This window comes from Ricinus communis, chromosome 4 (assembly GCF_019578655.1).
Source record: "Ricinus communis isolate WT05 ecotype wild-type chromosome 4, ASM1957865v1, whole genome shotgun sequence".
Classification (NCBI taxonomy): domain Eukaryota; kingdom Viridiplantae; phylum Streptophyta; class Magnoliopsida; order Malpighiales; family Euphorbiaceae; genus Ricinus; species Ricinus communis.
In genome coordinates, this window is record NC_063259.1 from 2,538,313 (window position 1) to 2,610,401 (window position 72,089).

Genomic DNA, 72,089 nt, shown 5'->3' on the forward strand with positions numbered 1-72,089 from the left:
AACATCTAAGATCATCCTAATCATGCAAAATATATGAAAAATTGTGAAAAAATTGAAGAACATTGTATGCCTTAACCCAAAAGCCGATTTGGCTGTGTGCATAGCCGATCAGCTCTACACACCCCGATCAAGCATGCACAGGCTGAAATTCAATTCTCAATGCATTTTGATAAAAGAAAAACTGTAAATAAACAACATAGTAGTTTCGGGCTTGGTATGTTTTAATTATGTTTATATACCTAATTTTATTCTATTTAGAGCGATACTGTGTCGTTCTGATTCGTCATAAATCTCTATGGTGCTCGTAGGTGGTTCGATGAGCTGTTGGGCTTAGTGCAGGCTCAGATTGGATATGATAGGTTTCGCCAATTTATTGCTACCCTACCATCCATCACCGAGAGGACAGATCACAATTTGGTCTATGTGCTACTCGATAGGTGGATGGACACCACCCATACTTTCCATACCCCAGTTGGTGAGTTAACTCTGTCTCCACTTTCTTTTGTTATCATCACGGGGATTAACTTCACAAGTACCCCCATACCTGTTGGGTCTTACTAATTTGTTGCTATCATGCAAGTCATGTACTCTTCGTGGTCTGAGTCGCTGCGGCTTGAGCCAGAGCGTCTTGTTGGAGCGGGCGCATGTCCATGTACATTACATGTGAATCAACTCTTTAACTTGGGACAAGGTAAAAGAAAATTCATTAGTAGTATTTTTACAAGTTTTAGTTATTTAACTTCGAAAATCATAAATTTGTAGTAGTTGGCTCAAAGAGCGCTGCTATTAGGATCCCTATATGCTGTCTACCACAAACCTTGAGCATATGAGGATCCTCTTGGCTGGCCCTGCCTGTCGTGCTTGGTACATGGGCAAGCGGATCTATGGCTAGGAGATGGGACCCAATAGGTGCCAACTTCCTTTTTCTCCCCCTCTATCCATCTTCTAGACAGTTGATCTAGCTGGTGAGGAGTTCGCAATGAGTCTAGAGGGATACGATTACACCAAGGATCTCACCATTCTGCCTCAAAGGATGGACTATACCTCTTTCATTCCCCAACTGCTAGGGCTTGTGCCCTTTAATGATGACACTATTAAGTTTTATTTTCTTTTCCTTTGTTCTGTTCTTAACTTAACTATTTTGTTGTAGTTCCATCATCATGCACCTTCAGTTCATGAGCTGACAAAGGGGCAGTCTACTTGCCATTCTAGACCCTCTCATATCTCAGGCTCATCTGCAGGCGTTGCATCTGAGGCGCCTCTAGCAACAATGTCTGTTGTGGTTACAGGGAGTATCCCATTTCTCCCAGACCCGATGGTTCCTATTAGAGTCCTTCCGATTCCATAGAGCATCGACTTGCCATGGAGTTGTGCCTTCCTCTAGAGTTCACTCGGAGCACTCATACGCTTAAGTCATACTCTTTTGATGCTTTGCATATTTCCTATTTTTATGAAATGATAGTGATACAAGTAATCATACAGGTTCAAATAGACAAATTTAAGTATGTACCTAGACTCATCGGGGTCGTGAGGAGGCAGTTCTTTGTTCTAGGCGAGGACTTATAAGTAAGAACCAAAATAAAAACAAATAATGAAATGCAAGATATACGCATGAATGTTATGAAATGCAAAGGCTAACTCCTTTGGGTTTTCTTTAGAGGCACCACAAAGGATTGCAAGGCTAGGTGGATGACTACTAGCGCCAAATTGAGGCTCAGCAGCGTAGGAACGATACTCTAAAACTCTAGCTATCCACTCTATAGACTCAGGGGATAGATGCTAACTCAGATGATAGGATGGAGGATTCAGGAGAGAGCCCTAACGACTTTCAATTTTTAAGCTCCATTTCTTGTATTTTTGCTGCTTCTGCTACTTTTTTGTCTTTTACTATATGACTTTGACTTTTGAGATATATGAAATTTTGCATTATAATATTCAAATCCATGTCCGACATTAGTTTTTTTCTTCAAATATCATGCATATAGGTCCTGCACATGTCTAGGGCTTAACAAAATGCCCAAAATTCTAAGAAAAAAAAACTAAGCGATGACATCACATAGCCGATTCGGCTCTACGCAGAGCCGATCACCTGTGTGCTCAGCCGATTCGGCTCTACAGTTGCAGGTCCAAATCAATCACTAATTCCTCGCCTTTAAATACATGTGTACCCCTCACACATTTCCATACATATTTATATCTTAAAACCAAAAAACCATGACTTAAAGAAGTGCCAAAGCCCTCTAAACTGTTCTCAAAACCTTAACTGGTGATGAGCGGATCAAGCTTGGGAAATCTCACCTTTCTTCCTTTAGACCCATATAGCATACTAAACTTGATTGTCTTTCTTCACTCTGTTGGCAACTTTTGGTGCCCAAGAGGTCATGTTTTTCGATTCAATAGGCGAGAGCTATGTCCCATGGTTGAAGAATTTTTTGCCATTCTTGCAGGTCCCATGGATTCTACTTATCTGATTGCTTTGCTAAGATTAGATGATCCTTTTCTTAGCGAATTAGTTAAGTTATTCAACATGCCCCTTGTTGATATGCTTTTCTATTATGTTGGTAAGTATATTACCCTTATCTCACTGATCTCTTTTTGTGAGAAGAAGGAAAAAGGTACACCTGCTTGGGTTAGAATGCTGAGCTTTTGCCTCTATGCCCAAATTCTATTAATTTGTCCTTAAGGAGGTGGGGATGTCATAATTGCTGGAATTATTAATCAGGTGGAGCATAGAGAAGATCTAGTTTCGATTATCTTGGCCGAAACTATCATTAGGTTGTGTCAGTGGCGGTTTCGAGTGCGCACCCAAGTGTCTTTAGCGACTACGGCACTATAAGGCTTTTCAACCTAATAGGGAACATACTAACTAATCACTAAGACTAGCACATAGATGGGAGTCACCATCTGGATAAGCACCGAGACATTTTTACTAATGAGTGGTGTTTCTCAGATTCCACAAGGAAGCTTACACTATAGAGTTTAGAGATGGATTTAGAAGCCAACTTTCTTATTTCTGTATATTAGTCTTCAATTTTATTATTTAACAAATTATTCCCTATAAACGCAAGCAATTTATATACAGGCATGCCAAAACACACATAATACACCAAAGTCTAGCCCATTTGATTCAAGCCCAACCTGTATTAGAATGGTTAGCCTAATTTACTAGTCAATTATACATGCGGCCCATCTAGTCTAGCCTAATTACACATTTTATTTTTTATTTTTAGCCTTTAGACCTAGTGGACTATTTTATTATGAGAAGGTCCATTTATTGTGATCCTAATTCTAATTAAATCTAAGCTCTAAATAAGCATGCCAAATCATGCTAATGCTACTTAGATTGTTTTAGGGTTTTAGGCCTAATTTTATTTTGATTAGACTATTAAACTACCATCTTCATGTTGGATCCGGTTTTAAGCCTAAGTCTATGTGGCCCATTTTAATTGATCAATTATATAATCACACATTTAATTTATCATACAATAAGCAAAATAAAGCAGAAAGTATATAACCTAGCCTACAACTACGATTGCGAAAGAAAAGACCTAAAAACTATACATAATGTCAGAATACATAAAAAAATCATCCAAAAAAGCAAAAATTGAAGACTGCGTTTAAACAACCAATCTGTTCAACGTAAAACTAATTGGCTCTACATTGAGTCGATCGACTCTAGGGTTTCCAGGCTAGTTTTTGTCATTCGTTAATACGTTCTTGCATCCCCAAGCCGAATTTTACATTCATAGATATTAAAATCAACTAGAAGAAAAGAAAACAGGATGAAAAACATTAAAATATAAGCAACAGAAGTCAATTGAACGATCAAAATCCTAAACTGATAAAAAACCTACGTATATTAAACTAATAAATGGCAAATCAATCAAGTAATTATATTTAACATGTTTAATTATCTAATCATAATGGAAATATAATCTAGATATTAATCCTATAACATATTTTTAATTAGATCCAAAACCCTAATTAGCAAAATATCAATTTTCAAAACTCTATATTTCTTACTACCAAATTCAAAACGCAATAAATCATATATATTTAGAGAAACTCTAATCTAATCATATTGATCATAAATCACATAATTATGTTTCTAAGAATAAATAACTAAAAGAAAATAAAGAAGGAACAAAAGAACCGATTTTATGATGATGGTGAATATATGATTAAAGGAACCCTCAGGTTGTCACCATGCATGATGGATCTGCGAGTCTCAGGTTATGAGCATGTTGTTGAGTCGAAGACCGGGTAGGGACCCGATGCTGGATTTGATGGAGAGAATCCTTTTCTTCAGTGGCTTGTTTCCTAAAATTGTTCTTTCTTAGTGGCTTGACTCTTTTTATGTCATCTAAGAACGACAGTGTTCTTCTTTCTTTTCTCTTTGGATTTTCCCTCTGTGTTTTCTTTCTCAGTGTCTTTTAAGTATCGTTCTCACTTACTACCAAATTTCAACTCTTCAATGTTTCCCTAAATCCTAATTAACTCTTTCTATTTATAGAGGTAGGATTTTAAGAAAAACCCTAAAGGAGGCGATAGATTTTAGGAATATATTGATAAATATCAAATTTTATTTTTAACATTTAAATAAATATCGATAATATTAATGATTATCGTTAAGGAAATCTTCTAGAATCTGTATTTGGACATAAAATCGTCGCAAAAAACAATGTCAGAGTGCAAAAAACCCAATAAGCTCTATGTAGAGCGAATTGGCTCTACATAGAGCTGATTGGCTCTACATAGAGCTGATTGGTTCTATGTAGAGGAAGTTTTAAAAATTGCAATTAGATCCCTGAATTTATAAAAATTACTATTTTCACCCTCAAACTTAATTTTTCTGACAATTAGGTCCAAATTGATTTTGATGCGTGCTATCCACACACGGCAAAGTGCATCAATCGTATCAAGCAATATAATGTTGAATAAGAGTATCGTTATACTAGGGACCTAATTGTGAGTACTACCTTCAATATTGCACTAACATTTAGCAATCAAAATGTTGTTCGGGTGTAATAATATTTAAAAGTAAAAACAAAGACTAAAACAATTGGTAGGCCTATTTAGGTAGTGAATCCCCCTAATAAGTTAAGTGTTTCATGAAACAAACAATAATTAATTCAAATCAATAATTGAGTTGGCATTACACAAAATTAGATTTAAACCTTTCTCAAGTGATTAAACCCCTACTTCCTAAGAGGAGGGAAAGGAATCTCTTCCCAAACCCACTCACTTAGGTCATGCATTAAGATTAAGGAGCTATTGAACCAAACGATCTTATAGATCTATCTCTAGTATCTTAATCAATTCTCAATCCCCAAGATGTGATCAATTTATTAAAAGTTATCTCTAATCAGTTTATGAAAACAAATCCCAATCAATACGTCGACTTATCAATTAAAATAGATAATTAAGCAGTCAAAAGAAGAAAAATATTCATAGAAAAGATTAATTCTATACAAAACAAATTAGGATTCAATAAAATCCAAATAGTAAGAAAATTAGTTCAGAGATATTACAATAAAGAAATGAAGATTAAGGAAAGAATATCTCAAACTAGTCATGGAAGAGCAGGGATAAAAATCTTTAATCTTAGAAAATAATGAATGAATTGATGTTCTTCCTTGAGAAATACCAATCAAAACTCTAAAAATGAAAGGAAAATTAGGTTTCTCAATGTTTCTCTCTCTAGAAATGAAAATATGATGGAGCTCTCCCAAAATAACCCTAAAAGTTCCTTTAAATAGTGTGTTTTATGATCCACATGGGGACCACATGGGCACCACATGGCCGTGTGGCATCCTTAGCTTAAAATCGCTCTTGAGACAATCCTCTAGTCATACGGGAAGGGCACATGGGCATGTCTTCTTTCCGTGTCGTTTCTTGGACAATTTGCCATTATTTTATCTCACAAGGGAAAGCCACACGGGCTTGTGCTTCCCGTGTCATGCATTCCTTCAATTTGCCAGTTTTTACACTTCACACGGGAAGCCCACACGGGCAAGTTCTGTCCGTGTCGTGCCCATGTGATTCTCCATTACTTGATAAACAAGTGCTCCTTGGCTGATTTTCATGTATTTTTATGCCAAAAATTGTTTTTGTCATACAAACTTGCCAAATACCTAAAAAGGAATGAAAACAACAAACAAATTAAACTCAATTTAAGGTGAAATCAAGATAAAACAAGACTCAAAACTAAGTGCTTTTAGCACGTATCAAATTCTCCCACAATTGAGCAATTGTTTGTCCTCAAGCAAATTGAATAGAATCAAAAATAAAGAAATGACAAACTCTCTTTTCAATAAATATATATCAAATAATATCAAGGCTAATCATTCATATCATTACAACCTAGAATCATTAGCCAATAATCGATCCTTAAACAAAATACCAACATCTAAGGCAGTCTTATAATAAGAAGCAACGAAAATTAAAACCTTGACATCTAAAGTTAGGGGAATGAGCATTCCTTCAAAACAACCTAAAATTTCAAAGAAAATAGAGATAAAGATTTCCCCCTGAGCACAAAATAAATTCTCATGAAGAGCAATTACTTATGTCTTTTTTTTTTCTATGACCGACACATATCTGAAACCGTGATTCTAGCCTTTTGACGCGAGTGTAGAAATTGGCGATGCTAACCGCCGGTTACTCAACTAGAATCATAAATCCAAAGTAGCTACTCATATTCTTGGGTTTCTTTCAATTTATTTCTTTTCATTTCGAACCCTTTTGAGAATAGTGGAATAGAGCAAAAAACTTTTAGCATTTATTTTTCTTTTTCTTTTTTAACATTTCAAAAGAAAAAGAGAGTACAAAGAGGTATTGGATGTGTCTACTCGATAAAATTAAGCAGAATTTTGAAAACTTAATGCTCTTAAACATAACTAAAGTTTCAAGATATAAAAATAATTCCACACTATGAATAAAAAATTCTAGCATGGATACCAAGTTCAATTCACATTCAAATCCAAATAAACTAAATTGCAATTCAATAAACAACTAACCAAATTCATTATTTTGAACCTACAAATTCGAGAGAGAGAAAATCATAATAACTAATTAATTGAATTTAATAAGCTTAACGGAGATTAATCATAACTAAATAAGTAAAAGACAACAAAACCTTCCCCCACACTTATTGGAGACATTATCCTCAATGTGTCTATAAAGATCGAAAGAAACAACGGAAAAGGAATTGTTTTCCTAGATGTAAGTAGATTTTAGAATTCCAAGTCCAAAACTTTGAGGTACCTGATCCACTAACACATGCTAAACATAATGACAAGCATAAAAAATAGTAGGAGATCAGAAAAACACACTAACATAGGGGACCAAAATTACTTCGAAATAAAACCAAATAAAAGATTTCGAACAAGAAAATTAAATTGTGCATAAATTAAAACTGTTCTAATTGAAAACATAACAAAATAAAAACTAAACAAAAGCAAAGCAAAGCAACTAAATTGTTCAAAATACATAATGAATACAAATAAATTTGGCATTTAGCTCGTCATTCCATCATCATCATCGTCGTCGTCCTCCTCTTCATTGCTATCTTCAGAGTCAATTTCATGAACCGCTATATCATCTGGCTGCACTTGATCAGGCTGATAAAAAATTTATGGAGGTTGTGGCGGGGCATATCCTTGCGACTGCCAATAGTGCACCATCGAGATTTGGAGCCAGTCCATGTACATTTGTTGAAGATGCATAATTTCTTGTGGATTCTGAAGCATCTCCAACATTTGGATTTGATTATTGAGCAGCTTATTGTCCTGCCATTGAAGCCCATGCAATTGCATTTCCAATCTGCAAATTTGCTTCTCAATTTCTTTCAGCTTTCGATCTTCGTCCGTCCATACAAAGTTGTCGGCCATCCAATCTTTGTACGGCTCACCTCTAAAAGGTGAGGGACAGAAATAAGAAGATGATGGTCTATCTGTTTGGGAAGTAGTTAATGCATCTAGGGTATCGATAGTGAATGCCGATGCCCCAATTGGCAAGTCAAACTAAAAATCATCTTGAGGTTGAGGTATGTTAGGCAAGATGCGTTTGTCCATGCGCTGCAAGGTTTTAAGACCCATCAGTTTTGGCAACCTATCTATTATCATTGTTGAAAGTCCATAAAAAACTTGCAAATTCTTGGCTAGCCTTGTTATATATATTCCACCACATAAACACCCCTTGTCCTTTTCTTAGCTTGCTCTAGCAAATACACCAATAAACTTAAAGCCACATTGCACCATATACCCTCCTGTAGACAAATTAAATAAAATAAGTCATGTTGATTGTAATGTCCTCCACTCTCTCCTACACCAGTGATTGTGGTAGTCAACATGAAATGCATAAAACATAGTGGAAAAAAATCAAAAGCGGAGGGCTTAGATTTAGAGGTCAATACCTAGATGCATTTGGTGCCAACTTTGCCGAAACCCCTTCCGGAGTGCGATTTCTAAAGAACTTGAAAGGCGCATGCCTATATTCATCGGATACTATTTCTTCTTCCGTGTAAAGACCCATTGCAATGGCAAACTAATTCACCGACATATTGAAATATTTTTTACCTAATCAAAACTTTACTTTCTTACCTGTATGATGAATCCTTGAGCCGACCTTGAAGCGTAGGGTACACAAGAACTGGAGGGTGATTTCTCTAAAGGCTGGTTCTAAAATCTCAAAAACCTTCTTCCATGCCAGTTGGTTTACTTATCCTTTAAGTTGCTCCTCAAATACAATAGACCGTATAAACTCCTATCAGAGAGACGAGTTGGGCAAAACTTCTTGTTAGCTAAATTCTCAAACCATGCTTGAGAGACGTTGTCAATGAATTGCCAAATGGCTGATTGCAGTTAAAAGAAACCAATGGAGCGACCGAAAGAGGGGCTTGTGACAAAGGACTTCCATTCCTAGGATGTTTGGTTGGGATTTGGGTAGGAGTTTGCTTCTTGGAGGCACTTTTCTTGGATCCCATTGTGAAGAAGTGAAAGGGAGGAGGAAAAGTTAAAGAGATAGAGAAAAGAAAAAGGGTGAAGAGTGTGTTGAAAAGGAAAATAGTGTTCAAAAGTAAAGGAGTGAGAAGAGATGAGAGAAAGATGATGAATTTTTAGAGAGAAAAGAGATAGGCAACTAGGGTTATGTGATGAGTAAGTGAGAAAATGAAAAACGGTTTATAGATTATGCGTTTTGTAATTCCACATGGGAAAAGACATAGGTGTGTGGCTTCCCGTACAGCGTCTTTCATATTCTAGCATTCGAATCACACTGGAGGGACACGAGCATGTCACTCCCTCGTGTCATATGGGCAGGGCTTCGGGAGGTCTTGTGATGTTACACGGGAGAGGATTCGGGCGTGTCACCTCTCCGTGTGGCGTCAGTTAGCTACAGGTGGTTATCCTAATTCCATATGGGAGGGGACACGGGCATGTCACCTCCCCATGTCGCTTACGTTTCCTCTCGGTCGGTTCCCCCTATTCCACACAAAAAGAGAAACGGTCATGTGGCTCCTCTTGTGGCGTAGAGTTTTAAGTAGATCGTTAATTTGCCTTTAAATGGAATCATGCAATTAACTCCCATATGCCTTATTCACTTAATAATAAAGTTGACAAGCCAACGATTCACACAAGCATGCTTAAAACGTAAATCAGACTTGAATTGAAAGAAATTAAATTTATTAAAAGACATAAAGAACTAGCCAAAATTAAGATAACTCGTCTCCAAACCCTAAACAAAAACTAAAGAACAATCAGCTAACTAATCAGAAGAATTTGTTAACTAGAGCTAAAAGACCAAACTATTCCAATGGCTTCCTTGGGCGCCCTGTCCCTCCCTTAACCTTAGGGGGTTGCTGAACCTTCTTTGGATGTCGATATAACACGATCACGCTTCCTAGAATGACCTCGAGGTCTTCGGGTAGGTGCGGTGCTCTACCCTCCCAATCACTAGGTTCGCTAGGATCACTCTCTATAATTGCATCAGAATTTGGATCTTCATCCATAATAGAATTTGTATAAAGATATCTCTCTTGGTAAGCTTTCTAACGACGCTCATTGTCCATAATTTCCTCCAAATTGTAAACTTGTTCATTGACTTTGGGGTATGCTCTTTGATAAGCTAATATGGCAGTAAACTCCTCCGGCCTTGGATCCCATGGTCTTCTTTTCCTATAGAATTTTACCATCTTTTAGGGGATGTTGAACGAGGTAAGGGAAAATCCTACTTCACAATCCTATCTAGGCGTGGTGTGGGTGATCGTGATTTATGCCTAGATTTAGGTGGTGATGGTGAAGGTGAAGAAGGAACATCATGTACTTGGTTTTCTTGAATGCTCATGGCTATTAGAGAGATAGGAAGAATGAAAAATGTTAAAGGAAAGCTAGAGGAGGTCCTATTTATGGAGCAATTCCCAAGAGTTTTAGTCCTAATTGAAGTTGATAGTGCTTATTGGAATAATATCAGGATTCTAGCTATCATAGTAAAACTAAACTCTTATTCCTTAAAGAAGAGGAAAAGAAAGACAACTATAATACAACAACTAATTTAATTTTAATTAACTAAAACTCTAAAACCTTATGGGCCTTAATTGAATTAAAATGGGCTCGAACCTTTGAAAAATTAAACTAAAACCCAATAGGAATAAAGAAGGGGCTAAAATCCTTAGTCGTAAAATAAAAGAAAAAGAAAACAATAATAATAAAAGCATGATTAGCCAAAAATAAAAATAACAGTAAAATCAATTAAAAAGGAAATAGTGAGTTGCCTCCTACCAAGCGCTTCTTTAATGTCCTGTTAGCTAGACAGATCTGGATCAACTCACATTGACTCGAGAAGTTCTAAAACTTCTCGAGTCAATCAAACTGTCTAAAATATGGTTTCAATCTATGGCCATTAATTTTGAAATCACCCTTCTCAAGATGAGTTAACTCAACTGTTTCCTATGGACAGATTTGCTTAACAACAAATGGGCCTGTCAATGTGACTTTAACTTAGAAAAAGCTGAAGTCTCAAATTGAATAAAAGCACCTTATCTCCAGCTTGAAATTCTCTCCTTGGCTTAATCCTAGCATCATGCCACTTCTTTGTGCATTCTTTGGTTAGACAGGCATTCTCGTATGCATGTAGCCTCCATTCATCTAATTCATTAACCTGCACTAGCTAGATCAAGATTAACTTTTTTATTGACCAAAATGCTTCATGCTCAATTTCAACAGGTAGATGACAAGATTTTCCATTAATTAATCTATAAGGAGTGGTTCCCAAGGCTGTTTTAAATGCAGTCTTGTAGGTCCACATAGCATCATCTAGTTTAATGGACCAATCCTTCCTAGATCGTTCTACAGTTTTCTCAAGGATCCTCTTTAACTTTCTATTGGTATTCTCGACTTGACCACTGGTTTGAGGGTGATAAAGGGTAGCAGATTTATGCATGATTCCAACCCTCTTTAACACTTTTTCTAGTTGAGCATTACAAAAGTGTGTACCCTTATTACTAATAATGGCCTTGGAGATGCCAAACCTGCAGAAAATCTTTTTCAAGAATTTCACTACTACCCTTGCATCATTACGAGGAAAAGCTTGTGCCTCAACCCATTTAGAGACATAATCGATAGCCACCAATATATATTTATTGCCAAAAGAACTGGGAAAGGGTCCTATGAAATCTATGTGCCACAAAACAAAAATTTCGCATTCAAGTATACTATGTAGAGGCATTTCATTATAAGACGAAATACTACCTGTACATTAGCAATGGTCACATTCTTGCACAAATGATTGGCTATCCTTAAACAAAGTTGGCTAATAGAATCCCGATTCTAGTACTTTTTGAGCTATTTTACTCATCCCATAATATCCTCCAACTGGTCTACTATGGCAATGACTAAGAATGTTCGTAGTTTCTAGCCATGCCACAGACCTCTTTATTATCCTGACTGCATATATTTTAAATGGAAAAGGGTTAATATTTCAAATCTACAAAGAATTTCTTCTTTTGTTGATAAGAGTCTTCTTTTGGAAGTTCCCTTGCAATTAAATAGTTTGCAAAATCAGCATACCATGATATTAAAAAGTCCAAACTACCTACTAAATTTGCTATAGCATACAACTGTTCATCTGAAAAGTGATAATTAATGTCCTTCTCATGTAACTTCTCTAGATGAGGGTTCTTAAAGCGTGACAGATGGTCAGCCGGCAAGTTTTCTACACCTATTTTGTCTTATATCTCCAAATCAAATTCCTACAAAACCCATCTTATCATATTTGTTTCGCATCAGTTTTAAAGAACAAATACCTCAATGTTGAATGGTCAGTGTATACTATCACTTTTGACAAAAATAACCGCAAACAACTCCTCTTCAATAGTAGTGTAGTTCGCCTATGCATCAGTCATCATTTTACTTGTGTAATAGATGGGCTGAAAGTGTTTTTCTCTCCTTTGACCAAGAATGGCTCTAACTGTAAAGGCACTTCCGTCACACATTAGCTTAAAGGGAAGACTTAAATCTGGCGCTACCATAATTGGGGCGTTAACAAGCTTAACTTTTAGGGACGTGAAGGCTGCCATACATTCCTCATCAAATATAACGTTAACATCCTTCTACAAAAGTCTAGTAAGAGGTCTAGCTATTTTAGAAAAGTCTTTAATGAACCTATGGTGGAAACTTGCATGCCCAAGAAACCTTCTAATAGCTTTGACAGATGAGGGAGGTGGTAATTTCTCAATAGTCTCAATCTTTGCTCTATCCACCTCAATTCCTTTACTAGAGATTTTATGTCCCAACACAATGCCTTCCTGTACCATAAAGTGGCATTTCTCCCAATTTAACACCAAATTGGTATCCTCGCATCTTATCAATACCTTCTTCAAATGAATTTCCTTGGACATAAAAGTCATCCATGAAAACTTCCGTATATCCTCAACCAAGTCATCAAAGATAGCCATCATGCACCTCTGAAATATGGCTGGTGCATTACAAAATCTGAATGGCATTCTTCTATACACAAAGGTTTTGTAGGGGGCATATGAATGTGGTGTTCTCCTAATCCTCAAGAGCTATTGGAATCTAAAAATATATCAAAAAACCATCTAGAAGATAGTAGTACTTATGCACTAATAATCTTTCTAGCATTTGATCAATGAATGGTAATAGAAAATGATCTTTTCTCGTGGCATCATTCAGCTTCCTATAGTCGATGCACACCCTCCATCCTGTCACAATTCTTGTTAGGATTAGCTCATTATTTTCATTTACCACAACTGTCATGCCTTCCTTCTTCAACCTACTTGTACTATGCTTACCCAAGAATTATCTGAAATGGGATAGATAATCCCAGTATCAAGAAGCTTAATCACCTCCTATTTTACTACTTCCTTCATGTTGAGATTGAGACATCTTTGAGGTTGTACCACAGTCTTGAACTCTTCTTCCATAAGAATCTTCTGTGTGCAAAAAGAAAGGTTGATTCCCTTTATATCTGCAACTTTCCAAGCTATTGCCCTCCGCCTCCTTCTCAAGACTTCCAATAGCTTAGCCTTTCGGTCATCCAGTAATGCAGAACTAACTATTACTGGTAGCTTGGATCCTTCCATTAGGAAGGCGTATTTTAAATGCTTTGGAAGTTGTTTGAGTTCCAAAGAAGGAGGGTCTTCAATGGAAGGCTTCATCCTTTCCTCTTTCGGCATATTAATTGACTCGAATGACTGCTTTCTCATTGGCCTTGCTGCCTCAAGGTAGGCTAAATGTTCTAAAGCTCCTAGCATTTCAGATTTTTCTTGTTCATGTACCAAACATAACTGAAAAGGATCTTTAGCAACAATAGATGAAATACAACTCATAGTCTCATGCTCAATTCTATCATTACTAACATCCATGTCATCAAGTACTAGTAGATGTTTCATAGCGTTAGGGATCTGAAAGGTCACTTGCTCTTCCCCTACCTTAAGAATAAGCTTACCATCATGAACATCAATAATGGCCCTAGCTGTAGCAAGAAAGGGTCTTCTTAAAATAAAGGAATCATTAACAGTTTCATCTATATCCATAACTATAAAATTCATAGGAAAAATAAACCCTTAAACCTTTACTATCAGTCCTTAGTGATACCCCTAAGGTATACAACAAATTTATCAGCCAGTTGAATACTCATGAGTGTTGGTTAGGTTCTCCTAGCCCTAGTTTCTTGAACAAATTATAAGGCATAACACTAATGCTAGCCTCCAAATCAACAAGTTCACTATCAACATTTAAATTACTAATAAAGCAACAAATAGTAACCTTGGGTCTTTTAGGTTCTTTGGTAATCTCCTTTGAATGATTGTTGAGCTCTTTGCCGACAGTTGCACCATTGATACATCCTCGAGCTTCCTCTTGTTAGAGAGGAGTTTCTTTAAGAACTTAGCATACTTAGGCATCTGCTATAGAGCTTCCACATAAGGTATGTTAATATGCAACTCCTTAAAGAGTTCAAGAAACTTACTAAATTGCGTATCCAATTTGTCCTTCTGAAAATGGGCTAGAAAGGGTGTTCTTAGTTGATATTCCTTCATAAAAGGGGTACGATTGCATGTTGCTTCTATTTTATCCTCTATCTTAGCTTGTACACACTTTTTTTCATCATCAACCTTCTCAGTCGTAGTAGAATTCTTATCTACTTCATTCAGCTTATTTTTTAGCTCTTTACCACTTCGCAATGTGTTAACCTTAAGCTGCTCCTTAGGTTGGCAATCCGCCCTACTTGATTCTCCAAAATCTGAACCGAAGCTTGTTGGTCTCTAATAGCAATCTTAATAGTATGAAACCTTGTTTCCGATGCCGATATAAACTTTTCCACCATCTCCTCTGGATTACTCCTTTTAGGAGGAGCCTGCTGTTAGTTTTGCTACTGAAAACCTGGGGGTGGAGGTCTTGTTGATTCTAGTTCCCATAAGACAATTCGGGTGATTTTTCCACCTCGGGTTTTAGGAATTGCTGTAGGGGTTGTTATGGTGCCTAGGAGCATTTTCCACATAATCAACTTGCTCCAGCTTAGCGAAAGTATTACTATTTTTGCAATCTTGACTTTGATGACCACCCCCACAAGAATCACAAAGCATCCATCTTCTTGCTCATGGCCTCTAACTGTGCACTTACAACTACCATAGGGTCCATCGCATGGATTCCACTCCCTTGACTCGAACCTGCTCTCTTGGATTTTGCAACTCACAGTTTGTGACTGCCACATCCTCAATAAGATCCACAGATTGCTCAAGCGTCTTATTATTTAGTGATCCAACTGTTGCAACATTAATAGACTGTTTACTTGTGTAATTCAGTCCATTAAAGAATGTTTGAATTTGCAGCCATAAAGGTAAATCATGATGTGGGCAACTACTCAGTAAATCCTTGAAACATTCCTAACAATCATATAAGGTCTCATTCTCCTAACAATCATATAAGGTCTCATTCTCTTACTGAAGAAATCCTGCTATGTCATTCCTCAACTTGGCCGTCTTAGAAAGTGGAAAGTATCTTTCTAAGAATTTCTCGGCCAGCTGATTTCAGGTCGTAAATGCCCCAGCTGGGAATGACCTCAGCCACTTCTTTGGCTTATCCTTTAATAAGAAATGGGAATAGCCTCAATCAAATAGCATCATCCGATACCCCATTAATCTTGAAGGTATCACAAATCTCTAGAAAATCATCCAAATGGGTGTTTGGATCCTCATTAGGAAAACCATCAAACATGTAGTTATTTGGCAATATCTAAAGAATGTTGGGCTTGATCTTGAAGTTTTTTGCTGCAACATTTGGCTCATAATACTCGATGTGGCCCCATTAAGAGTTGGGCATGCATAATCTTGCATGATTCTCTCACTAGGTGGTGCTGCCATTCTTAATTGTTCCCCTTCTTAGTTTGGTTCTCCTTTTTGATTTTGATTCTGTAACTCTACCATCGTTTTGGCTAAAGCTCATTCTCGTTCTTCTCTTCACTGCTTCCTCAAAGTTCTTTAGAACTCAGGTTTGTTAGCGAATAGTTCCATTGAACTAGCTTGGTTCGTACACAGATTTAGGTACCTAGACAAAACACAAACACAAAAAAGATAAATCAAATGGAAATAAAAATACTAAATCACTAGCTTTTGAATTACTAATAATATCATAAGAGAAAAGAGTCCCCGACAACGACGCCAAAAACTTGATGCGCGCTATCCGCACATGGCAGAGTGCACTAATTGTATCAAGTAATATAATGATGAATAAGAGTATCGCTCCATTAAGGACTTAATTGTGACTACTACCTTCAGTCATGCACTAATGTTTACTAATCAAAATGTCATTTGGGTGTAATAATATTTAAAAGTAAAAACAATCTTGAAAATAAAGATTAAAACAATTGGTAAACTTATTAAGGATAAAGCCTATTTAGGTAGTGAATCCTCCAAATAAGTTAAGTGTTTCATGAGACAAATAGAAATTAATTCAAATCAAGAGTTGAGTTGGCATTCCACAAAATTAGGTTTAAAACTTTCTTAAGTGGTTAAATCCTTACTTCCTAAGAGGAGGGAGAGGAATCTCTTCTCAAACCCATGCACTTAGGTCCTGCATTAAGATTAAGGCATTATTGAACCAAAGGATGTTATAGATCTATCTCTAGTATCCCAATCAATCCTCAATCCCTATGATGTGATCAATTCATTAAAAGTTATCTCTAATCAGTTTATGAAAATAAATCCCAATCAGTACGTTAACTTATCAATCGAAATAGATAATTAAGCAATCAAAGGAACAAAACAACTCGTAAAAAAGATTAATTGTATTAACTTTGAATCAATGCATACAAAATAAATTAGGGCTCATCAAAAACCAAATAACAAGAAAACTAGTTCCTATACATTACAATAAAGAAATGAAGATTAGGGAAAGAAGATTTCAAACTAGTCATGGAAGAGCAGGGATGAAAATCTTCAATCTTGAATCTTCAATCTTAGGTAATAATGAAGGAATTGATTTTCTTCCTTAAGAAATACTAATCAAAACCTTAAGAATGAAAGGAACATAAAGTTTCTCAGTGTTTCTCTCTCTAAAAATGAAAATATGATGGAGCTCTCCCAAAATAACCCTAAAAGTTCCTTTACATAGCGTGTTTTTTATGATCATACTGGCACAACACAACCGTGTGGCGTCCTTAGCTCAAAATCTCTCTTGAGACAATCCTCTGGTCACACGGGAAGGGCACACGGGCATGTCCTTTTCCCGTGTCATGCATTCCTTCAATCTGCCAATTTCTGCATTTCACACAGGAAGGCTACACAAGCAAGTTCTTTTATTATCGTGCCCATGTGATTCTCCAATCCTTGATAAACAAGTGCTCCTTGGCTGATTTTCGTGTATTTTGATGCCAAAACTTCTTCTTGTCATGCAAGCTTGCCAAATACCTAAAAAGGACTGAAAATAAACTCTAATAAAAAAGTTAAACTCCATTTAAGGTAAAATCAAGATAAAACAAGACTCAAAAGTAAGTGCTGACAGCATTCCCTCGATATTTGGATCCGGAAAAGGGCAGCTGACAGCTGCCCTTGATTTGTTGAAATTTATTAGCATGCAAATGCATTAAATAAATTGAGACAAATCATAAATATCAAGGATACGACAAAAGGATATGTGAGTTGTGGAAGCCATGTCTCATAACCTCGATCTTTGATCATTGATTCAATGTGGGGGCCATGCTCGCTTGAGTTAAGGACTTCACCTGCTTAGGTTAAGGACTTCGCCTTCTTAGATTGAGCACTTCACTTGCCTTTTTGGGAAGTACGCCCATTGAACTGGGAGCTACGCTCGTCGAATTGGGACCCATACCTATTGAATTGGTGATTGCAGAGACTTCTTTCTAGTTGTTTTCCACTTCTAGAAAATAATTTGTTGGTTTTGGTCAATTTGATAATTTTCCAATTTCGGATACTTAGGTTGAAATTTCATTCCTCAGGGCACAATTTGATTTTTGTTGATGCTTTCTGGAAGCTGTACTAGCATTTGGCCCATCCATGGACTAAAACGTAATTTTGCTGGGTTAGGGACCAAACTTGTAATTTTCTCAAAAATTCTCGCTCGTGGTGCCAATCGGGCTTCTATGTGTCTTCTGCGACCTTGTACTAACTTTTTGGACTAAAACTTGATTTTGATAGGTCGGGCACCTAATTGATATTTTTGCCCCTTCCTTAGGACATATAAGTACGCTTGTGTCCATATTCTTTCCTTTCCTTACCCATTTTCCTCGCTTTTCTCTCCAAAGCTCTCTTTGCTCTTTCTTTAATTTCTTACTCAATTCTTAAATGATTTTTTGCAAAATCAGTCTTAAAATGGCAAGTTCCTCTTCTAGGTTCGCTGGACGCACCCCAGTTGCAACAATTGCCAAAATGACATTAGGCTTGTGAAAGGAGAGGAGATTCCTCTTCTAGCAAAATTGAACACCCATCGTGCTTTTCAAGTCGTCAGAGAGGTAATTACGTGGCTTATACTTCATTTTCTATGACTTAGAAACTTGGTATGCGTGTTATTTACTCAGAATAGATGAAAACTTATGAAAAAATTAGAAAAATTTCAAAGCCCTAGCCTACAGAGTCGATTTGCTATATGTACAGCCCATTGGCTATGCGTAAAGCCGATCGGTACTACACAGTGGTGATTGGCTCTATGTAGAGCCGATTCAGCTCTGTACAGAGCAAGGTTGTTCGTAGGCGAACGAAGGCTTTTCGGGTTATTTTTAGAAAAAATAACACTAGTTAGATGTATACTTACCTTTTGATGTCTTTTAGTATGCATATGATGTTTAAATACTTATGTTTACATTCTAGGGTGATGTGCTACAGATCCAGTTCGCTGGAAGTTTCTACAGTGCGCATAAGTGGTTTGATGAACTTCCTAGCGTAGTTTAGGCTAGGGTTGGGATACCAACTTTCATTGGTTTGTGGCTATATTCCTCTCGGTTATCAGGAGGGTCGATCATACTTCAGTCTATGCTCTACTCAAGAGGTGGATGGATATGACTCATACCTTCCACACTCCAGTTGGTGAGCTGACTCTCTCTCCTCTTTTATTTTATGCTATTATCAGCATCGATTTCCCTAGCATGCACGTGCCCTTTAATGACTCAATCCACCATCAACGTTCCGATGGTAGGAAGTGCTTCATCGTTGACTTACTCAAGTTCTTACCGATGTTCAAGAACTCGTGATGCATTACTTACCAGTGCATCCCTCTCCACTACTAGGGCTTCATTCCTTGAAATGCTTGAGAAGTTGACTAGATGGCCCGAGCTTTTTTGGCATACCTCTTTGGTATGACCTTATTCAACGAATCGGGGAACTCTCTAAACTTTCATTATCTAGCTCTTCTGTGGTACTTAGACCAAGTCTCTTCTTACAACTGAGGGTCTATGGCTCTTATGTATTTGTACCATCAGATGGACGTCACCGTCCGAGGGAGTAGGAGGATTTGTAATTTTTAGAACGCGATCCACGTAAGTTGTGCTCTAACTTGTTTTCCTTATTTCCTTTATAGATATGTTGACACTTTGTTTTGTAGGTTTAGGCCTTAGAGATTGGCCCTTTGGTGGGCTCACAACCAATCTGCATTCACGAGCTTTTCCTCACCTAAGTCATTGGGGCTCGAGCAGGATCGTTACATTAGAGTGATCACAGGTTCACGTGCACTGTTGTGGATCAACATTCTGACATGCGACATGGTAAATACAATTTATTAGTATTATTAATTACCTTTCATGGTTCGCAGATTTAGAGTGATTAGCTGGGAGAGTGCAGCCAATGGGAGCCTTATGTGCTATCTGCAACTGACCTCGAGTAGAGGAGGATCCCTGTAGCAGGGCCTGGTATCTAAGTGAGAAGATTTACGGTTGGGAGCGAGGTCCCAACATGTATAGAGTCCCAATATCTCCTCCTCTTTCCATGTTCTGGAAGGCAGATCTTGCTAGGGAGGAGCTAGCGGAGTGTTTGAATGGGTATGATGAGCTCGAAGACCTTATCATCCGATCCCAACTGATGAACTACACCTCATTCATCTCTTAGCTGTTAAGGCTTTACCTGTGATGCCACTGTTCAGGTATTTTCTTAGATTCACTTAGAGTTATCTTTTTTTATCATGTACTGCTCTTTTATTCATTTAATTAAAGCTTGTCCGCCAAGCTCATGCTGCTCATAATTCGATTGAGGGACGGTCCTCCCGACGCTTCAGGCCTTCTCATGTCATAGGCTCATCTATCGGTGTGACTTCCGAGGCACCCCTATGAGAACTTCTGATGTGGTTCTAGGGATTGTTTCGTTCCCTAATGATCCAATGGTTTTATATTAGAGCCCACTCAGTGTGATGGAGCAGCAGCTCGCCATGGACCAGTATTTTCCTCCAGAGTTCATTCCGAGCACTTGCACCCATGTAAGCTTATTCTTAGCTTCTATGTTTTCACATCTTGGTTTTCTTGAAAAGGTTAGTGACATGTATACAAACACATGTTCAAAGATATCAGTTCGAGCACGTACATCGACTAGTCGTAGTTGCAAGGAGACAGTTCTTTGTCCTTAACAGGGACTGGCGAGTAAGAATTAAAATAGATTATAAATTGTGAGATGAAAATGTATGCATGTATGCATGAAATGTGCTAACTAATTCTCCTTTTGGGTTTTCATCAAAGGGACCACAAGGGACTGCAGGGCAACTAGACGACTGGCAACGTCAGCTTGGTGCTCAATAATGTCGGATTGGTACACTGGCCCTTCAGCTATCGGCCTTGTAAACCCAAGTGATGGATATTGAATTAGATGATGAGATGGATAGTTGAGGAGGGAACTCCAACTTCTGACCCTTTTTTTCTATTTTTTTCTTATTATTTGCTCATAAGACTTGAGACCTCGTGTAGATATTAACTTTTAAAGATATATAAGATATGGTTTTTGAATTGCCCCCATTTTGATCATTTCTTTCTACATTTGTATGAGCTTGCGCACGCCGAAAATCAACTACCAAAATGGGTTAGAAATCGCAAAAAGAAGCCATACACCTGAATCTCTTTTCTTTTAGTTTTATTGCCTTAACTTTTGCCTAAGTTGTCCTTTCCGGTTTTCAACTTAGCAGGCTGTATTTTTACTTAAGTCGCCCTTTCAGGTTTTCAATTTATCTTATTATTATTTTTGCCTAAGCCGTCTTTTGCGGGTTTCAACTTAGCTTTTTATTATTTTCTCTCTTTTTCTTTTTCCTTTTCTTCTTTTTATAGATTTGGTTAGGCGAAAAGCTTTAGATACTAACCCTCCCAACGGACATCACATAGTGTGAGCCGAAGCAGATGCAGGTTTGGTCCATTGTTACTTTATGAGACCATGAGAACTGGATTTCTTGGATGAATGGTATTCCAGACACACTTATCCGCTAGACCTGCCCTTAGTGGAGAATCAAGCATGTCGCACTTATGGTGTATGACGACTGCATACCTTTACCTAGCTTACATCATAGTTGGTAATCCTAACCCTAATCACCTCTTTCTAATTTATAGAGGTAGGGAAACCCTAGGGGTGACGATAGTTTCAAAAAATAGTATTGATAAATATCTAAATTAGTTTTTAAAATTTAAATAATTATCATTAAAAATCATGATTATCATCAAGAAAACCTTCTAGAATTTGTATCTGGACGTAAAATCATCGAAGAAAAATGACATCAGATCCCAAAAATCCAATCGCCTCTATGTAGAATCGATTGGCTCTATTTAGAGAAAGTTTTAAAATCTTGCAATTAGGTTTCTTAATTTGTGAAAACTGCCATTTTGACCATCAAACTTTAGTTTTCCTGACAATTGAGTCCAAATTGATTTTAAAAAGGTAATTCCAACTAGATTAACTCAGCCCTAGCCTCAGATTTGTCTATCCTTCTTCTTCCAAGACCCGAGAAGGCAGTAACTTTTATATTGAATTTGTTCATAATTGATAGATTTTAATGATATTTAAATTTTGAAGATTTGATTTATTGGCAAGTAATTATCGATTCTTTAAAAAGAGTTTAAAATCAAATTGAAGTCTATATGCTCCTTTAGGAGTTTCTTAAAAACCTACCTCTATATATAGAAAGTGATGATGTAGGGTTTAGGGGCTAACAACAACAAGAACGACATTGATTGAAATACTATGATTAAAAGAACCTATGTTGATTTCAAAGCATAGTGTTTTTGAAAGAGCAAGGTCACTAAAAAAGAATTCAAATTTGGATACTCTTTTGATGCAAAGTATTTTTTGAAGGAGCAAGGTCACTGAGAAAGAATTCAAATTTGGAAACTCTTTTGAAATGACATAAGCTTTTTCAATAACTCATCCAACATTAGATTCCCAACCGATCTTTGACTTAACTTCTTTATAATCTCCTGAGACTCGCATAACAATCAACTACAGTGACAACTTGAGGGTTCCTTGACATCAATTATCATCATCAACATCACTCTCCCATTAAATTGGTTTTCCTGTTCTTTTATTTTTTTAGAGACATGATTAGGGTTTCTTTTATGTCTTATTTTCATGCTTGATGTGATTAGATTAGGGTTTCTTATGGATATGTTATTGATTGTATTGGGTTTGAATATGATTATAAGAACACTAGGGTTTTGAATATGATAATATGTCTATCTTTGGTTTTTGAATCTAGTTAGTCACATAATTAGGATTATATGATTAGACTTGTATTTTCTTTATAATTTTGTAATTAGATTAGTTTATTAAGGTTATATGATTAATCTGCCATGTTTGTCCACTGTGTTCAGATTTTTAGGATTTGCAAGAATTTTTAGGGTTTATTGTATAATATGATGTTATTTTTTTATTATTTTGTTTCTTTCGTGTTCTAATTAATGTGAGAATTGCAAAAAGTACTGAAGGAACCATCCTAGAGAAACTCCAAAGTCGATCGACTTAGCTCCCCTCAACCCTTGATTTTTGGATTTTTATGAGTTTTTGATGTATTTTTGGCGATTTTATGTTATGTAACCTTTAGGATTTTTCTTTATAATTTATTAGTTACAGGCTGGGTTGTAATAACTAGATTTACTTTATACACTCTATTTTTGTTTATTTTTTGGTTTAATGTATTTCAAATAATTGTAACATGACTGCTTGATTCAAATAGGACATATCGACTTTAGGTTAAAATGGAACCTAACATGAAAACTGTAGTCCATTAGGCTAATCAATGTTAATTGGGCTAAGTTCTAAATCAAAATAGACTTACTGGGCTTCACCATGTTTTTGTTAGGATTGGGCCATATTAGAATTAGGTTCACACAACTAGGCCTTATTATAATAAGTACTCCATCTAGGGATTAAAGGCTTGATAAATAATAACCTATAATTGGGCAAGACTAGGAAGGATTTGTACATAATTAACTAGCAAGTTAGATTAATAACCTAAATATGGGCTAGGCTTAATAAAAATGGGCTAGACTTAAATGAACTATACGTGTTATTTTTTATGCTTGTATATGAATTGCTGTGTTTATAGGGAATGATTTCTTAAACAATAAAATTAAAGATTAAGATACATAAATAAGTAAGTTGGCTTCCAGATCCATCTCTAGATTTGTGGCATAAGCTTCCTTATGAAATTTGAGAAATGTCACCTATTAGTAAAAGTGTCCCGACGTATTACCCGGGTGGCGATTCCCATCTCTTGCTAGTCTCAGTGACTAGTCAGCGTGTTATGGATTAGGTTGAAAAGCCTTGCAATGCCATAGTCACTAAAGACACTTGGGTGCGCGCTTGAAACCACCATCCACTGTGGGATACACTATTTCCATGGCTGACTTTCTTTCAAAAAGAAAAATACATGAGTTGCAAGAGAGGTTGAATTATACATGAGTTCACTCTATTTCCATGGCTCACCAAATGTTTTCATAGTCATCATTGCAACTTAGGGAACTCAGTTTCTTACTTTTAAATTATTCCTCAATTGTCCAACATTGGGGACAATATGAATTTAAGCTTGAGGGTGGGAGTTTTCAAAAATTAATTTTAGTACATTACTTAATGTTTCTCATTTAACTTCTGTTTAATTTCAAGGTAAATAAGAGCTTAAATTGGATGAAATTTTATTTTAAATTATTAGGAGAAAATTTAATTTTGTGCTTGTGAATTTTGTCCTTTGGTTTAAGAATTGTTATTCTGTTTGGTGTGTTGGTTTGGATAATTGATTTTGGCCGATGAAAAAATTAGATGGTTGATTTTTCAAGCTCGAGAGTAATTGTAACGATGACTTTACGTGCTTGAAATTTGAGGACTTCGCCTGGTTGAAATTTGAAGGGCTTCACCTGCTTGAAATTTGGAGGATTTTGCTTTCTTGAAATTTTAAGGACTTCGTCTGCTTGAAATTTTAAATTTCTAGTTAACTTGACTTTTATTTGAAAGTTTCCACTTCAGGGTGCAATTTGGCTTGATAAATGTTATCTAGAGGCTGTATTAGTAATTGACCCATCCGGGGACTAAAGTATAATTTTGACAGGTGAGGGACCAAAATGGTATTTTATTTTTCTAAAAATACCTGCCTCGGAATTGATTTGACAAATGTCTTTAGGAGAATATATTGGTAACAGGCCCATATGGGGATTAAAGTGTAATTTTGATAGGTCGTGGACTAAAATGGCATTTTTTCCTTCTTTAAGGAATATATATATATATATATATATATATATTTATATTTATATATATATCCTTATATCCATTTACAACTCACTTTATCCATTTCTCCCTATTGGTTTCTTAAACCCTTTTATGCTCTTTCTTTGATTTCTCACTCATTTCCTGACTAAATTCTGTGAGATCAGTCTTGAAATGGATGCCTCTTTATCAAGATTCTCTAGACGCACCTCAGTTGCACCAAATTGGGAGTTTCATCATCGATTTCCCGCCAGAATGATCTTAGGCTTGTCAAAGGGGGAGAAATCCCAATTTTGGCAAAATTGAATACATTGGGCATTTTTGGCCATTGAAGATGTATTTTTCTTGCATTAAATCTTATTTCTTGTGATTTATACATTAGATATATGCATTATTTGCTCAAAATACATGAAAATTGGATGAATGTTTTGGAAAAAACCCGTGCCTTAACCCCTAGAGCCGATCGACTTTGTGCAGTGCCAATTTGACTTTGTGTTGAGCTTATCGGCTCTGCACAGTCTAAAACGAGAGTGCACAGGCTGAAAGTCCATTGTTAGGGTATTTTGATATAAAATATCAATAAATGAACAATATTTTGAATAAGGTTTTTATGCATGTGCATTATGTTCTCATACTTGTGTTTGCAGTTTTTATAGTGATGTCATATCGATCAAGTTTGTTTGAAATTTCTACGGTGCTTGCGAGTGGTTTAAAAAGTTACCAAACTCTGTACAGGCTAGGATCAGGGACACCAGATTTTGCTAATTCTTTACTACACTTCCATTTTCCGGTAAGAGGACGGATCATACTTTAAATTACGCACTACTTGAGAGATGGATAAACACCACTTACACCTTCCACACCTCGGTTGGTGAGCTGACCCCCTTTCCTTTTTCTTTTGACACCATCACGGGCATTAACTTCACTGGTATGCCTATACCTTTCGATGATGCCATCCATGATCAGTGCTCCAATGTTCAGGAGCGTTATATTACTGATTTACTTAGGTTCTTGCCAACATGTAAGAAAACTCGGTGCTTGGCCTACTAGAGCATTCCTCTCGATTAAAGGGGCTTCATGACTTGGAATGCTTGGGAGGTATATCAGATGGCTAGGGCCTTACTAGTGTACCTTATTCAATGACTTAAGGAACTCACTAAACTTCCATTATTTGGCCCCAGTGTGGGATTTAGACCAGGTCTCCTCCTTCAATTGGGGGTCTGTGGCTCTTGTGTACTTGTGCCATTAGATGGACATTACTTCTGTGGGAGTAAGATGACATGCGAATTTTGGCACACGATTCATGTAAGTACTAACCACTTTGATTTTTTCATTTTACACTATTTTCTATTTGCATGGCAGTTACTAACTCTCAATTTGCAAGTTTGGGCATTGGAGCTTGGCCTTCTGGTGGGTTCTCAGCCTATCAGCACATCCCGCGCTTGAGTCGTTGGGGCTTAAGCAGGAGCATCCCTTTAAAGTGGGCGTAGGTCCATGTGCATCGTAGATGGATCAACTTCCAAACCTGGGATAAATAAAAAGAAAATTCATTAGTCATCTTTGTAGTTTACAAACTTAGTTGCTTACTGATGTAGTCCCACCATTGACATTGACGAAGGCTCAAGAGGAAGACATATTGAGCGTTCGCTCAAATGGACCTATCACGAGGGCTCGTGCCAAAGCTATTGCTCAAGCCACTTCGAGCATTGTCGCCAAGACCTTTGCAAGGAATGGTGCGTCCTCAATTTCCACACCCACCTTCAAGATTTTATCATTGTCTACTTAGTGTGAAGAGACTTCCTAAAACTTAAACTTTCATCTTTGGGTTTATATTGCTATTTGTTTTTATTTTTTATTTGTTTGTATTTATTTACCTTATTTTCCTTTATTAGAAATCTAGGTTTAGGGTTCCTATATATATGGGATATTGGTTTTATTTTAGGGCACGTTGAATTTGAAACAAGGGATTTGAGAGAGCTTTGGACTCCTCCCTTGTCTTCGACACCGCCTTCCTACCTTTCTTATTTATGCCGATCCTAATACTAAACACTATCACCCCTTTTAATCTTCATTCTTGTTTGGAATTAAGTCCATCTTCATTAATTGCTTTTGTCCCTTTTCCAATTCAAAGTGGTTGTTCTTTAATTTGCCGAATTGAGAAAGTAGGGATCGGGCTCATTTCCATCATTTCGGTCCCCAATTGAATTGTTATATGGTTGGTGCCCCATCAAATTAGTGGAATTGTGATCACCTCCCTGTCGACGTCATCTTTGGGACTTCTTTTTCCGAATTGTGAAAGTGGGATTGTCCCTACTTTCCATCTACAAATTAAGTGGAATTGTGTCACTTCTTCTACGGCAACATAATCATCATTTCCCGAATTATGAGTTAGTGGGATTGTCCCCATTTTCATTCTTAATTAAGTGGAGCCGTGGACAATACTTCTACCGACATCACCTTGGCCTTCTTTTGTCCTCATTTGTATTTGTTACTCATAACAAAATTGAGTATTGAGCTGCCTCCTTTCTAAGAACGAGGACATGACCTCCTTCTCCACTTATCAAGGCTGCCTTAGGCATCAACAAGGGAAGCTTCGGCACACATCCTATCTAGATCTGATTCAAGCAAGCCTTCCAAGGGGCTAACACATCAATTTGGTATCAACTTCCAGGGGTACGACGTATTGTTCATCGTTCTCTTGTTTTAATTTCTCCCATTATATTTCCAACCCTCACATGTGTTTCCATTTCTTTATTTTTTCATAGCTGTCCCGCCTTTCTAACCATAGCAAAAAAAAAAGCCCTTAAGTTTGGATATAATTCACACCTAGAATGTTATGTATGCAATAGTACTATCTTGCTTTATCATATTATCTAGCATATTGACCTTGTGATTATTTTGCTGTATAATATATCCTGCATGAATATAAGTTCGCGGTTATTGTAACAAGCCTATAATCATCTTCTAAATTTGAGCAAGGTTGCATTCCACGAATACACTAAAATTTGTGTTGTTACCTTGTTCTCTTGTTTGTTACCATCACAAATGCCGTTAAAAATTTGAGCAAGGTTGCATTTCATGAATACACTAAAATTTATGTTGTTACCTTGTTCTCTTGTTTGTTACATGACTAGTGCAGTTAAAAATTTGAGCAAGGTTACATTCCATGAATGCACTAAAATTTGTGCTGTTACCTTGTTTTCTTGCTTCTCAACATCACTAGTGCAGTTGAAATTCATAAAAAAATAAAAATAAAAAAAACGATCATAAAGATCGAAGACATTGGCATACATCCATTTCATGCAACACAATCAATCAACGACTTTATTGTATGCTTTGATTTAATCATCATGGGACAATATTGCATGCTTGATTTAGCTTGAATAGGTTATTGCATACAAGTTCACTTCTTGCCTTCACCTCCCTCATGGATTACTTCATGTAGTTACCTTGAGATTTTGTTACTTTGAGTGTGTTGGACTGCATCTTGTACTTCTTGTAGTTGCTGTTGTTTTTATTCTTATTAACCTCTTGCTATGCCTGTGAATGAGGAAGAACTTAATGTGCAAGCGGTTGAATTGTTGGCGACAAAGGAACGCCTTGACAAGTTCGAGGTTGAGCGCATTGTTCTGGCTGAACGGTTGGCCACTTTGGAGCACCAACTAGCTCACTTAACACGCCTTATGGAGGCTCAATATGGGCCTATTGGGGCGCCCCTTTCCTTTGTTCGCGACACTCTGTTAGCCGCTACTATCGGACAACAAGTTCTTCAACACTCCTGGCATGATAGGAGCAAAGGACTAGCGTCATCATCACACCAACAACATGTTCACCACAAGCAGTCCAACAGGCTGCAGTCTGTCATTGAGAGGCCTGCTATCGATGACATTGATGATCGGTGGCAACCAAGATCAAACTCTAGAGACCTCGATGACAATGGTCATTACTTAGACCATGCGGACACCCTAAGAGGCAACCATCAATCACATAAGCGACACAGGTATGATCACTCTAACCCTGATACTCATTACTATAGGCATCACTCCGTCCGCACCAATAATGCAGGACCTACCACATGGCCTGATATAGGCCATACGCAGCCTGCTCCCCAAGCTCCTTTTAGACCCTATTCTCCATTTAGTTTCGGTGAATATGATGAGGAGGAAATGCACTTAGCAGGCCAGGTAAACCCAGGTAATTACCACCCCCCCGCTGGCTGAACCTATCGAGAACCAAGTTCATCCGGAGGGGTGGGTTCCTTCTTACATCCCTACACATTTGTTTCATGATAATGTTAATGCTAATGCCTATGATGAATACGAGAATGTGCAGCCTAGGCATAAGAGAGGCCACAATGGAGTTCGTGGGAATGCATATAACAATCACGGTGACTGCGGCTTTGAGGAGAGACGCCAAGTTCAACCCAATCATAACTCTAGACGCGATATCAAGGTAAAGATTAAAAACTTTATTGGTGAATATGATGCGGCTATCTTTTTGGATTGGTTGTAGGCAACGGAACATGCACTTCAGCATTACCACTATTCCGAAGAGGAAAAGGTGGAGATTGTCACTTTGCACTTCCAAGGAGACGCAAGATCGTGGTGGCATAGACATGTGGCAAATAGAGCTCACATGGGATGTGACTATTCGACAATGGCACCAACTTGTCTTCGTCATGACTCAAAAGTATGTGCCTCCGGAATATAAAAATGAGATGAGATTGAAGATAGCCTTAGCTCGACAAGGAACTTAAACAACTCTTGAGTTCTTTGCACAACTAGAAGACCTATATTTCCAGGCAGGCATGAGTGTCACTCCGGCCACCGTTCAGACCAAATTTTTCCATGGTCTTCATGTTGATTTGAGTAAGAAATCGATGTGTTGCCCATCAAGGACTTAACTGCACTCGCACACGCCGCTCAAAAGGTCCACTTTAAACTTGTGTGCAAGAAGGTCTATCCTTGGCTCTCGACTTCTTCAATAAAAAGGTATGATTCTGACCCTAGTCCCAAGTTTTCTACTAATTCTTCTAATGCTAATGTGCAGCCTAGGTCTCAAGCCCCTATCTCTGGCCGGCCTACACGCCCCTCTGAGACTCCTAAACCGACTGTAGCCCCATCTCAACCTCCATATGGCACCCGTCAAGACAAGACGAGTGATAAAGTATGCTATAAATATGGCGGATGCGATCATATTGTGCGCGATTATCCAAATCCTAGGAAGGGTATTGTTCTATTAAGCTATAGGGTATAAATCATTTGACAATGAAGAGGACAATGACGAGTATCTGAGAACTGTTTATGATGACCTTGCTGATGAGGAGCCTTATGCTTGTGGTCCCCCGGACTTGAATGAAGGAACGCCTCTTTCCCTTGTAGCTCGTCGTGCTTTGACAGTGAAAGATGCTTCTATAGGGGACCAACGAGAGAATTTATTTCACACAAGGTGCCTTGTGGGAACTTCATCTTTGAGTGTGATAATAGATAGTGGTTCTTGCTGCAACATCTTAAATGAGAAAGTTGTGAGGGTCTTGAACTTACCTACTTCGCCACATCCTCAACCGTATAGCCTCCAATGGATTTCGGAAGGTAAAAGTGATGTGGTAACAAGGCAAATGCCACATCACATTCTCTATTAGTACATTTGTTGATAAAGTTACTTGTGATGTTGTGATTATGGATGCTACTCACCTCCTTCTAGGTCGCCCTTGGAAATATGACAAGAAGACTGTGCATGATGTGTTCTTTAACACACACACCTTCTAACACAAGGGGCATAGGGTAACTCTTCTCCCCATGACACCATAGGAAATAATCCATGACCATGTGGAAAGAGACCGCATCAAAGCCTTGGAGTATACAAAAGAAGTAATCAAGCCCATGGCAACTACCGGGCCCCAGCATTCGCCTAATCTCAAAGCGTCAACCAAGGCAGAGCACTCTACAGGTCCAACCACCTTGCGGGTTGTTCCCACCACCCATGAAGCCCCTTTAACCAATGAAGAAACTGGGGGAAAGGCCAGAAAGCAGTAGGTCCCAACACAGCACACTGGCCACCGGGACAAACCACAGCAGCTTCCTAGGGCACCTGCAATCACCGAATTTCGATCCCAAATGCCTACGGACCCTACATCTACAATTCAGGGTCGTTATGAGCGACAATTACTCATGGCACGTTCGAGAGATATCACCCCAATTGTTTAGGGAGGTTCTCCTTACTTCTTATTGATTCCTACTGCGTGTATGTCTATTTTTAAAACTGTAGATGATTTACCTTCTTCTGTGACTTGTCTTTTGCAGGAGTTCGCGGATGTTATGCCTGATGAGATTCCCGAAGGTCTTCCTCCACTTCGTGGGATTGAGCATCAGATTGATTTAATTCTCGGGGCTTCTTTGCCTAATCGTGCAGCCTATCGGGCAAGTCTGGAGGAGACTAAGGAACTCCAGCGTCAAGTTACCGAGCTCTTAGAGAAGGGCTATATACGAGAGAGTTTAAGTCCTTGTGGCATACTGGTAATTTTGGTGCCAAAGAAGGAGGGTACATGGAGAATGTTCATGGACTGTAGGGCCATTAATCAAATAACGGTAAAGTACCGTCATCCAATTCCTCGCCTAGACGACATGCTCGATGAGTTGCATGGAGCCATCCTCTTTTCCAAGATCGATCTTAGGAGCAACTACCATCAAATCCGCATGAAAGAAGGTGATGAATGGAAGACGGCTTTCAAAATAAAGTATACCCTTTATGAATGGCTTGTGATGCCATTTGGACTCATCAATGCCCCAAGTACCTTTATGAGATTGATGAACCATATACTTAGACATTTTTTAGGGAAATTTGTGGTTGTGTATTTTGATGACATTTTAGTGTATAATCGGTCTTTAGATGAACATGTTTCTCATCTTAGACAAGTCCTACAATGTCTTAGGAATGAGCAATTGTACGTCAACTTGTCAAAATGTGTGTTTTGCTCGGACACTACTATTTTCTTAGGATTTGTAGTTTCTGGGGATGGGCTACGTATGGATGAGGAAAAGGTCCGTGCTATCAAAGAGTGGCCTACCCCTACTACAGCGACCATGGTGCGGTCTTTCTTAGGGTTGGCCCAATTTTATAGGCGGTTAGTGAAGGATTTTAGCTCAATAGCCGCGCCCCTACATGAGTTGACAAAGAAGGGCACCACTATTACTTGGGAGCCAAAGCATGAAGCCTTCATGACCCTTAAGGATCGCCTATGCCATGCTCCTTTACTACAGTTACCGAACTTCAACAAAACCTTTGAGGTTGAGTTTGACGCCTCCAACATCGGGATAGGTGGAGTTCTTATTCAAGAACGCCGCCCTATTGCATATTTCAGCAAGAAGTTGTCCGACGCCACTCTCAACTATCCTACTTATGATAAAGAGCTTTATGCTCTTATTCGGGTATTGAAGACATGGCAACATTATTTGTGGCCTAAGGAGTTCGTCATCCATATAGACCATGAGGCCTTGGCTTATCTCAAGCACCAATCTACCCGGCATGCTCGGTGGGTAGAGTTCATGGAGACCTTTCCATATGTGGTGCTTCATAAAAAAGGTAAGGAGAATGTGGTAACCGACGCCCTTTCTCGTAGGTATATTCTCTTGTCTGCCCTTGATGCAAAAGTCTTTGGATTTTCTTTAATTAAGGAATTATATAAGCATGATACTTTTTTAAATTTATTTATGACACTTGTGCATCCCAAGGAGCCTTAGAGACCTATTTCCTTGACTAAGGGTACCTCTATAAGGGTGGGAAATTATGCATTCCATCGTCTTCTATTAGGGGTCTCCTAATTAAGGAAGCACATAAGAGTAGAGCACATTTTGGGATAGCCAAAATCGTAGCCGCTCTTAAGGAACACTTTTATTAGCCACACATGACTAAACAAGTAACTAAATTTTGCAATGCTTGTGTCACTTGCCATAAAGCCAAGTCTAGGTCAAGCCCCTCAGTCTACACACCTTTACCCATACCAAAGGCACCTTGGGAGGATATATCCATGGATTTTGTGATGGGGTTGCCAAGATCTAAGAAGGGGAGGGACTCTATCTTCGTGGTGGTCGATCGATTCCCTAAGATGGCTCATTTTATACCATGTAAGTTGACCAACAATGCTTTAGATTGTGCTTCTTTATTCTTTGAGCATGTGGTTCGCTTACATGGTATTCCACATACTATATAGTTAGTGATAGAGACGTGAAATTTGTTAGCAATTTTTGGAGAACATTGTGGGGTAAGTTAAGTACCAGTCTTCTATTCTCTACTAGCTATCACCCTCAAACTGATGGCCAAACAGAAGTGACCAACCAGACATTAGGAACCTTGCTTTGGACAATGCTTAGGGCCAACCCGCGCCGTTGGGAGGACTTACTTGCTTTTGTTGAGTTTTCTTATAACAGGTCTATCCATTCAGCTACGAAGATGTCCCTGTTTGAAGTGGTGTATGGCCGTAACTCTTTGTCACCTTTAGACTTGGTGCCACATCCTTTGAAAGACGGAGACCACGTTCGTGGAGCTGCACGGGCTGAGATGACTCAGGAGTTGCATGCTAAGACTAAGGAGCAGTTGGAACAGAGAGCCAAGCAGCTGGAGCATAAGACCAACAAGGGCCGACACCGTATCACATTTGCTCTCGGGGACCTTGTCTGGTTGCACTTAAGGAAGGAGCATTTCCCATCTAGGAGACGTTCCAAACTAGCCTCGAGAGGAGATGGACCCTTCAAGGTCTTGGAAGCATATGGACCTAATGCCTACAAGCTGGAGCTTCCTAATGACTATAGGGTGCACGCGACCTTCAACATTGCCGACTTGTCTCCTTACACTCCACCAGACCTTGACATTGACGAATCAAGGACGATTCGAGGCCAAGAAAGGGAGAGTGATGCAGTCCCACCATTGACATTGACAGAGGCTCAAGAGGAAGACATGTTGAGCATTTGCTCAAACGGACCTATCACGAGGGCTCATGCCAAAGCTATTGCTCAAGCCACTTCGAGCATTGTCGCCAAGGCCATTGCAAGGAATGGAGCATCCTCAATTTCCACACCCACCATCAAGATTTTATCATTGTCTACTTGGCGTGAAGAGACTTCCTAAAACTTAAACTTTCATCTTTGGGTTTATATTGCTATTTGTTTTTATTTTTTATTTGTTTGTATTCATTTACCTTGTTTTCCTTTATTAGAAATCTAGGTTTAGGGTTCCCATATATATGGATATTGGTTTTGTTTTAGGGCACGTTGAATTTGAAATAAGGGATTTGAGAGAGCTTTGGGCTCCTCCCTTGTCTTCGACGCCGCCTCCCTACCTTTCTTATTTGTACCGATCCTAATAATAAACACTATCATCCCTTTAATCTTCATTCTTGTTTGGAATTAAGTCCATCTTCATTAATTGCTTTTGTCCCATTTTCCATTTCAAAGTGGTTGTTTTTTAATTTGCCGAATTGAGAAAGTAGGGATCGGCCTTCATTTCCATCATTTCGGTCCCCAATTGAATTGTTATGTGGTTGGTGCCCCATCATCAAATTAGTGGAATTGTGATCACCACCCCACCGATGTCATATTTGGAACTTCTTCTTCCGAATTGTGAAAGTGAGATTGTCCCCACTTTCCATCTATAAATTAAGTGGAATTGTATCCACTTCTTCTACGGCAACATAATCATCATTTCTCAAATTATGAATTAGTGGGGTTGTCCCCATTTTCATTCTTAATTAAGTGGAGCCGTGGACAATACTTCTACCGACGTCACCTTGGCCTTCTTTTTTCCTCATTTGTATTTGTTACTCATAACAAAATTGAGTATTGAGCTGCCTTCTTTCCAAGGCCGAGGATATGACCTCCTTCTCCACTTATCAAGGTTGCCTTAGGCATCAACAAGGGAAACTTCGGCACACGTCCTATCTAGATCCGATTCAAGCAAGCCTTCCAAGGGGCTAACGCATCACTTACCTTTGCAATCTGCAGATCCATAGCGATTGGTTGGGCGAGCACCATCATTCAGACCCCTTCATGCTCTCCGTTATAGATCTCGATCATAAGAGGGTTCTCTTGGCTAGCCCTGCTTGTTAGGCCTAGTTCCTAGGCGAGAGGATCCATAGCTAGGAAAGAGGGCTTAGCAGGTGCCAGGTTCCTTTATCTTCCCCTTTCTCTCCATGTTTTGGACAACTGGCCTTGTCGTCGAGGAGCTAGCTAGGTAGTGTGAATTGGATTGAAACCTTTGAATATACCACTACAAACCCAATGGTTATATTCAGCCAAAAGGAATGAAGATGGACAATCCGAAAACCCCAATAGCAATTCTTTGAATTATAGGATCTATCATTCAGGATTCTGAATTTTAAAGAAAATAAAGACTTAAATCCTTTTAGCTATAGGAGAGCTAAAGAGTTTAAGTATATGAACTATAACCCTTTTAGCTATAGAGAGTTAGAGAGCTATAGTATAAGGTGTTTGGATTTTGAAAGCCACAATCTAAAAGTTTGATAAGTTCATAAGTTCCAAACAAAAACTCTAAAGAATAATTCTCACTTTAAGGAAAAGAAGACTTTTATATTCAACTCAATGATGTCTTTAAAAATGCAAATACCTTGCCTATTTATAGGAAGTGGTGAAGAGCAGTTTAGTAAAAATAAAATAACAAGGAAATTACATAAATAAAGAAATAACTCCTACAAATGCAACCGCCAAGGTTTAGTGTCATTTTCATAAGCATAACCTCTCCCTTTAATGGTTTGAAAAGTCATAACACCTTGATTGGATGCAATATTATCATGTATGTAACCTTCCATTTATAATGAATATAATATTCTTCTTCATCATAATCATTAAAAAGATGAATAAAATCATGCTCCTTTTCTCCTTTTATATTCTTTAATTTAAACCTAAAAACAACACAAATAATAAGCATAATTAGTACTTAATTAAATACTCGCACTTTTAGCCCATTAACTATACTTAATTGGATCTTACTACAAGCCCAACTTTATCATATTCATACTCATGGATCTTACTTGTGTGATATTTTTTCTGATGGTAGTGTGCATTTTGTAATCATGACATGTGCATATTTGAATTAATTCCATACAGATTGATTCATTTAATTTTAGGCACAAATGAAAATCCAAGGAACATTTCCATAACTCATACTATAACTCCTGAGGAGATGAGAGAATTAGAAAAAATAATAAATAAAAGAAAAAAGGTATTTTCTTAGTCCCATTACAATATGTAGGGTTAGATAGAAGATAGCAGAGCACCATATTCTAACCTATCCGCACATCAAGCCGATTAAGAAGAAAATGAGAAGGCTAGGACCGGAATGGGCAAAGAGGATTCAGGAAGAAGTTGCTAAGCAGGTAAAAGCCAATTTTTTTGATGTAGTTGACTACCTCGAATGGTTGGCAAACATCATCCCAATCCCGAAGAAAGATGGTAAGGTTAGAATGTGTGTAGATTATCGTGATTTGAACAAGGCATGCCCTAAGGATGACTTTCCCCTTCCTCACATAGACATGATAGTTGACAGTGCCGCTTTAAGTGTGATGTACTTTTCACCGATGGTTTCTCCAGGTACAATTAGATGATAATGATAGTAGTAGATAAGCTGAAGACATCGTTCATCACTGAGTGGGGTACATACTACTATAAGGTTATGCTTTTGGACTAAAAAATGCGAGGGCAACTTATCAAAGAGCAGCAACCACTTTATTTCATGACATGATGCACGAGGAGATGGAGGTGTATGTAAATGATATGATGGTGAAGCTTGAAATAAGGGAAGGATATTTCTAGGTTCTTGATAACTTCTTCAGATCAGTGGAAAGGTATAACCTTAGACTCAATATGAAGAATAACATATTTAAAGTAACATTAGGAAAATTGTTGGGGCATATAGTCAGTCAACGAGGAATAAAATTCGATCCAGACAAGTGTAAGGCCATTCAAGAGATGCCAGCGCTAAAGATAGAGAAAGAAGTCGGAGGATTTCTCAGACGTTTGCATCAGCAGGTTCATTTCCTAGCTTACAATGGTTTGTGATCCTATATTTAAGATCTTGATGAAACATCAACTAATTGTGTGGGATGAACACTGTCAGAAGGCCTTCGATATAATTAAAGAGTATCTAATGGAGCCGCTAGTAATAAAGCCGCTAAAAGATGAAAAACCGTTGATTCTATACTTAGCCTTGAAGAAGGAAGCCATAAGGGCAATGGTAGCGCAGTGTGGGCCTAATGACGTGATGGCAATTAAATCCATTTTTAATGCACTAAAAACCATTTCAAATTACCATTTTTCAAGTTGATCCAACAACTAGAAACCCAAGAAACCACCTATAAACCCTCCTTTTTAGCTTCCAAATACCTACACTTTAACCAAAGCCAAAACAGCATAACCTTTTCCCTTACTAGCGGTTTTTTTCTCGCATGGTTATTTTCTCTTTATTCTAGGGGCCATTAGTAGTGCACTTGGTGTCCAAAGAGCTTGAAGGACCCTCTTATCAACAAAATTCACTCCTCTACCTTTTTCCATTAAAGGTAATAATTTGATAGTCGAATACTCCGGAATAAACTTACTTTAATACATATTTGTCTTTACTTTTTTATTATATTTGATGTTTTGACGAGTTATTAAAGGGTTTTGTATTGAAAAAAGGAGAAAACAATAGAAGCTTGAAAGCTTCTGTGAGCTTACCCCATATGTGGTCTTTCGCTTACCCCATGCAGGGTAAGCTCATAGAAGTTTCAAGCTTCCATTTTTGTGTGTTTTTGGTAGATTTAGGGTTTTAAATTCCTTTTTGTGATATATTTGGTGATTTTGGAATGTTTTTAGTTTATATCTAGTATGTTTTAAATTGATTTAGCATGATTTGGATGTGATTTGAGTTTATTTTAAGTAAATGCATGCTTAAATGGCTAAATATAATTAATTAGGTTTCATAAGTGTGATTAGAGAAATAATTAGGGTTGCTAGTATTCTATTTGGTTGGTATGAATTAGGTTTTGGCTTCATATGCTTAAAATTTGCATTTGAGAGGTTAAAATAGCTTTTTTGGTAGATTAAGTCTTTAATTATATGATTTTCATGTTAAAGTAGGCTTTGGATGAAATTAGTAGTGTAATTAGGGCTTATTAGATGATCGTATTTGTTATTTCAACTTTATGTTGAATAATCTAAGATCTTGCATGATAGATTTTTAATTTTGGCATGCCTTAGGTAATTAGCGAATTGAATTTGTTTAATTATATTTTATTTGCATTAATTGGACTTATAAATGTTAAATTGATCTCTTCCTTCATGAAAAAGATTAATTGCATTAACTTTGAATTAATCCATATAAAACAAACTAGGGTTTATCGAAACCCAAATAGCAAGAACATTAGTTCCTAGACATCACAATAAAGAAATAAAGATTAGGGAAAGAAGATATCAAACTAGTCATGGAAGAGTAGAAATGGAAATCTTCAATCTTCAATCTTCAATCTTGGAAAGCAATGAAGGAAATGATGTTCTTCCTTGAGAAATGCTAATCAAAACCTTAAAAATGAAAGAAAAACAAAGTCTCTTAATGTTTCTCTTTCTAGAAATGAAAATATGATGTAACTCCCCTAAAATAACCCTAAAAATTCACTTACATAGTGTGTTTTTTAGGTACTACATGGGTACTACACGACCATGTGGCATCCTTGACCAAAAATCTTTCTTGAAGATATTCTTTATCCACACGGGAAGACTACATGGGCATGTCTTCTTCCCCTGTCATTCCTTAAGCAATCTGTCATTTTTACCAAATCACACGGGAAGGCCACATGGGCGTGTGCCTCCTGTGTCATGCAAGCCACCATTCTGCCATTTTCATACTTCACACGGGAAGGCAGCACGGGCAGTTTCTTCTCGTGTCATGCCCGTGTAACTCTCTTGTCCTTGATGGTAGGTGCTCCTTGGCTGACTTTTCTTGCATTTTGAAACCTAAACTTCCTCTCACCAAGCAAGCTTGCCAAATACCTAAAAAGAAACTGAAAACAAAGTCTGACAAATAAACTAAACTCAATTTAAGATGAAAACGAGATAAAAAAAGCCTCAAAAGTAAGTGCTACTAGCACTTATCAAATTCCCCCACACTTGAGCAGTTGCTTATCTTCAAGTAAATTGAATAAAATAAAAAATAAAGTAATGACAAACTCCCTCTCTAACAAATAGATATCAAATAATATCAAGGCTAATCATTCCTATCCTCACAACCTAGAATCGCTTAGCCAATAGTCGATCCTTAAACAAAATACCAACGTATAGTGCAATCCTATAATATAAATCAATGAAAATTAAAACCTTGAAACCTAAAGTTAGGAAAATGAGCATTCCTTCCAATTAACCAAAAATTTCAAAGAAAATAGAGATAAAGATTTTTCCTGATTTTCCCCCTAAGCACAAAACAAATTCTCATGAAACGCGATTACTTATATCTTTTTTCAGAGATCCACACATATTCGAAATTGTCATTCTAGCCTTTTGATGCGAGTGTAGACATTGGTGATGCCAACTCCCGGTTACGTAACTAGATTCACAAGTCCAAAAAACTACTCATATTCTTGGGTTTCCTTTAACTTATTCTTTTCATTACGAACTCTTTTTATAATAGCATAATAGAGCGAAGGATTTTTATGATTGTTTTTGTTGTTTTTTTTTCACATCTCAAAAGAATAAGAGAGTACAAATGGGTATTGGGTGTCTACTCGAAAAGATTAAGAGAAATTCGAAAACTTAATACTCACAAACATAACTAAACTTTTAAGATATAAAGATAATGCAACACTATGAATCAAAAACCTTAGCATAGATACCAAGCTTAATTCTCAATCTAAAGCCAAATCAACTAAATCACAATTCAATAAATAACTAACTACATTTATTATTTTGAACCTATAAATTCGAGAGAAAGAAAATCATAGCAAGTAATTAATTAAATTCAATAAGCCTATAGGAAATCAATCACAACCAAACAGAAGACAATAAGAACCCAAATTCCCCCACACTTATCGAACACATTATTCTCGATGTGTCTATAAAACTGAAAGAAATAATGGGAAAGGAATTGCTTCCCTAGTTTGAATAGATTCCTGATTTCCGAGTCTAAAACTTCTAGGTACCTGTTCTCTCAACACATGCTAAACACAATGATAAACAAAAGGATAATAGGAGAATATAATAACACACTAGAGTTGGGAAACAAAATTATTGCGACATTAACTGAAACAAAGGACTTTAAATAAGTAATTGAAATTAGAAAATCATAGCAAGTAATTAATTAAATTCAATAAGCCTATAGGAAATCAATCACAACCAAGTAGAAGACAATAAAAACCCAAATTCTCCCACACTTATCAGACACATTATCCTCGATGTGTTTATAAAACTGAAAGAAATAATGGGAAAGGAATTGCTTCCCTGGTTCGAAATAGATTCCTGATTTCCGAGTCCAAAACTTCTAGGTACCTATTCTATCAACACATGCTAAACATAATGGCAAACAAAAGGATAATAGGAGAACATAATAACACACTAGAGTTAGGAAACAAAATTATTGCGACATTAACTGAAACAAAGGACTTTAAATAAGTAATTGAAATTGTCCAAGAATTAAAATTGTTTTAATGCAAAACACTATGAAAAACAAAAACCAAAAACAAAACAAGTAAATTGTTCATAACATGTAATGACAAATGAATTTGGTATTCAGCTAACCATGTCATCATCATCATCGTCGTGATGATCCTCCTCACTATCATTGGAATCAATATCATGAACAACATCGTCGTTTGGTTGCACTTGATGTGGCTGATAAAAACTCGATAGAGGCTATAATGGAGCATATCTTTGCAACTACCAGTAGTGCATCATTGAGTTTTGGAGCTAGTCCATTTTCATTTGTTCACGGCGTATCATTTCCTACTGATTCTGAAGCATCCCTATCATTTGAACTTGATTATTCAGTAGGTTATTGTCTTGGCATTGAAGTCCATGCAGTTGCATTTCCAATATGCAAATTTGCTGCTCAAATTCTGTCGGCTTCCGATCCTCATCTGTTCACATAAAATTGTAGGCCATTCAATCTTTATAAGGTTCACCGTTAGAAGACGGGGGACGGAAAGAAGAAGACGATGGCCTATCAGCATGGGGAGTGGCTAATGTACCCGGGGTATTGACAGTGAATGCCGATGGCTCAGTTTGCAGGTTAAAACTAAAGTCATCCTAAAGTGGAGGTATGTTAGTTAGAATGCAATTGTCCTTATCCACATGCTGCAAAGTTTTAAGACCCATCAACTTTGGCAACCCATCCAGTGTCATTGCCAAGAGTCCATAAAAAACTCGCAAATTCTTTGCTAACCTAATGATGTACATTCCAGTACCCCTTGTCTAATTTCTTGGCTTGCTCAAGCAAATATACTAACAAACACAAAGCCACGTTGCACCAAATACCCTCCTTTAAATACATCATGTGAAACAGGTCTTATTGAGTGCAATGACCCTCGCTCTCCCCTTTACCTGTAATTGTGGTAGTCAATAAAAAGTGCATAAAACACAAAGGAAAGGAATCGAAAGTGGAAGCCTTAGATCTAAAGGTCACATACCTAGGTGCATTTTGGCACCAATTTTCCCCAAACCCCTTTCGAAGTGCGATTGCCGAAGAATTTGAAAGGCACATGCTTATACTCTTCAGACGCCACTTCTTCCTCGGTGTAGATGCCCATTACAATCGCGAACTCATTCACTAACGTATCAAAATATTTCCTACCCAATAGGAATTTAATTGTCTTCCCCGTACAATCAATCTTCGGGCCTATTTCAAAGTGAATTGTGCATAAGAATTTGAGAGTGATCTCTCTAAATGCTGGTTTCGAAATCCCAAAGAACTTTTTCCACGCTGATTGGTTGACCCATCCTCTAAGTTCCTCACCAAATCCAATAGGCCTCATGAAATCCCAATTAAAGTGACGGGTTGGGCAAAATCTTTTGTTGGAAAGATTCACAAACCTTGCTCGGGAGACGCTATTTGTGAATTGCACGGATGGGTGGTTCCTGTCAAAGGAAACCAAAGCGGCAACCGGAGGATGAAATTTGTGATGAAGAACTCCCACTTTTAGGACGTTTGGTTGGGATTTGGGTGGGAGTTCTTTTCTTAGAGGTATTCTTCTTTGGTTCTATTGATAAAAGAAAGAAAAACGGATAGAAGAAAAATGAAGGAAAAGAGAAGAGAGAAAAAAAATATGGAGAGAAAGAGAAATAATATGTGTAAGCAAAGAAATGAGAAAGGGTGAGAAGAAGTTATGAGATATTAGAGAAAAAAGAGAAGAAAGGATGGGCGGCTAGGGTTTTATGAAGAATGGGAGAGAGGAAATGTTAAGGGGTTTAAATAGCATGCGATTTTTTTGAGTACATACGGGAAGGTCACACAGGCATGTGACTCCCTATGTGGCATTACTTATATATCCACGTTGGAGTCACATGGAAGGGACACGGGCGTGTCACCTCCCATGTAAGATGGATAAGGCTACGAGAGTGTTGGGTGATCTTACACAGGAGGGGCACATGGGCGTGTGACTCCCTGTGTGTTATACATTAGTCTCGAGTGGTAATGGAAAGTCCACATGGGAGGGGACATGAGCGTGTCACCTACCCATGTGGCATGCAAATCCTCTAGGCTAGTTTCCTATATCCCACACAGGAAGGTCACACGACTCTGTGGCGTAGAATTTCAAGTTAATCACTCATTCTGCCTTTGCTTGGAATTATGAAATCAACTCCCTTATTCCTTATTCACTCAATTCTAATGTTGACAGTACAAATAAACCATACAAACATGCATAAGACTCAATTGAAATTTGAAAGAAATTGAATTGAATTGATAAAAAACATAAAGAACTAACCAAAATTAAGATAAATTGACTCCAAAACCTAAACAACAACTAAGACCAATCAACTAACTAGCAAAACTAGTTTAGTACTAGTATTAAGAGATAAAAAATCTATTTCAATGGCTTCTTTGGTCGCCCTCTCCCTCTCTTAACCTTAGGGGTTTGCTGAACTTTCTTCGGACGTCCTCGTTCGCTCTTGGGTGTTGAGACAACATGAACTCGCTTCCTGAGATGACATGAGGTCTTATGGTAGGTGGGGATGTTGCTCAATTTTAAAAAGTAGATGACAAGATTTTTCATAGACTAATCTACAAAGAGTAGTCCCTAGGGCTATTTTGAATACAGTCCTGTATCCCACACAACATCATCCAATTTAATGGACCAGTCTTTCCTAGATCGTTCTACAATTTTCTCAAGGATTTTTTTTTAACTCTCTATTGGTATTCTTTACTTCACCACTGGTTTGAGGGTGATAAGAGGTGGTAAATTTATGCGTGACTCCAACCCTCTTTAACACTTTTTCTAGCTGAGCATTACAAAAGTGCGTACCCTTATCATTGATAATGGCATTGAGGATGCCAAACCTGTAGAACATCTTTTTCAAAAATTTCACTACTACCCTTGCATCATTACAAGGCAAAGCCTGTGCCTCGACCCATTCATAGACATAATCAATACCCATAAATATATATTTATTACCAAAAGAATTAGGAAAGGGTCCCATGAAATCTATGTTCCACACATTAAAAATTTCACATTCTAGTATACCGTGTTAGGGCATTTCATTACGAGACGAGATATTACCTGTATGTTGGCAATGGTCACATTCTTGCACAAATGGTTGGCTGTCCTTAAACAAACTCGGCCAATAGAATCCTGATTCAAGAACTTTCAAATCTGCAAAGAACTTCATCTTTTATTGATAAGATTATTCTTTAAGGAACTCCTTTGCAACTAAATAATTTGCAAAGTCAGGATATAATGGTATTGAAAAATCTGCACTATCTACTAAACCTGCTACAACATACAATTGTTCATCTTGAAAATGGTCATTATTGTCCCTTTCAAGCAGTTTCTCCAAATGGAGTTCCCAAGGCATGATAAGTGGTAGGCTACCAAGTTCTCTGCACCTCTTTTGTCTTGAATCTCCAAATCAAATTCTTGCAACAGTAAATCCCATCTTATTAATCTTGGTTTTGCATCTATTTTAGAAAATAAATACCTCAAAGCTAAATGGTCAGTGTATACTATCACTTTTGACTAAATCAAGTATTAATTTGTCAAATGTAAAAATAACCGCAAGCAGTTCCTTTTCAATAGTGGTGTAGTTCGCTTGCACGTCAATCACCGTTCTACTTGCGTTAACGAGTCACTCATTTCACGCATTAGCTCAAAAGGGAAGACTTTAATTCACCGCTACCATAATTAAGGCGTTAACGAGTTTGGCTTTTAGGGAGGTGAAGGCTGCCATACATTCCTCATCAAATATAAAGTCAACATCCTTCTCCAAAAGCCTAGTAAGAGGTCTAGTTATTTTAGGGAAGTCTTTAATGAACCTGCAGTAAAAACCCGCATGCCCAAGAAAACTTCTAATAGCTTTAGCAGATTAGGGAGGTGGTAGTTTCTCAATAGTCTCAATCTTGGTTCTATCCACCTTAATTCCTTTACTAGATATCGTCGTGGATTGACTTGGAGTTATAAAAGATGTATCAATGGAACTTAATTGAAGACTATCTTCATCAAAGAAAAAGATTCATCGTTCCATATTGTGTCCTAGCATAATGTCTTCATGTACCATAAAATAGCATTTCTTCCAATTCAACACCAAGTTGGTCCCCTCATATCTCACTAACACCTTCTTTAAATGCTCCAAACATTCATCAAAGGGATTTCCATGGACAAAAAAGTCATCCATGAAAACTTCCATAATATCTTCAACCAAGTCATCGAAGATAGCCATCATGCACCTCTAGAATGTGGCTAGTGCATTACATAATCCGAACGACACTCTTCTATACACAAAGGTCCCATAGGGGCATGTGAATGTGGTCTTTTCCTAATCCTTAGGGGCTATTGGAATATGAAAATATCCTGATAACCCATCCAAAAAACAATAGTACTCATGCCCTCACAATCTCTCTAGCATTTGATTAATGAATGGTAAAAGGAAATGATCTTTTCTCATGGCATCATTCAGCTTCCTATAGTCGATGCACACTCTCCATCCTGTCATAGTTATTGTTGGGATTAGCTCATTATTTTCATTTACCATAACTTTATGCCTCCGTTCTTTGGCACTACTTGTACTGGGCTTACCTAAGAACTATCTAAAATGGGATAGATAATCTTGGCATCAAGAAGTTTAATCACCTCCTTCTTCACTACTTTCTTTGAGGTTGCACCGCAGTTTTGAACTCTTCTTCCATAAGAATCTTTGTGTGCAAAAAGAAGGGCAATCTTCCAAGCTATTTCCCTTTTCCTCCTACTCAAGACTTCTAATGACTTAGCCTTCTGATCATGTAGTAATGCATAACTGATTATTACTGGTAGCTTGGATCCTCCATTAGAAAGGTGTACTCCAAATGTTATGGAAGCTACTTGAGTTCCAAAGAAAGAGGATGTTTAATGGAAGGCTTAATCCTTTCCTCCTTAGGCATCTCTATAGGCTCGAAAACCTGCTTTCTTATTGGCCTTGCTGCCTCAAGGTAAGCTAGCTACTCTAAAGCTTATGGCATCTCACATTTGTCACGTGAGTTTTGTTTTATCCCCAAACTTTGCCCACGTGCAGTGTAGCTTACTTGATTTCTCCCGAAGTTAAGATTGCTAGTCAGCCTTCTCTCGGATGCCAAACTCGGCAAAATGGCAGCAATTACGCAAATGGAAGTATGCTTAAGAAAATGGCACAAAGAGAGCATAAGAGTTTTGGAAGTGTAAGCTTGTCTTGCTTAGTTCTCCACCTAAACTCCTTATGTTGGTGTTGTATGTTACAAATGAATAATGGATGGGGTATTTATAGGCATGGATGGCCACCATCCCACCTCCTTAAAAGAATGTTCTAGATGCTACTTATGTCCATATAAGTCTAGAATATTCTAGATTAGCCTACATGTGTCTAGAATATTCTAGAGTATTCTAGTATATACAAGAATTGTCCCCACCCTTCTAGAATGTTCTAGAAGTATCTACACCCTTCTAGAATATTCTAGAAGTATCTACATTCTTCTAGATTGTTCTAGAAAGTTCTAGACTATTCTAGTATGTTATAGAAGGTTCTACATCCTTCTAGAGTATTCTAGAGAATTCTACACTAGTCAAGAGTGTTCCGGAGAATTCTACACTACTCTAGCACTCTCGGTAAAATTTTTTGGACTTGAGCTCCATAGTGTGACATTCTCCCCCAGCTAATCTGGCAACGTCCCTCTTGCCTTCTCCTCGTAAGCTTTGATTTGCTCTTCGAATTGCCACAAATTGTGAATCGGCTCCTAACTTGCGTCACTTTCGGGAAGTCCCTTCCACTTGACAAAAAACTTGGTCATTGGAGGTTGGTTGGATTGTGGTACCTTACGATGGGAGATGATATAGTCCACCTTTTTATCATATTGAGCTCGCACATTCAAAGGAGCTCTTTTAGACTTACCTCGGCTTGGGTCATCGCGATCCTCCCCATAAGGCTTTAGCATGCTCACATAAAAGACAGGGTGGATCTTGATGCCTTGTCAAAGTTCCACCTTGTACGCTACCTTACCCACATGCTTAATAATGGGGAAAGGTCCATCGTACCTTATTTTGAGACCCCAATGAAGTCCATTAGCTTTGCCATGCAGATATAGCTTGACAAGCACCTTGTCCCATTCCTTGAAATCTATGGGTCTTCTCTTCTTGTCCGCCCACTTCTTCATTCGCTTGGACGCCTTCTCCAAGTAGGCTCGAGCAATGTCAGCTTGCTCCTTCCATTCCTTCGCAAGCGTGAAGGCGGGTGGACTTCTACTTGACCAATCCATGGCAAGAGTGCTCGGTGTGTAAGGTTGTTGGACCATAACTATCTAGAATGGACTCTTGCCTGTAAACTCACTTCTCTACAAGTTATAAGAGAATTGGGCAACATCAAGCAACTTAGCCCAATCTCGTTGGTTGGCACTCACATAGTGCCTCAAATATAGTTCCAAGAGTGCATTGATCCTTTCGGTTTGCCCATCCGTTTGGGGGTGCAAGCTTGTAGAGAACTTGAGGTTGATGCTTAGTAGCTTGAACAACTCTGTCCAAAAACGACCTGTGAAGCGAGTATCTCGATCGCTCACTATCGATCTTGGCACACCCCAATACTTCACCTCATGCTTCATAAAAAGACGGGCAGCTTCTTCAGCAGTGATAGCCTTTGGAGCGGGAATGAAGATGCCATACTTTGAGAATCGATCCACCACCACGAAGATCCATGCACATCCTTCAGATAAAGGAAGCCCCATGATAAAATCCATAGAGACAATTTCCCATGGTCTCCCGAGAATAGGAAGTGGCTCTAGCAAACCACTCGGGGCTTGTTGCTCCATCTTGTCTTATTGGCACACAAGACAAGTCCTTGCGTAGGCCTCCACATTTTCCCTCATGCGAGGCCAGTAGTAGGCATTCTCCACAAGCGCTATCGTGCGTTGTATGACTGGATGACCTGCCAACTTACTGTCATGGCACTCTTTAAGGATTTCCTTCCTAAGGTTGTCATAGAGCGGCACGTATAGCCTCCTTCTTTTGGTGTAAAGCAAGTCTCCTTCTAGCCAAAATCTTTGAGTCTTGCGTTCTCAAACAAGAGCAAGGAAGTTCTTGGCCAGAGAATCATGCTTTAGTCCTTCCTTGAAGCACTCCACTAAGTTGCATGTGGGCCAGCTTATATCAGCAAGCTTCCCCTTTCTACTTAGTGCTTCGGCAACAAGGTTTGCTTTACCTGGCTTGTACTCCATGACGTAGTCAAATTCCGCAAGAAAGTCTTGCCACCTAGCTTGCTTTGGAGTGAGCTTCTTTTGTGTTTGAAAGTAGCCAGTGGCAACGTTGTCAGTCTTGATAACAAACTTGCTCCCAAGCAAGTAGTGCCTCCACGTCTGCAAGCAATGCACTATGGCGGTCATCTCCTTTTCCTGCACCGTATACTTCTTCTTGGTGTCATTTAGCCTCCTACTTTCGAACGCTATTGGATGCCCCTCTTGTATAAGTACTCTACCAATAGCAAAGTCTGAAGCATCTGTGTGGATTTCGAATGCCTTCGTATGGTCGGGAAGTGCTAAAACTGACTCCTCCATGATGGTCTTCTTTAGCCCTTCAAAAGCTTGTTGGCACTTCGTAGACCAATCCCATGCACGACCCGTCAAAGGAGTGGCAATGGATGAATAGCCTTTATTGAACCTCCGATAATAGTTTACCAAACCAAGGAAAATTCTCAACTCGTTCACCTTGGTTGGTGGCTCCCAATCTTGGATGGCCTTCACCTTTGAACCATCCATCCATAATTGTCCATCACCAACAATATGCCCAAGGAATGCCATCTCTCGTTGGGCAAATGAGCATTTCTCCTTCTTGACGTAGAGCTCGTTATCCCGCAAGGCTTTGAATAATAGCCTTAGATGCTTTACGTGCTCCTCCAAAGTGTTGTTGTACACAACAATATCATTGAGAAAAATAACAACAAACTGATCAAGGTAAGGAGCAAGTACCTTGTTTATAAGTGTACAAAATGTGGCTGGTGCATTTGTGAGGCCAAAAGGCATGACAAGGAACTCGTACGATCCATATCTCGTCACGCATGCTGTCTTTGGCTCATGTCCTCGAAAATGTGCACTTGATAGTACCCAAACCACAAATCCAACTTGGTAAACCACTTACCACCACCAAGTTGATCGAAGATGTCGGCAATGTTAGGAATGGGATACTTATTCTTGACTATGATCTTGTTTAGCGTAGGGTAGTCTATGCACAACCAAAGAGAACCGTCATGCTTCTTTTGAAAGAAGACCAGTGCACCATATGGAGCTTTAGATGGCCTAATATAGCCTGCATTATGTAGTTCCTTAAGTTGCCTCCTTAGTTCCTCTAGCTCCGGAGGCGCCATTCGATATGGTGGAAAGGCGGGTGGCTTGGCTCCTGATTCTAACTCGATTTTGTGGTCCACCTCTCGTCGTGGAGAAAGCTTTTTTGGCAACTCGGGCGGCATAACATCTTTGAACTCATCAAGCATGCCTTGGATAAGGCTTGGAAGTGTGGCACCATCACCATGGGGACCTTATTCCACTTTGAGGGTTGTTAGGAAGGTTGGCTCCTTCCTTTTCACCCCTTTAGAGAGTTGGATGGCCGATACCATCATGTCTTGGCTTAGCTCCCTCTTTATCAGCACCACACAAGGTTGGCCATTCTCCATTATGCACATGGTGTTGGCGTAGGGAGCTAAGAACGCCTTCACCATGTCGAGGAAGTCCATGTCAAGATAGAATAGTTAACCATTAATATGAGCAATGGTGATATCGACCTTACCTTGCCATTGGCCTATTCGAATGTTGGTCCCTCTCGCTATTCCAATAATGGGTAGCCTCTTAGCATTCACACCCTTGATGAAGCCCTTTTCCTTTTTATAAGGCAGCCCTATGGAGTCGGCCACCTCCTTCGCCATGTACACCGTATCAGCCCCGGTATCCACCATGGCTTGGATGCTTTTGCCTCCGATGTTAGTCTCCATGTACATCCGACCATGAGGCTTCTGCTCTACTTTAGCTTGGATGGCATTGAGGAGTCAAAGGGAAGCAATTCTTTATTCTTCTTCTTGCTTCTCCTCTTCGGTGATTACAAATTTCAGCCATTTCAAACGTGAGTTTTTTGAACCAATTTCTAACCCTAAAGATCTAAAAGTTGGAATCTCTTCCAAACTATTAATTTTAGAATAGCATTAATCTCTAAATTACTGCTAATAAGAGTGTCTAGTTCTTATTATAGTAAGCTATTACACTTATGTCTAGGATGCAAATCACCTAATCACACAAGCAGTTGTCCAAATTCAATTGGATATCTTAATTATAAAAGAGTTCTCAAATTGATTCAACAATGAAGAAGAAATAATAAATTTTATTATACTTGAATGAAAACTACAATCTTAAATCAATAATCCAATCATTTAAGCACAAAACAAGCCTAGCATGGCTAAAGATCGCCCCTAGATGCTATCCCCTCTTGAATAACTCTATAACAAAACTCTATAACTCAAAACCTCTTTCTTCTTTCCTTTGACTCTTCAATACAATCCTCAAGAGCAGCTATCTTGATTTTGTTGAAGTGGAATTCATCTCCGGTTTCCTCTTCTTGATCGTCCCAAAGTTAGCTTTCAAGGTTTGTCTTGATTACTCCAAAGTTCTCTTTTTTTATTTCTATGCGGCCTCTTCCTCTCCTTCTTTTCCTATTCTTTTAACTTAAGTCTCAGGATTCAACAAGGCCTGGATTTGGGCCGTGTTGGTTAGCACGACTTGGTTGCATGTCGTGTTGATCTAAAAGTGTACTTTAAGCCTTCTTTAGCATGACTTGGATTTGGGTCGTCCTCCTCATCATGGACATGCTCCTAGGCCGTGTCACTCTCGTAAACCGTGTTGCAAATAGCTTCTTTTCGCTATAGGTAAGGCATTTTAGCACGCCTTCTAACCCTAACCGTGCTCCTCAATACGGGCGTGTTGGCAGGGCGTGCTGAACAATCTAATGCGCCCGATTCATCCGTTTCTTCCCGATTCTGGTCCGATTTCTATCTAACCTCGATGATATGCCTAGAAAAACACCTGAGACACAAAGGAAACTAAAACAGAGTGATTCTAATACAAAAACACATAAATTGCTCTAAAAATAACTCAAAATCAAGCATGCGAACTTGTGTAATATCAAGGATATCAAATCACCCCATACTTAAGCTTTTGCTTGTCCTCAAGCAATCAACAGTTTAGATCATAAGCTTGCAACCAACCCTCCTTAAAAATCATGAATTGGATTACAGTTAAACAATATTCAATCTATCCTAAATTGAAACTCAACCAAAAACTAAACTAGCAATCTAAACAAGAGAATTATCATGTTAGTGTATGAAGAAATTAAATAGTACATTCAATATCAAATATTCAAAAAACCATATGCCTCATAAGGGATCACTCTATGCACTCGATGTTTATAAGGTAGTCATCAAATCCCTCAACGCAATTATATTCAACCTATTTACTATAGGCTTGCTCATAAATCCCATCTCCGCTACTGCAAACAATCAAATATCACAATCAAAGGGTCTTCACAAGGGTTGTAATAGGGCTTAAGTTTAGGTGTGGAATTCAGAAGTGAGGTGTAAATAATTTCTAGACTCTTATAATGCCTTACCAACAATTTCAGCTTAAAAATGACTAAATGCCAAACAAAGATAATTAAATTCACTATAGTTCCCAAGTCTCTAAAACAAGATGCTCAAAGAGTGTCAAATGAATGAACACTCAATAAAGGACTGTTTTTTTTTTTTTCTTTTAGAAGAAACAATAGCACATAATTACTTTGGATTGAAAGGAGCATGTCAACCAAATTTTTAAAGGGCTTAGTGAATTCAAAGTACAAATAAAATTGGCATTTTATCCAACAACTCAATGAACACATTACAAAAATACCAGAAATAGGGTAGGGATTAACAAACGAAAGGTTTAACAAAGTGTGATGATAAAGCAAAATGGTAAACATGAAGAAAGTGGATAGGCTAAAACTTGGCTAACTAATGGAAAATATTCACAGGTTAGCTTTTGGCTGCAATGGTGAATCCTAAGTGCCTTTATCATTTCATAACATTTGATTCTTCATGTGACCTCAACTAGCATTGCCGAGCAAGTTCTAGAATAAGAAGAATACAATGCACACTTAAACAAGAAAAAAAGAGCATTTATGATGTATGCTCAATTAAGTTCAAAAACTCACAATTTAAGTGTATACATTTGCATAAGGTGTCCAAATACCATCAATCAAATCATCATTTAATCAATTCATACACAAAACACAACAACTAATCAAATCCAAATTAACTAACTTAAAGAATGGTCCAAGTAACACTGGTTTAACCCAGCCACCATGATAAACAAAAAATTGCTCAATAATATTCCAAAAGCAATAAACAACAAGGAGGGAAATCTCTCATGCTCAAAATTATAAGTATCAATCTCTCGAAGATAAACAAAAAACTAATAAACATCCTAAGTATCTTAAATATATATATCATCAATAATACAATACATAACAATCGGAAAACATCAGCAAAGAAAGGCCAAAATAATGACTTACCCACCCCACACTTGAAGGACACACTGTCTGTAGTGTATAACATAGTTGGGAAGCAACATAATAAGTACAAAAAGAAAAAGAGATAAATATGAAGAAATACTGCCCTACTCATCCTGCTGGGCTGGTGGTGGAGGTGGTGGTGCTAGAGGAGGTGCATCATTGACTGTTGGAGGTGGAATATACTCAAATCGCAAATAAAACTTAAAAATTAAATGAAAATGAAGACTAAAACTAAGAAAATGTTCCAAAATCAATGATCAAAATGTTAAAAATATCAAATAAAAGCTAGGTTGCCTCCCAAAAGCGCTTCTTTTTCCCCGAGTCATTTAGCTAGACTAGTTCACCACTCCCTGCATGTGCAGGTTTAACTGGCATTGCAGTTGAACTGCCAGGTTATGAATATTGTTTATAAGAATCTTGGGTGAGCAATAAGTGTGGCTAATCCCTAGAATGTTAGCATTCTTCCAAGCAAACGCCTTTTGGTACTTCCTTAGAGAGGGCAATGTCATCTCCCTTAGCTCGGGTGTTAGTCTGCTGCTGAAATGTCAAGCAAACTGTTGTCTTTGTCTAGATATGCATAGTCGATATGCTTTGGGAGCTCTTTCAACTCAAGAACTAGTGGTTCCTCAATTGATGGCCTCAACTTCTGCACACCCACCCTGTCAATTTTAATAAACTTATTATCCTCTTCGCTTGGCTCATTTGCTAACAAAAATTCAAGCTGCTCCTACTCTTTCTCATTTGACAGCTCATGCTCATCTTCCATTGGCAAAGTAACTTATAGAGGGTCTTCAACCAACATCTTCTACAACTGTGTCTCAACAACATCATCAAGTACATTAATAGAGTACATAACATCATCATGATCTAAAGATTGTTTCATGGAATTATTCCAGTCAAAGGTGACAGTCTCATCCTCTACCCTAAGTTGAAGCTTTCCATCATAAACATCTATAATTGCCCTAGATGTTGTAAGGAAAGATCTACCTAGAATCAAAGGTACACTACTCTCACCATCCATGTCTAAGATCACAAAGTCAATAGGAAATATGAATTTATCCACCTTAACAAGCACATTCTCTATAATACCATAGGATACTTGACTAACCTATCAGCTAGTTGTATACTCATTCTAGTAGATTTTGTCTCTCCCAGCCCCAACTTAGCAAATAGGTTATACGATATTGCATTAATGCTAGCTCCTAAATCAGCTAAAGCATCACTAATAGTTAAGTCACCTATAACACAAGAGATAGTAAAAATCCTTGTATCATGTTTCTTTTCCGGTAACTTGTTCTGGAAAACCGCTGTTAGCGTCATTTAGCGTCACGAATGCCAAGTCCTCAAACTTCATTTAGTTACTAAGGATTTCCTTTAAGAACTTCGCATACCTAAGCATCTACGAAATAGCTTCAATAAAAGGTAAGTTTGAATGCAATTACTTAAATACATCAAGAAATTTACCAAACTGCTGTTCGACTTGTGCCTGCTTCAACCTAGCAGGGTACAGAATTTTGGGCTGGTATTCCCTCAGTGGAATCTTTTTTGCCTCTTCCTTCTCTGGTTCCTTCAACTTGTTATCTTCAATCCTACTGCTTGACTCTAACTACGCATCAACATCATTATTAGAAACAGGAGAAGAACCAGGAATATAATTACCTTACCGTAAAGTGATTGCGTTCACATGCTCTCTCGGGTTGGACTCTAAATTGCTAGGCAAAGTCCCTGGCTGCCTCTCAGCCATCATCTTAGAAATCTGGCCTATCTGATTCTCCAATTTCTGAATGGAGGCCTGTTAATTTCTAAGGGCTGCGTCTGTTTGTTAGAATCTGGTCTTTGAAGTGGATACAAACTTCATCATCAGCTCCTCTAAGTTAGGCTTTTTCTCTTGAGTTTGAGGAGACTGAGGTGGGAGAATAGATTGTTGCAGCTGCTGATGTAGTCGCTGAAATCCTGGTGGCCCCTGGTTGTTGTTGTTGTTGTTGTTGTTGCTCCATCCGAATTTCGGATGATTTCGCCATCCTGAATTATAGGTGTTGCTATACGGGTTGTCTTGATGCCTAGGCTGACTCCCCATATAGTCCACATTTTCATGGTTAGATGAAGAAGAAGCAAACATACCTCCCAACATACAGTTACTACTAAAATGCAGGCCACCACAAAACTCATAACTTGCTTGAGCTGCTTGGAGAAGCATCTGGAGTTGATAAAGTTTCTTAGGTAATAACTCCACTTGAGCCACCAAGGCTACAGTGGCATCCAACTGGTGTACACTCCCTTTATCTCGTTCTACTCCTAGTAGTGTGCCACTGGTAATTATTTATGGCCATCTCTTCTATCAAGGTTTGGGCTTACTCTGGTGTCTTGCAGCTGCATCTACCATCTGCTTAGTAGCCAAACTTAAACCATTATAAAAAAGTTTGTACCTGCAACCAGATCGGTAGTCCATGGTATGGGCAGCATCACAGTAGGTCCTTGTACCTCTCCCAAGTGTCATACATCGACTCATCGTCAAATGCACAAAATAAGATATGTAATTTCTAAGTTCAACAGCTTTAGAGGGAGGAAAGTACTTAAACAAAAACTTCTCTGCCAAAGAATCCCAAGTAGTGATAGTGTTTGGAGGTAGTGACTATAGCCACCTCTTTACTCTATCCCTCAAAGAAAATGGAAACAAGCCGAGACAAATTGCATCGTCTGTTGTCCTATTAATCTTGAAGGTATCACAACTCTCTAAGAAACTCGCTATATGCGTGTTAGGATTGTCATCTAGCAAGCCTCCAAACTGAACTGTTTGCTGCACCATCTGAATCACATTAGGCTTTATTTCAAAATTATTGGTGGTAACAGCCGGTCTCGTAATGCATATTCCCATCCCCTCCAGCGATGGTTTAGCAAAATCATACATCGTCCGGTTATTTTCATTATTGTCGTTAGCATCTGCCATCTCTACTGTAATGTTTTCTGATTCACTCTCGTGTACGGCTTTCCCAACCTGAATCTTTTCTACTCTATGTTTAATCGCTTCCTCAACTGCCTGAGAGATCACTTTGGTTCTGGTAGACGGTCTATTAGATCAGGATTGGACCTCCTAGTCATACACTACTTGAAACAAAGAATAAACAATAACACAAATGAATAAAAGAATAAAATTAAACAAAAACAAATAAAGAATAAAGAATAAATGGCTAAATTAACAAGAACACATAATTCACAATATTTCTCAAAACAAAACCCCCGACAACGGTGCCAAAAACTTGATGCATGCTAAACACGAGTAGCAGTCTATAGGCAAGTGCAGCTATTGAATATAATCTAGCTTTGGCAAGTATTAATATCGTATCCCATAGGAACTGAGAAACTACTACTACTATGTTATTCCTATTATCTAACCGATCAAAAGGTGGTTAAGATTATTAACTAAAAATGATTGAGAATGCAATTGAAACCTAAATTTTAACAAAGAGAATAAGAGTTGAAAAAGGACAATAAGATGAGTTAACCCAATTAGGGGATCACTTTAGTTAGCCGGCTTACAATAATAAATTATGAATTGATTGATTAAGAATTCTGATCTGTGGATAATTTCTTGAATGAATTGGCTTTTCTCTCGAGTTAACTAATCCTTAACCCTAAAGATCTAAAGTTGGAATCTCTTCCTAACAATCGATCTAAAGTTGGGTCTAGTTCTTATATTAGTAAGCTATTACACTTATCTCTAGGATGCAAATCACCTAATCACACAAGCAATTGTCCAAACTCAATTGAATTTCTCAATTACAAAGGAGTTCTTAAATTGATTCAACAATAAAGAAGAAACAATTTATTTTATTATACTTGAATGAAAACTATAATCTTAAATCAATAATCCAATCATTTAAGCAAAAAATAAGCCTAGCATGGCTAAAGATCACCCCCAAATGGGTTTGATAGAAGTAGTTACACATGTTCATGATTAAACTAAAACAGGAATTGAATACAAAGTAGATAAGAATTAAAAAGAACATGAACACCCTTTTCTCAAATGGTGAGATGCTATCCCCTCTTGAATAACTCTCTAACAAAACCCTATAGCTCAAAACCTCTTTCTTCTTTCCTTTGAATCTTTGATCCAATCCTCGAGAGCAGTTATCTTGAAGTGGAATTCGTCTCCATTTTTTTCTCTTCTTCATCGCCCCAAGTTAGCTTTCAGGGTCTGTCTTGAATACTCTAAAGTTCTCTTTTTCTGTCTGCGCGACCTCTTCCTCTCTTTCTTTTTCTTTTTCTTTTAACTTAGTTTTCGGGATTCAACACGGCATGGATTTGGGACCAGCACAGCTTGGATCCATGCTGTGTTGATCTAAAAGTGTACTTTTGGTCTTCTTTAGCATGACTTGGATTTGGGCCGTGCTCCTCAACACGAACATGCTCCTAGGTTGTTTCACTCTCTAAAACTGTGTTACAAATTGCTTCTTTTCACTATAGGTAAGGCATTTCAGTACGCCTTCTGACCCTGACTGTGCACCTCAGCGCAGGCGTGTGGGCAGGGCATCTTGAACAGTCTAACATGCCCAATTCATCTGTTTCTTCCCGATTCCAACTGCCGATAATGCACTTCCTCCAGCAACACCACCTCCGCCACCACCACCAGCCCAATAAGATGAATAGGGCAGTATCTCTTTTCTTTCTCTTTGAGTACTTAATATGTTGCTTCCCAACTCTTTTATACACTATGGATAGTGTGTCCTTCAAGTGTGGGGTGGGTAAGCCGTTGTTTTGGCTTTTCTTTTTCTTATGTTTTTCGATTGTTATTTATTGTATTATTGATGATGTAATTATTCAGGATGCTTATTAGCTTCTTGTTTATTTTTGAAAGATTGATAGTTATAATTATGAGCATGAGATTTTTCCTCCTTGTTGTTTGTTGCTTTTGGAATATTATTGAGCAATTTTTAGTTTATCATAGTGGTTGTGTTAAACCAGTGTCACTTGACCATTCTTTAAGTTAGTTAATTTGGATTTCATTAATTGTTATGTTTTGTGTATGAATTGATTAAATGATGATTTAATTGATGGTATTTGGACACCTTATGCAAATGTACACACTTAAATTATGAGTTTTTGAACCTAATTGAGCATACATCATAAATGCTCCTTTTTTCTTGTTTGTGTGTGCATTTCACTCTTCTTGTTTCTAGAACTTGCTCGGTAATGCTTGTTGAGGTCACATGAACAATCAAATGTGCTGAAATGATAAGGGCACTTAGGATTCACTCTCGTAGCCAAACACCAACCTGTAAATATTTTCCATTAGTTAGCCAAGTTGAGCCTATTCATTTTCTTCATTTTTATCATTTTTGTTTTATCATCACACTTTGGTAAGCCTTTCATTAGTTGATCCCTACCCTATTTCTAGAATTTTTGCAATGTGTTCATTAAGTTGTTGGATAAAATGTCGGTTTTATTTGTACTTCTAATTCACTAAGTCCTTTAAAAAAAATTTGGTTTAGATTCTCCCTTCAATCCAAAGTAATTCTGTTATATTGTTTATTTCTGAAAAAGAAAACATTCTTTTATTGAGTTTTTAATCATTTTTCACTCTTTGAGCATCTTGTTTTAGAGACTTGGAAACTATAGTGAATTTAATTATCTTTGTTTGGCATTTAGTTGTCTTTCAGCTGAAATTATGGGTAAAGCATTGAAAAAGTCCAGAAATTATTTACACCTCACTTCCAAATCTCCATACTTAAACCTAAGCCTCATTACAACCCTTGTGAAGACCCTTTGATTATGATATTTAATTGTTTGCAGTAACAGAAATGGGATTTATGAGCAAGCCTATGGTGAGTAGGTCGAATATAATTGCGTTGAGGGACTGATGACTACCTTTTAAACATTAAGTGCATAGAGTGATTCCTTATGAGGCATATGACTTCCTGAATATTTGATATTGAATGTACTATTTAATTTCTTCATACACTAACATGATAATTACTCTTGTTTAGATTGCTAGTTTAGTTTTTGGTTGAGTTTAAATTTAGGATAGATTGAATGTTACTTAATTGTAATCCAATTCATGAATTTTAAGGAGGGTTGGTTGCAAGCTTATGATCTAAACTGTTGATTGCTTGAGGACAAGCAAAAGCTTAAGTATGGGGTGATTTGATATCCTTGATATTACACATGTTCACATGCATGATTTTGAGTTATTTTTAGAGCAATTTATGTGTCTTTGTATTAAAATCACCCTGTTTTAGTTTCCTTTGTGTCTCAGGTGTTTTTCTAGGCACATCATCGAAGTTAGATAGAAATTGGACCAGAATCGGTAAGAAATGGACGAATCGGGCGCATTAGACTGTTCAGCACGCTCGTGTTGAAATGCCTTACCTATGGCAAAAAGAAGGGATTTGCAACACAGTTTTTGATATGCATAGCTTTACACATGTTTGCTTGCATATTATTGGATATTTTCTTAGCTATTATTGTGTTTTTATTCCAAGATCACTCGTATTTTGTGTCCTTTTGTATTACAGGAGATGCTATAGGTCCATCATTAGTGTGTGAGCAATTCTAGATCAATTCTAGGAGAAAATAGACATAATCAGAGGTGTTTTATTTTGGGTTGACTTTTTGGAAAGCAACATGGCCCATGTTGGAGCCCGTGCAGAAATTCCAAGCCGTGTAGTTTAACTACTTTAAAGCAGCATGTTTTTTGAGGGTACGACACCCTAAAGCACTGCTAGTGTTGGTTAATACGGGCCATAACACGGCCCGTGTTGACCAACACAGGTAAGAACACGGCCATGGTCGATGCAGCTTTTTTGTACAACTGAAGTCCGGCCCGTGTTGAGGAACACAGGCTGGAACACGCCCGTATTTGCGGCTTGAATAAAAGGAACGAGCCAAAAAGAGAAAGGGGAGTTCTAGATCGACGATTTTGACTTTTGATCTTCCGTCGTAATCTTCCTAGAAGAGTTGTGAGGCATTTGAGGGGGCTTCCATGAAATGGATTCCACCTTGGAACGTCAGATTCGTGATCTGGGTTTTGGATTGAAGATTGAGGAAGAGTTTTGGAGCAAATCAAGGAGTACTTTTGGAGATCAACTGCAGCATAGATCCAGGTTTCGAGCTGTTCATCCAATTCTAGGAAAAGGTGTATATGTTTTGATTTCTTTATTTTTTCACTGTAATTGAATTCCTAGTTGCTTTAGACATGAATGTGAGTAGCTAGATTGGTTGAACCCATTAGGGTTCCTTACTATGTTGGCTTAGTACTAAATTGTTAGGATTGTTTGAACTCTTTTCTGTATTTTTTTTGTAATTAATAATTAAATCTAGTTTTCTTTACACTGAATGTGTTGATTATTGTTTATAGAATTCTTTTAGCAATTGAGAAATTCTAATTGAGTTTGGAAATTTAATTGTAAGATCATGTTAATTTCCACTTAGAGATAATGTTAATTAATTTGCTAGATTAAGAATTAACAAAGCTTAATAGAGGTGGATTAAAACTTAAGGCTAACTTAATAATTAATCGTTAGGAAGAGATTCCAACTTTAGGTTCTTAGGTTTAAGAATTTGGTTGTCTCAAGAGAGAAACCAAATTCAATTAAGAATCCGTCCACGGGTAGCATAATTGGACTCAACAATCTATTATCCTTTGTTTGATTGCCAACTAATCTAGGTCCCCTTTGGGTTTGCTTTCTTGTCTTGATTGCTTTATTTACTCATTCATTCTCGCATTCCATTTAGAACTTAGCTTTTAGTCATTAGTAAATCTAGAAACCATCAGTTATTATTTTTAGGCTAGATAACAAAGAACGAAGTATTAATTCTGGGATTTTAGTTTTCCAACGGATACGATATTTTAATACTTGCCGTTGTGCTATGCTACATCGATAGGTTCATTGCCTTACTTGTAGTTGCATACGTAACACATCAATTTCTAAGAGTGACACAACCTATGAGCATATCCATGCTGAGGAACACGGCCCAATTCCAAGCCGTGCTGAAGAAGGCCGAGTGTACACTTTTATATCAACACCACATGGATCCAGCACGGCCCAAATCCAAGCCGTGTTGAATCCCAAAACCTAAGTTAAAAGAAAAGAAAAAGAAGGAGAGAAGGAGCCACGGAGAAAAAATAAGAGAACTTTTGAGTATTCAAGACAAACCTTGAGGGCTAACTTTCAGACGATCAAGAAGAGGAAAATGGAGATGAATTCCACTTCAACGTCATCAAGATAGCTACTCTTGAGGATTGGATCAAAGATTCAGAGGAAAGAAGAAAGTAATCTTGAGCTGTAGAGTTTTGATACAGAGTTATTCAAGAGGGGATAGCATCTCACCATTTGAGAAAATGGTGTTCATGTTCTTTTTGATTCTTGTCTAATTTGTATTCAATTCCCGTTTTAGTTTAATCATGAACATCTATAACTAATTCTGTCAAACCCATTTGAGGGTGATCTTTAGCCATGCTAGGCTTGTTCTATGCTTAAATGATTGGTTTATTGATTTAAGATTGTAGTTTTCATTCAAGTATAATAAACTTTTTTATGTCTTCTTCATTGTTGAATCAATTTGAGAACTCCTTTGTAATTGAGAAATTCAATTGACTTTGAACAACTACTTGTGTGATTAGGTGATTTGCATCTTAGAGATAAGTGTAATAGTTTACTGGAATAAGAACTAGACCCTCTTAGTAGTGGTAATTTAGAGATTAATGTTATTCTAAAATCGATTGTTAGGAAAAGATTCCAACTTTAGATTTTTGGGGTTAGGAATTAGTTAACTTAAGAGAGAAGCCAATTCATTCAAGAAATTATCCACAGATAGCAATTCTTAATCAATCAATTCATAATTTATTATTTGTAAGCCAGCTAACTAAAGTGATCCCCAATTGAGTTAACTCATCTTATTGTCCTTCTTCAACTCTCATTCTCTTTGTTAAAATTTAGCTTTCAATTGCATTCTTAATCATTTTTAGTTAACAATCTCCATCACATTTTGATCGGTTAGATAATAGGAATAATGTAGTAGTGGTACTCATGGGATATGATATTAATACTTGCCATAGCTAGATTACATTCGATAAGTGCACTTGCCTATAGAATGCTAGTCATGTTTAGCACGCATCATTGTATTGGGAAAGCTTTTATCGACTTGAAAAAGAAGTTCCCAAAAATTAGTTATTTCTTTAGTGGCCTTCTTTCTTAGTGATCAAAACCCTTATGCCTAGTAATGAACATCAGTATTTTTCTCTTCCCCAAATTGATATTAGCTTTTATTAATATTTTCTCTCTTGTTGTCGACCCCCTTAACCTTATGCATCTCTTTTTATTTATAGAGGTAGCTTCTCAAAGAAAACCATAAAGAAATCAGATAATCTTAAGTCTGTCAAAAAATGAATCGGTAAATATCCAATATTAATTTTTTAGAATTTGAATAAATATCATTAAAATCCATGATTATCGTCAAATACCTTCTAGAATTTCTATCTAGACGTAAGATGTCGAAGTGAGAAAACCTCAATCGGCATTATTTAGAGTCGATCAACTCTACACTAAGCCGATCGGCTCTATACATGGTATGTTTGATAAAAATTTGTAATGAAGTCCATCGACTTCCGAAATTCATTATTTTGACCTTAAAACTTTATTTTTGTTGAACTCTCTTCTGCTTCTCTCACCTTAGTTCCTAGTTCCTTACCACTTCTCAATGTAATAACTTTAAGCTGCTACTTAGAATTAGCTTCTGTGTTACCCGAAAAACTTACTTGAGGCCTTTCAGTCCATAATTTTACAATCTGCCCCACTTGATTCTTTATGAATCAAAGCCTACTGGTTCCTCAAAGTAGTTTTTGTATATTGAAATCTAGTTTTAGAAGCTGAAACGAACATATCCATCATCTCCTCTAGGTTACTCTTCCTAGGAGGAGCATGTTGTTGGTTTTATTGTTGAGATTCTGGTGGTGGAAGTCTCTACTGATTCTGAGTTCCCCCAAGAGAAATTCAGATGGTTTCTCCATTATTGATTATAAGTATTGTTGTAGGGGTTGTTATCCTGCCTAGGAGCATTTTTCACATAATTTACTTGCTCGAGCTTAGCAAAAGTATTGCAATTTTGGCAATCTTGATTTGATAACTGCCCCTACATCAATCACAAGTCATAAGTTGTGCTTGTCTTCCAAATAAAGTCATAGTTAAAGCATCCATCTTTTTGCTCATGGCCTCTAACTGTACATTTACAACTACCATAGGGTCTATTGCATGGATCCTATTTCCTTTGACTCGAACTTACTCTCTTCGATGTTTCTATTGATAGTTCGTGATTGCCATGTCTTCAATAAGATCCATAGATTGCTCTAGAGTCTTATTATTCAATGATGCACTTGATGCTGCATTAATAGATTATTTACTTACCTAATTCAATCCATTAAAAAATGTTTGAATTTGTAGCCATAGGGGTAAACCATGATGTGGATAGCTCCTTAATAAATCCTTGACCCATTTCCAACAATCATACAAAGTTTCATTCTTCTGCAGAAGAAACCCTGCTATGTCATTCCTCAACTTGGCTGTCTTAGAAGGTGGAAAGTATCTCTCTAAAAATTTCTCGGCTAGTTAATTCTAGGCTATAAATATCTGAGCTGGAAATGGTTTCAACCAATTATTCGGCTTATCCCTCAATGAGAATGGGAATAGCCTCAGTCTAGTAGCATCATCTAATTCTCTATTAATCTTGAAGGTATCACAAATCTCAAAAAAAAAATCATTTAAATGAATTGGATTAGATCCTCATTTGGCAAATGGTCAAACACACAATTGTTTTGCACCATCTGAATGATGTTGGGCTTGATATCGAAATTGTTCACTGCAACATTCAGTCTAACAATACTCGATGTAGCCCATTCAGAGTCGGGCATGCATACTCTTGCATGGTCGTCTCCCTAGGTAGAGCAACCTTTCTTAACTATTCCTCTGCTTGGTTTAGCTCCTCCCGATCCTCTTGACTCTGATTCTGTAACTCTGCCACTATCTCAGTTAAAGCTCATTCTCTTTCTCCCTTTGCTGCTTCTTCAAATAGTTTTATCGAATTAGCTCGGGTCATGTACAAATTCAAGTACTTGAAGGAAACACAAACACAACAAGAATAGTCAAAATAAAATAAAAATACTAAATCATTAGCTTTTGAATTACTAATAATATCATAATAGAAAAAATCCCTGGCAAAGGCACTAAGAACTTGATGTGCGCTATCCGCACACGGCAAAGTGCACTGATCATATCAAATAATAAAGTGATAAGTAGAGTAGCATTCTACTAGGGACTTAATTGTGAATACTATTTTCACTCTTATACTAACATCTGGCAATCAAAATGTTGTTTGGATATAATAATATTTAAAAATAAATTAATATTTAAACAAGAATTAAATCAATTGGTATATTAATCATAGATAAAGCCTACTTTGGTAATGAATCCCCTTAATAAGTTAAATACTTTATGAATCAAATAGTAATTAAATCAAATCTAGGAATTTAGTTGGCATTCCACAAAATTAGGTAAAAACCTTTCTCAAGTGATTAAACCTCTAATTCCTTAAAGGAGGGAAATGAATCTTTCTCGAACTTACTCACTTAGGTCATGCATTAAGATTAAGGAACTATTAAACCAAATGATCTTGTAGATCTATCTCTAGTATCCCAATCAATCCTCAATCCCTAAGAGGTGATTAATTCATAAATAGTTATCTCTAATCAATTTATCAAAATAAATCCCAATCAATACGTCAACTTATCAATTGAAATATTTGATTAAGCAATTAAAGGAACAAAATAACTCATAGAAAAGATTTAATTGCATTAACTTTGAATCAATCCATATAACATAAATTAGGGTTTATTATTAGGCAAATTCTGCAAGTGCACGAATCGCAACAAATAGTATAGAATGAGTATGAGTATCGTTCCTACAAGGAGATTGATACCAAGTACCACCCCTAATTGTATTTCCACAACCTAACAAAATTGAATAATTATAATTGAATAAATAACTAACAAGAAAAGAAAACTTAAAGCTAGTAATAATTTTCTTTAAAAATCTTAATTATAACTAGAGCCTGGATTTGTTTCACTCACTATTACTCAGATTACAAAATCTTTTCACAATTCAAATCATTATTTTAGTCAAGGGTAAATCACTCAAATTACTTAGAGTCTCTTTCGAGCTCATATAAGAATACCAAAGTCAATTACAGCCTATTTTCATGGTCACGTGAATTAACTAGGATTCATTAAGTTCCTTAGCAATTTATGGCTCTCCTAAATTTTATAAGTCTATGAGCTGATAAATCATGCAACTTGCATTATCTCTAATTTGCCCAAAAAAACATGCATTTAATAAGGCCTAAAATCAAATACAAGAACAAGTAATTGACTGAAAATTAATTCATTGAAAGAAAATTAAGATCCAAATAATTAATAGAATATCTACACAAATCCAAACCTTAAGAAGAGTCTAGTCGCACATGATTTTGGCAACACACGAAAACATAATTAAATAAATTAAAGAAGGGAAAGAAATAATTGATTCAAACTCTTACATCTTTATGTAAATTTTCTTGATCGCCTTGAGTATGTCTTCAAAAATTGTCTCTCTGATGATTCTCTCCCTCAAACTAACTACTCTCTTCCTTTTTTATAGCATAGGCTTAAGGAAACCCTAACTTGCCCTTCATTTACGAGTTTCCAATCAAAGAAACTATCTTTTATTTTGAAATGGCTTCAAGCATGGCCGTGTGGCATCCTTTTATTTTCTGGCATGGCTTGGCACGCGCCCATATGTGATCCTATGTTGTGCTATCATTATATCTTCAATTTGGGCAAAAACGGACACAGTCTGGAGGATGCCCATGTGCCATGTCATGCCGAATTTTGACAACTTCTTTGAAATGAGTAGAAGTAAGCACAGTTTAGAGCATAGAAGTAAGACACGACTTTGAACATGGCCATGTGTCAAACCGTGCTTCTTGAACCTTTATCCAACGTGTGACATGGGCACAAGCACGCCCGTGTGTAGACATGACACATTTTCCTTGATCATCTAGGGCTCCTTTTTATACTTTCCTACGAAAAAGGAAAAACTTATTAAAAATTAAATACAAATTCCTAAATAAAGTAAAGGTAAAATAAAATACTAAAATAAAGGTATAACTTAAATAAACTCCTAATTAAATTAAAATTCTTCCTAATTAATATAACTATTTATTCAAAAGTCATTAAAATTCAACTCAAAGACATGTGTAAAATTACACACAACATTTATCAAAACTCAAATAGCAAGAAGATTAGTTCCTACACATTGAAATAAAGAAATTAAGACTAGAAAAAGAAGATCTCGAACTATTCATGGATGAGTAGAGATGAAAATATTCAATCTTGGAAAATATTATCGAAAAGTGATGTTCTTCCTTAAGAATAACTAATGAAAAGCTACGAAATGAAAGTAAAACAAGCTCTCTAAGTGTTTATCTCTCTAGATTGAACTAATGATGGAACTCCGTCAAAGAAACCCTAAAACTTTCTTTAAATAATGTATTTTCATGATTGACACGGAGAGTACATAGGCACTATACGACCATGTGATGTCTTTAGCTTCTTGTAGCTTGGAATCATCTTTTCGGATACATAGGAAGGTCACACGGGCATCTCCCCTTCCCTTATGAACTTTTAGTACAATTTGCCTATTTTCTTGATTCACATAAGGTCACAGGGGGTGTGCTTCCCATGTCATGCCTTCTCACATTCTACCACTCTTTTTGACTCACACGGGAAGACTACAAGGGCAAGTGTTTCCCATGTCATTCCTGTATAGGACTCTAAACCTTCATGAATATGCATTCTCTTAGCTTGATTTTTCATGCTTTTTGGTGCCAAAAGCTTCTCTTCATGTAGGATCCTCAAAGCATTTAAAAGGACTTAGAAAATATTCTAACAAACAAATTAAACTCAATTGAAGGTAAAATCAATGCAAAAGAAATAACTCAATAGTATGTGCTTCTAGCACTTATCACTAAGGCACCAAAGTACCTCCCGATTAGGACTAGTCGAAGTATCAAAGTACTTCCCCTTCAGGTTAGTCTTCTGATTTCTGACCTCACATGCTAAGGAAGATAAAAATAAGTTGATGTGTAAAATGAATATAGGGTCAAATAGGCTATGGCGATATTATTAGGATAAGCAAAGGCTCATCTACTCTAGTGGAGGCTAGGCATATACGGGTACTTTTGTAAAACCTTTCTTATTTGTACCTAACTTTTCGAGCTAAGAATCACTGATTTTAGGGAGGGAGAAACTCGGTCTCTCTATAAGGGGTACAAAGTCTTTATCTCTCTTGAAATTGTCGCAATCGCATCAAGTGGCGACTCCATCTCCAATTGGTCTTAAAGCCATTTCGTAATCCTTTAGGGCCCTCAACTGAATGGCTCATTTTAAAACCGGCCTAGTACGGAGAGCGGTCAACACAGTTGCCACAAAATATACAGATTCCGAAATCAACCCTGGACTAATAGTGGATATCGAGCGCTCATAAATACATTACTAAATTCTTCAATTAATGGAACTATTGCATCTGGAACTGTTGTAGGCTCTGCAACCTCCTTTTCAATCAACACATAGGTTGCCTCAGACTCCTGCAACTCCTTATCAAACTGAGCTAAAGATAACAAATTAGTGCTAGTCTATCTAGTTGTAGACTTCTCTTTTGGTTTGCTAGGTACTAACATAATTTTCATACCATCAAACACAAAACTATTGGCTCACCCATCATGAACTACTTTTCTATCATACTGCCAAGGTTTGCCCAACAACAAATGGCATGCATCTATAGCCAACACTTAACACTAAACAACTTCTCTATATTTCATACTAATACAAAATGAAACAAGAGCATGTTTTAAAATTGTTAGCTCACCACCCTTCTTAAGCTAAGCTAGCTTATAAGGCTTAAGATGCTTCTCTATCTTAATGTTAAGCATGCCTTGCATCTTATCAAGCCTAGCACTTAAGCCACTCACAGCCTCATTAGTGGTAATGGCAGTCTCTTTTTTAGCTTGGTGCAACACAAACTCATCAAAATCCTAGAAGTTTCGGGGCATTTCCTTTCTACCAGGGTCTTTAATATTGGCATTAGCAGTAGCTGTAATAGCAGCAGTAGTACCAGCAGCAGTTTCACTGGCAACCATAGTTGGATCAACTACATGAGGATTAGCTAATGAAGCAACTGGGGCAATTGGAGTAGCTAGTGGGGCTTGATTTTCAGCCATCCCAGCCAAAAGTTGTTAGAGCTCTTCTTGAATTACACCCTTCAAATCGTCAATGACAACATTTTTTAGGATCTCAACATCCTACTCGCTAGCTCTTTTATTGGCCATTTTTTATGTAGCTTTAGTCTCACTTGTGCAAGCTTGAATCTTGATTTCTCAAGTAGCTCTAGTATGGTCTAGACTTTTAGTGAGATAGGTATTCTCTCTCGCCTCCCACTATCTTGCCTCTTCCAACCAAAAGGAGTGTCTATATAGCTAAAAAATAAAAGGTTTCTTATGGTGCATGCGATGCATGAGATGCATGATGCACATGATATGCACAAAGACAAAGAAAAAGGGTTAGCATACACAAAGTTATTATACAAAGCATCCTAGGATTTTTAGGATTGGGCTTCCAACAAATAAGGGATAGTAGGCCCGACGTGCATGCCATAAACTCTTCAAACAAATTTAAATAAACAAAGCAATATTTCTCATTTTAAGTATAAGTCTGCACATTTTGGGCATAGAGCCTAATTGCACATGTTCTTAGGCCAAGACTTTTTAATATGTGGGCTAAAGTACTTATAAAGAGAAACATATCAAATAGCAAGCAATAGAGTTCCTAAAGGAGATTACTGTTGTCATTACCGTGAGCTTAGTCTGAAGGAAGGATAAAAGGCCCCTATAAATAAAAAGTGTTCTTCCTTGGCTCATCTCCCTACTCAAAGGTCCATGCAACAAAGGAAAGTCACTCATCACTTATGAGTGATTGTTGGAAGCGTCGCAATTATAAGGTTCAAGTGGAACCAAAGAACTACTAACTAACGCCATCAAGGCTATAGGGACCAAAGTGCACGACATGTGATAATGGGGTAATGATGCAAGGACCACTCGTTAAACAATAAAATAAAGACAAACATACACTAAAATCAGCTTCTCTTATCCCTAGTGGAGTCGCCACTGTGGGTCGACGGTTTTGGGCACACACCCGTGTCTTTATAGACTACAGCACTGTAAAGGCTTTTCAACCTAATTGGATTCACACTAACTAGTCACAAAGACTAGTATAGAGATGGGAGTCACCACCTAGGTAATTCTTCGGAAAACTTTTTCTAATTGAGTGGTATTTCTTGATTCCATAAGGAAGCTTCGCCACATTCACAGATGGATCTTGAAGCCAATTTCCTTAATTGTATATTTTTATCTTTAATTTTATTGTTTAATAGGCTATTCCCTATAAATGCAACAATCATATTTCTACAGATAAAGCACTACAACATGTGAGGTGCAATTTATGAGTTATGTTTATTAAGCCCACCCAATTTTAATTAACCTATTTTACTAATTAATTATGTATAAGACCTTCCTAGTCTAGCCCAATTTACGAGTTATGTTTTAGTTCTAAGGCTTTAAGCCTATATGGGCTACTTTTATGCAAAAGCCTAATTATGTGATATTAAACTTAATTATAACCCAATTATAAGAACTAAAGCATGGCACGGCCCACTAGGTCTACATTAATTTTAAGTTAAGCCTAATTACCATCTGATTAACCTAATGGACAAAAATTTTCATGTTCGGTCTAATTTTAACCTTAGGGTTTATGTGTCTAAGTTTTAATTTAGCAATCACTTTACAGTTATTTGACATTCATCAAACATAGAACAAAAAGTAAAAGTGCATAAAGTAAATCCTAGCCATTATAACCTTTCTCTACAACTAAAACAAGGGAAAAACACCTAAATACTGAATATAGAACATAAAAATCATTGAAAATACATCAAAACTCAAAAATTTGGACAAGGGCATAGAGTCGATCAGCTCTAGGAGGCTTGAAAGGTCTTTTTGTAATTTTTCTCAATTTTCCACATTTAGAAGCTAATTTTTACATGCACAGAGGGCAAAAGAATGATTAAAACATGTAAAATGCAATAAGAAATATGAAGAAACATAAGATTTGACAAAGAAAACTAAAAATATATAAACTCTAAATATCAAACTTGACAACAACAAATACTGTACTTTAAAGCAGATTCCAATTTCAATTAGATAAACCTAAAAACCTAATTCAAACAAACACAAATTAATTAAATATCCCTAAACATTAAACTAATCAAACTAAAAACCCAATAATATCACAATATCATATTCAATATCCTACGTGTTCCTATTATCATAATCAAAATCCAATAAAATCATCAACATGTTAAATAGGAAGAATCTTAATCAAACCATGTCATTTTTATTCATTCAAAAATAAACTTAATCATGTTTATAGATTCATAAGTAAACACAGGCATAAAAGAAGTTAAGAAAAGAATGTTGATGATATGGATGTAGGAAAACCCTCAAGTTGTCACCGTAGGTTGCTATTCTCTGAGTTTGAGGAGATGATGAAGTAGTTAAATCAAAGGTTGCTGAGAATCCAGTTCTGCTTGAGAACTAAAAACTTATGTCATTCTAAACGAGTTTCCTAAATTAGGGTTCTTTCTTAGTGGTTTACCAAGAAGTAACTCTCTATGTATAAAACAATCAAATAAGAGTAATATTAAAGAATGCCTTAAGGAATGTAGCTAATGCTTAATGATTGCAGTTAACCCTAAACCTAAGGTGCCATATTCTACTCATAGTAGGGTTAGGATAACTGAACGGGTTGTCGAAGCCCTTCAAAATAAATTACTGATTTTCTTAAACTAATTTGTAGAAAAAGTGAAACCAGGTTGAATCCCAAGAGAACCAATGTGAATAGCTTCTCAAAGTAAAATAAAAGGGGGGTTTTTGAATGTTTGAATTAAAATTATAAATAGGCAGAAAATAATGAAGGCTGAATATTAAAGTAAATAAAAATCAATCTTAACAAATTTCCAATTCAAGAGTGCTAATTCCATCCAATTGTAATCATGATCATAGGCTAAAATATCAATTCTTCTATTCAAGTACTTAGTCTACTTATTCAAAAAAGCCGCAACAAGTGTAATTCTCCTAATATAATTGACTCGAACACAACATCCAAATCAAAACTTACCATTACTCAACTAGGCACGATAGCGTTCCATATCAACTTAATGATAGCATTAAGAATAATGAGAATGACTAAACCAACATTAATTTAATTAAGATAACTGCAATTGAAATAACCTTGTTCCTTTATTTCCCTAGATCCTATCATGCAAGCTATCTAATTCGAATTAGCCGTAATCGCACACACATGAGCCAGCTCCTTGCTACTTGTGTCAATCGTTCATAACAATTACGGATCACAAACTCAAAGTTTAGCAATAGAAAAATCAATATCGAAGTTAAGTCGTCAGTTCAATCAATATCAATAATTCTTAAATAATAAGAACAAGAAATAAAGAATGCTTGAATTAAAAAAGAATTCTGTTAAGCACAAAGCCTCACAAAATCATAATTGAAATTTATTCACTCTTGAATTAGAAACTAAAAACTTAGCCACTCATAGTGGAGTAAGAATTCACAAGAATTGTAGAGAGTAGAAGAAGAATAAGAATATGAATATGAATGAATTAAAGGTACTTCCAGCCGTCCTTATATAGGAAGTAAAACCCTAAACCCTAATAGAATCCTTATAAAAAAGAAATAAGCTTCCTATTTAATCTTATCCCTACAAGAAAGGATAAGATTAAAAGTAATCTAAATAAATTAAAACCCTAAATACATGGAAGAAAGTTCTATTAATCCAACACTTCCAAAAATAGAGGAGATTAACTAGCGATAGGTCCACCACAATGAAAACTCTGAAAATTTCGAAGCTCTCCTTAGCATCTTTTAACAACTCATGGGGTGCAAGGCGTGGTCACGCCTTGTTGGCGATAGTCTTCCGCATGATTTCTGAGCTTATGGGGCATCAAGGCGTGGTCACGCCTTGTCGACAGTGATCTTCTGTGCAGATTTCTGCACTTCCTCCAAAAGACTTGGTTTCTGATAAATGATGACTTAAAACATGTCTTTAGGCTAGATTTTGCTCCATCCTTGATATTTCATCACCTAAGTCAGAATAAACATAATTTCCATAATTAAGTACATTATTCAACCAAATCGCAAGGAAATTAAATACAATAAATATAATTATTTGTGACCTATCAAATTCCCCCACACCTAATTTATGCTTGTCCTCAAGCATACTCAATTCAACATACCAATTCTCCTTTTAACCTTCCTTTCATCTTCTTTCAATCTCCCCAAATACCAAATAAATTAAACATACATTAATGAGCTGAATAGTAATGACAATCAAGAGATTAGCATTCATAGGATAAATTTTGTAAAAGGAACAAGTATCTCAATAATTCATCAAAATCAAAGCAACAAGACTTAACACCCTCACATGGTTTCACTCAATACTTTCAAAGTGTTTAGGGTGCATTTACTCTCGAAATCAAAATAAAGCATGTTATTACCATAAGCTTGCTAATGAATCAAGTCTCCACCACTACACATGAATTAGATGCAAAAATCAAAGGGACTTTACAAGGGTTGTAATGGGGCTTAGGAAAGGGTGTGATAAAGGAAGAGCTGAGATGTTTCATAATCAAGACAAAAAGATTAGATTCTTATGCCACATCCATGAAACATACTACAAAAACTTTGAGATTTATTCCCACATTTTATATTAGCACTAAAAATCTTGGAGAAATAACATGTAATAATTCAATTCAATATATTTGATGAATACTTCTCCAATTATCCTCTTTCATGAAAGGAATAAATATCAACTTTCTTTTCTCACTTTTTTTTTCCTTTTTCTTTTTTTTTCTTCTTTTCCTCTTTTTTTCTTCTTTTCCTCTTTTTTTTTGTTTCATTTGTACCATGCAACACTTCCCTTCTTGTCTTGACAAG

The 72,089-nt window shown here is 37.2% G+C and overlaps 1 non-coding gene and 1 pseudogene across 1 annotated transcript; both read left to right on the plus strand.

Annotated features, from left to right (window-relative positions):
- Window positions 1-15,359: 15,359 nt before the first annotated feature.
- On the plus strand, window positions 15,360-15,493 carry LOC112534300 (annotated as a pseudogene).
- A 46,897-nt stretch (window positions 15,494-62,390) lies between these two features.
- LOC112534302 lies at window positions 62,391-62,497 on the plus strand. Its single transcript, XR_003078598.1, has one exon. It is a non-coding gene; the product is annotated as a small nucleolar RNA R71 (small nucleolar RNA).
- Window positions 62,498-72,089: the final 9,592 nt, after the last annotated feature.